This window comes from Salvelinus fontinalis, chromosome 41 (assembly GCF_029448725.1).
Source record: "Salvelinus fontinalis isolate EN_2023a chromosome 41, ASM2944872v1, whole genome shotgun sequence".
Taxonomy (NCBI): domain Eukaryota; kingdom Metazoa; phylum Chordata; class Actinopteri; order Salmoniformes; family Salmonidae; genus Salvelinus; species Salvelinus fontinalis.
Window position 1 is genome coordinate 19,189,850 of NC_074705.1, and position 72,089 is coordinate 19,261,938.

The following is a 72,089-nucleotide window of genomic DNA, read 5'->3' on the forward strand; positions in this document are numbered from 1 at the left end:
ATTAAATTTCCAATAACCTCGCCCACGTGGAAATTCTGTAAGAGAAATATATATGCCAATTATGTGATGATCCGACCGCATTCTATCCCCTATCAACACTTTTTTAACTTTTGGTGCCAGAGAGAATGGAATAAGAAAGTAGTCAAGACGACTAGCTTGATTCAGCCTCCGCCATGTATATCTCACTAAATCAGGGTATTTAAGTCTCCATATATCCACTAATTCCAATATATCCATGACATTCATGATTTCCTTAAGTGCCTGAGGGTGATAATTTGTAGTGTGATTTCCTTTCCGGTCTATAGAGCTATTTAAGACCGTATTAAAATCTCCCATTATAATAATAGAGTCTAGTGTTGCTTGTAGAGTTGATAAGTTCTTATATATATTTTCAAAGAAGCTTGGATCATCATTATTCGGACCGTATAGGTTAACAAGCCATATTTGTTTATTGTCCAATAACATATTTAAAATAATCCATCTACCTTGAGGATCTGTTTGGACAATTTGCACATTTGGATCAAAATTATTGTTAATTAAGATCATCACCCCTTTTGAATTTCTTTGCCCATGGGAGAAATATATTTTGCCCACCCAGTTCTTTTTCCACAAAACTTCATCTAAAACTGTTGAATGGGTTTCCTGTAAACAATAAATATTATAATCCTTCTCTTTTAGAATTACATTGTTATTGATTACTGCATTTAGAGCTGGCAAGAAAGGCATTTCAGTCTACTTGTGCACGTGACATTAAAAATGTAAACTCTGTGGACGAACACAGTCTTCTGCACGCACACACGCAGACAGGCACACACGCAGACAGGCACACACGCAGACAGGCACACACGCAGACAGGCACACACGCAGACAGGCACACACGCAGACAGGCACACACACAGACAGGCACACACACAGACAGGCACACACGCAGACAGGCACACACGCAGACAGGCCCACACGCAGACAGGCACACACGCAGACAGGCACACACGCAGACAGGCACACACGTAGACAGGCACACACGCAGACAGGCACACACACGTATGCACACACTTGTTTAATACAACACAAGCATGTTTGTTTTTTTTATCATGATTTCAATGAGAAAGTAAATCAAAGAAACACGTTACTGAAATATAAAGTGTCATATCCATGGCTCCCAATTTGTACACCGAGATGACAGTGTACGTTTCCAGCAGCTTTGAGAAGTAAAATAGAACACATTGGGTCATGATTAGCCACAGTTGTCACATACTGTAGAACAAGAAAATAGTTACAGGGATTTTCACATGATTGAAGACCTTACATTATGCCATTAGATTACATAAAGTAGAACCTCAAAGATACGAGCCTCAGAGTTACGGATTGACCAGTCAACCGAACGGGCAATATGAAACTGGGAACTTCTGTAAAATTTAAATGTTGTTTACATGGTCTAAAAAACAAAATCAGATATTATTACAGTATCTAGATAAATGATTAGAAAACACATGTAAAACAAATATATATACATGTATATATTTTCTATAACAAATAATTTATATAAAAATATATTAAATCAATATATTCTATAAAGGTTTGATGAGGTTTTTAAAGTGAATTGCAAAGCTACGGACATTTCAGTGTTCTGAAGGACCTCCATTCCTGACATGTTCGTATGTCGGAGTTCCTACTATACACTGAGAGTACAAAACACCTTCCTAATATTGAGTTGCACCCCCTTTTGCCCTTTAGAACAGTCTCAATTCGTCAGGGCATGAACTCTACGAGGTGTCGAAAGCGTTGCACATGGATGCTGGCCTATGTTGACGCAAATGCTTCCCATAGTTGTGTCAAGTCGGCTGGATGTCCTTTGGGTGGTGGACCATTTTTGATACACTCGAGAAACTATTGAGCGTGACAAACCCAGCAGCGTTGCAGTTCTTGAGACTCAAACCGGTGTGCCTGGCACCTACTACTACCCTACCCAGTACAAAGGCACTTCAAATATTTTGTTTTGCCCATTCACCTTCTGAATGGCACAAATACACAATCCATGTCTCAATGCTTAAAAATCCTTCTTTAACCTGCCGCCTCTCCTTCATCTACACTGATTGACGTGGACTTACTGTTATTATACCTTTATCTCAACAAGGAACACACACTGAGACCGAGGTCTCTTTTACAGCTGGGCCCTGCGTATACATGTTTACACAAACAGTTTAGGTACTATGACTTAACAAGTGACATCGATAAGTCATCATAGCGTTCACCTGGATTCACCTGGATAGTCTGTCATGGAAAGAGCAGATGTTCCTGAAGTTTTGTACACTCAGTGTATAGTATGTCTCTCTGATTATTACTTATGTTTTCAACATGGTACTATTGCATTCATTTCACTTGATTCATTATTTCATTGTTCAACGCAATAAATAGCAAAAAGGAGAAAAGATCTTTTAAGGTATGATTTTTTTCACTACTTCCAGTCCAGATTTCTCATTTTCTGTAAACAGTTTCACTTAATGCCTTAACTCAATTAGCCAATTACAGACTCTGAAATGGCACCATATTTCCTACATAGTGCACTACTTTTGACCAGAGCCCTAGCGGCCCTGGTTAAAAGTAATAGTGTACTATATAGGGAGGGAATAGGGTACCATTTCAGACCTGATCAAAATAGTCCAGTCAGAAACCATTGGCTAGTCTGACTGAAATTATGACGAGGTAATTTCCCTCTCTTTCCCCCCTCCCCTTCTCCTTCATTCACAAAAATACACACAGTTAGCGGCATGTCACTAAGCCCGGTCCACATATCCCAGGCCCAACAGCATACAGGCTGGATTCCATCACAGTTTCAACCACCATCCTGTCTCCATTTACCAGTGAGAACACAACAGAGGGGCAGAGGCCTTCCCATCTCCATAGAAACATCCCATGACCCCTGATTCTGATCCGTCCCATTGGTGCGCAGAAACCGTATTGGCTAAACCCAGGGTGGTCGTACCTAGATCACGTCTGCGATTGGCTCATTGGATTTCTGGCAGTGAGAGCCAGACAGGGTTCAAAGGTGAGAGAGGTGGTCCGGTGGTCCATGGCCAAATTGGAGTCGGGGGCAGGACGACACAGCCGGCGGAAACGCTACGTGTCAACAGGAGAGATGGACGAGATGTTAGTCACACACAACATATGCCTTAACAGTATGTCTTATACGCTTAGTACAGTCTTGTGCCCTGAATTACTGGCCAACCTATTCACTATAGCATGATGGGAAGGTACAAGTTATTTTCAAGACACACTAACGAATGTCTTGTGTAATCATGAGGGTAAGTCACAGGGGAGATGGAGGTAATTCAGTGTAGAGTCAGTCCACATAGTGCAGTGTTGGACGGTAGGGGCAAGAGTAACAGTTAATGTGGGAGTCTGGGTTATGGCAGGGCCAAGTGTAGCAGTTGGCTGTTGGTGTAAAAATGTTACTGTGTGACTGACCTGTGTTAGGCTGCCGGGGGTGGTGGCAAGGGCGTAAAGTGCACAGAGGGGCAGCAGGGAGACAGAGGAGAGGGTGAGGAGCCATCCCAGAGCTGTGGCCCACCCCGGGGCTACTATGCCCTTCCCCAGGGACAGAGGGGACCAGCACACCAAGGAGAACACAAACGTCGCCTGGTGAGAGAGAAAGAGAATTGCACACACACATTGCTTGTCTGAATATGACACACTGGTCCAAGATGAATCCATTGGGTCAGTCTGATCCATTTGTAGGGTAAGAAATGTACAGAGAAAAGTCACAACTAGATTCTGCAAAAAAGGTAACCAAAATAATTCACACAATTACTCAAATGTGTACACATATACGAAGTTCACAGGACTCTTCCCACACACAGGGGTCAAGGGTTAAAGGTCACTCACCGTGCACAAGGCTGGCGTCAGGTAGCGCCAGCACAGCTTGAAGAAGGGCAGCGGGCTGTAGCCAATCATGTGCTTAATGTTGTCATTGAACCTGTCAGGCCCTAAGGAACAGGGCGAGGGGTTATTACATGGTTCTGTGGTCAAGGCTGGGTTCTGACCACAACAGTGGTTTAACCATGGTTCTGAATTGTAAGGACCAAACAAGGTCAATCTGAAGTCCAGGCACAATCGTAAAGACCAGTAATTGAAAACTAGATGGTCCTAAAGGTCCCAAACCACTTAAATTGGAGACCCCATATAAGATGGTAGAACTATAGTACAGGATAGTGTCCAAGGTCCTGAATAGACCACCTTTAAATACCACTGTCGTAATGACTATAGAGGAACTACTTGAGACCTGACCATGGACAAATACCATTTCCATAGCTCTCCACGGGGATGCTCAGAAAGTAGTAAAGCATGGCTACCTCAACTCTCCCAAGTGTATTCGGAAAGTATTCAGACCCCTTCCCTTTTTCCACATTTTGTTACGTTACAGCCTAATTCTAAAATTGATTAAATTAACTTTGTTCCTCATCAATCTACACACATTACACCATAACGACAAAGCAAAAACAGGTTCTTAGAAATTTTTGTAAATTTACACAAGTACTCAGATCCTTTGCTATGAGACTCGAAATTGAGCTCAGTCGCATCCTGTTTCCATTGATCATCCTTGAGATGTTTCTACAACTTGATTGGAGTCCACCTGTGGTAAATTCAATTGATTGGACATGATTTGGAACGGCACACACTTGTCTATATAAGGTCCTACAGTTGACAGTGCATGTCAGAGCAAAAACCAAGCCATGAGGTCGAAGGAAATGTCCGTAGAGCGCAGAGACAGGATTGTGTCGAGGCACAGATCTGGGGAAGGGTACCAAAAAATGTCTGTAGCATTGAAGGGCCCCAAGAACACATTTGCCTCCATCATTCTTAAATGAAGAAGCTTGGAACCACCAAGACTCTTCCTAGAGCTGGCCGCCCAGCCAAACTGAGCAATTGGGGGAGAAGGGCTTTGGTCAGGGAGGTGACCAACAACCTGATGGTCACTCTGACAGAGCTCCAGAGTTCGTGTGTAGAGATGGGAGAACCTTCTAGAAGGACAGCCATCTCTGCAGCACTCCACCAATCAGGCCTTTATGGTAGAGTGGCCAGATGGAAGCCACACCTCAGTAAAAGGCACATGACAGCCCGCTTGGAGTTTGCAAAAAGGCACCTAAAGGACTCAGACCATGAGAAACAAGATTCTCTGGTCTGATGAAGCCAAGATTGAACTCTTTGGCCTGAATGCCAAGCGTCATGCCTGGAGGAAACCTGGCACCATCCCTACGGTGAAGCAAGGTGGTGGCAGCATCATGCTGTGGGGATGTTTTTCAGCGGCAAGGACTGGGAGACTAGTCAGGATCAAGGGAAAGATGAACGGAGCAAAGTAGAGAGAGGTCCTTGATGAAAACCTGCTCCAGAGCAATCAAGACCACAGTCTGGGGCGAAGGTTCACCTTCCAACAGGACAAGGACCCTAAGCACACAGCCAAGACAACTCAGGAGCGGCTTCGGGGACAAATCTCTGAATGTCCTTGAGTGGCCCAGCCAGAACCCGGAATTGAACCCCATCGAACACCTCTAGAGAGACCGGGCTCCCTGAGTGTTGCAGCGGTCTAACGTACTGCATTTCAGTGCTAGAGGCGTCACTACAGACCCTGGTTCGATCCTGGGCTGTATCACATCAGGCCGTGATTGGGAGTCCCATAGGGTGCCGCACAATTGGCCCAGCGTCGTCAGGGTTTGGCTGGGATAGGCCGTCATTGTATGTAAGAATTTGTTCTTAACTGACTTGCCTACTTAAATAAAGGTTAAATAAAAATAAAATAAAAAGACCTGAAAAATAGCTGTGCAGCGATGCTCTCCATCCAACCTGACAGAGTTTGAGAGGATCTGCATAGAAGAATAAGAGAAACTCCCCAAATATAGGTGTGCCAAGCTTGTAGCGTCATACCCAAGAAGACTCAAGGCTGTAATCGCTGCCAAACAAAAGTACTGAGTAAAGGGTCTGAATACTTAAATGTAATATTTCAGTTTAACATGTTTTATACATTAGCAAAATGTTCTAAAAAACTGTTTTTACTTCGCAACTATGTGGTACTGTGTGGAGATAGATGTGGGGAAAACAAATTTGAATCCATTTTAGAATAAGGCTTTAACGTAACAAAAATAGTGAAGGGGTCTGAATACTTTCCGAATGCACTGTAGGCACGCATGTATGAAGTTAAACGCGCGCACACACACACTTCCCACTGCTTAGGAATCCACCAGAGCAGAGAGGTTCCCACCTCACACAGACTGCTCCAGTCCCCATCATCATTCCTATCTACAGCCCGTGTCTCTACCTTCTTCTGGCTAGGGCTCTTATCGTAAAACAACAATCCTCTCTTACACTCTCAACTTACATGGAAACAAATTAAAGTAGATCACCCAAAATCCCTCTACAGTTCCACTGTAGACTCTCTGCAGATTTTCACTCTGGCTTTTCTGTGTCTGAGCTTGTCTATGTTAGAGACTTAGTGTTAGCATTTGAGGTAGATCTATGCCCAGGCTTCTCTGTGTCTGGAACTTTAGGGATGTTAGCGTTAGAATCTTAGCGTTCGAAGAAGATTTATGCTCAGGTTTTTCTATCACCAGAGTTTTTCTGTGTTAGCGACTTAGCGTTAGCATGTTATCATCCAAGGGAGATTCATGCCTGAGCTTTTCTTTGCCTATGCTTTTTGTGTGTTAGTATCTGAGGCAGCTACTGTGGGCTCCCCAGGGCCCCATGGCTGAGACTGTGTGGCGACACATTCAGCAGGAAGATTTAGGGTCTGGGGAGACAGCGACTCATGAATAGATCTGGCGCTGGCTCGGCCTCCACTACACTACAGCTCACACTGAATGTCTTCTGCCCGCAATAGACTACTCCAGATTCATATACTGTTGACCTGAATAGGAATGTGGAAGGTAAGGTGAGAGGACATACAAGATTTATGCATAGTTAAACACCACTGTTAGCTCACTTTGTATGTATTTGCACAATTGAGAGATCGCCATAGCAAGATATATAGATAACAGAAAGAAAGTGCGGTGTTTCGAGGCACACGTCAGAGGGTGTGTATAGTGTCAAGTCTACACGAGGTTGAAAGATGTTGTGTTAAGGTTGTGATAAGGTATTTATTGTGCACAACCTCTGGACTCACCGTAAACCCAGCCCACGGTCACCGACTGGAAGATGGACAGGAGCAGCAGACTGGCCCCACTACAGGAGTAGTGGTCATAGATCTGGAACACATAGAGACCACCCTATCCAAAGAGATTGAGAGAACTTTACATCACAGATTTATCACCACATCATAGATGTACACAATTGCAAAGACAGAGGGAGATCATTTAATTGGGAGAAGACATTTGGATAATGTACTAATTGTAACAGAGTGTCTAGCAGTAAGTGGATGTATCAACTAGTCGGGCATTATTTCAAAAAGACAGACAGACAAACAGACAACCAATCATGTAGACAGACAGGCAAGCAGACTGAGACAGACAGTCAGCTAGCCAGCCATGTAGCCAGTCACGTAGACAGCCACCCAAGCTAACCAACCAGTCATGTGGCCAGTAAAACCGACAACCATCCATCCATCCATCCACCTAGCCTGACAACTCACACTAAATTCTTCTGCTGCTCTGTCATTCGCTACAGACTTTAGGGGCACAAGGGGCATTTTATAAAACAAAGTAATCAGCGATTGGATCGTCTCTAACCAATCGGAGAATCAAAGCCAAAGATGAATTTTCAAACTGCCGCTTTACCCACGTGTGCTTTGGCTGTGGCCCAACCCATCAGTTTCTTGACCAATCAGACGGCCCTGAATGTGTTCGCATTTGGTGAAGGGTTGGGGAGGCACTCAAGATTCAGACTTCCAGAGAAGAAAGTCCAAGGGCGTGGGGTAGCACTTGGCCGGAGCAAGGAGTCTGGGTAGCCAAGAAATCATCTACCCATGCATCCATCCAACCAGACTCACCGGGGTGACCATGACCAGGCCAACCAGGAAGCAGACGACACACACCATCAGCAGCAGTAGCTCTCGTCGATAACCCCGCCGGATCACCGTAGGGTAGAGGTCAGTCACAGAGGTCATCAGGGCCTCCAGGCTCACAAACTGGACAGGGGGTGGAAGGGGGAGGGGAACGGGGTTAGGTTGGCGTGGGTAAGACGGCTGTTACATTGCAATGCTTGTCTGTTGCATACTGTGTGGGTGCATGTGGATACGATGCTTGTTACATTGTAATTCTTATTTGTTATACACTGGATGCATGTGTGGAAGAGACCCTGTGTGTTTGTGTGTGTGTGCCATACACACACACCTGTGTGTCCAGCCCCAGCATGATGATCATGAGGAAGAAGCACACAGCCCACAGCTGAGGGAGAGGCATCATGGCTACAGCCCGAGGGTACACTATAAAGGCCAGCCCAGGGCCTGGAGAGAAACACACACAGTCAGACAAACACAGCCATACAAACACAGCCATACAACACCGAGTCAGACACATATAGAAAGTATTCAAACCCCTCGACTTTTCCCACATTTTGTTCTGTTACAAAGTGGGATTAAAATAGATTTAATTGTATTTTTTGTCACAAAAATACTCTAATGTCAAAGTGGAAAGATTTAAAAAAAAAAGTATTAAAAAATTATAAACAATAAAACACAACTATATCGTGATTATATAAGTATTCAACCCCCTGAGTCAATACATGTTAGAAACACCTTTGGCAGCAATTACAGCTGTGAGTCTTTTTGGGTAAGTCTCTAAGAGCTTTGCACACCTGGATTGTACAATATTTGCCCATTATTCTTATTAGAATTCTTCAAGCTCTGTCAAGTTGGTTGTTGATCATTGCTAAACAGCCACTTTCAAGTCTTGCAAAATATTTTCAAGCCAATTTAAGTCAAAACTGTAGCTCGGCCACTCAGGAACATTCAATGTCATCTTGGTTAGCAACTCCAGTGAAGATTTGGTCTTGTGATTTAGTCATTCTCCTGCTGTAACGTCAATTAATCTCCCAGTGTCTGTTGGAAATCAGACAGAAACAGGGTTTCCTATAGGATTTTGCTTGTGCTTAGCTGTACTCCATTTCTTTTTTATCCTAAAAAACTTTAGTCCTCGCTCATGACATGCATACCCATAACATGATGCAGCCATCACCATGCTTGAAAATTTGAAGAGTGGTACTCAGTGATGTGTTGTGTTGAATTTTCCCCAAACATAATGCTTTGTATTCAGGACATTTCTTTCATTTCTTTGCCACATTTTTTGCAGTATTACTTAAGTGCCTTATTGAAAACACGATGCATGCTTTGGAATATTTGTTATTCTGTACAGGCTTCCTTCATCCACACTGTCTAAACTTACATTAATAACTCTAAATTAAGCATATAGGAGTACCTATTTCTTTGTTAACCGTTCAACACAGAATAGTCGCATGTGCGCACTCCCTCAAATAATTTGTAGAAAATATCCTTTCTATTTTATTCAGCTTTGTTCAATTGTATTCTTCATACTATAATCAAAATAATGTCACAGAATTCTAATAAAATATTTCTGCTAAATGAACTAGTGTAGTCCACAGCCATATGGCACAGCCAGATCAGGGCCTTACATAAGGACAACTATGAGTATGCTATTCTGTTCTTCTGAAATAGACTCAAGTTTCTTCCTATCATGTTATTTTAGACCTGTCTAAAATAAATAATGGATTTATTGTGAAGGTGTGGGCTATATTACATGGATTTATTATATGTTTTAAAATGGAAGCAAAGAGATGCTAAATGTGTTTATGTCAATTAATGGTCAATTACCGTGAGACCGACAATTATTTGCTTGACAATCACCGGCTGACGAAATTTCGTGACCGCCACAGCCCTAATCAAAACCATTAAACTCGGAAACTGTTTTCGCCATTGACCTCATGGTGAAATCCCAGAGTGGTTTCCTTCCTCTCCGGCAACTGAGTCAGGAAAGACGCCTGTATCTGTAGTGACTGGGTTTATTGATACACCATCCAAAGTGTAATTAATAACTTCACCATGCTCAAAGGGATGTTCAGCATTTGCTTTATATATATACACTGCTCAAAAAAATAAAGGGAACACAAGGTGGCCTGCTGGAAGTCATTTTGCAGGGCTCTGGCAGTGCACCTCCTTGCACTAAGGCGGAGATACCGGTCCTGCTGCTGGGTTGTTGCCCTCCTACGGCCTCCTCCACGTCTCCTGATGTACTGGCCTGTCTCCTGGTAGCACCTGCATGCTCTGGACACTACGCTGACAGACACAGCAAGCCTTTTTGCCACAGTTCGCATTGATGTGCCATCCTGGATGAACTGCACTACCTGAGCCACTTGTGTGGGTTGTAGACTCCGTCTCATGCTACCACTAGAGTGAGAGCACCGCCAGCATTCAAAAGTGACCAAAACATCAGCCAGGAAGCATAGGAAGAAAACCTCCCTGGTCTTTATGGTTGAATCTGTGCTTGAAATTCATTACTCGATTGAGGTACAGAGATGGGGCAGTCATTAAAAATCATGTTAACTATTATTGAACACAGAATGAGTACATGCAACTTATGTGATTCGTTAAGCACATTTTTACTCCTGAACTTATTTAAGCTTGCATAACAAAAGGGTTGAATAAATATTGACTCAAGATCTCTTAGCTTTTCATTTTTAATTAATTTGTTAAAAAAAAAATCTAAACTCCACTGACGTTATGGGTATTGTGTGTAAATCAGTGGCAAAATAATCTTAATTTAATCAATTATTTTAAATTCAGGTTGTAACAACAAAATGTGGAAAAAGTAAAGAGGTGTGAATACTTTCTGAAGCCGCTATGTGTACAACTGTTCACGTTACAGACAGTCAGCGACAGACACAAATACAGATGCGTTTAAATAGTCAAACACATATATCGGCACCCCCCCGTAATACCTGACTGGGCCACATCTGCGATGTCCACACCCTGCTCCTGAGCCATGAAGCCTAGCACAGAGAAGATGGCAAAGCCTGCCAGGAAGCTGGTGACACTATTCAGCAGGCACAGGGAAAAACAGTCCCTGGCAAACCACACAGACAATCACTGAGTAAATATAGGGAACAGACAATCTCAATCAATCACGACTTTAAAGTAAGTATAAAAAAAGAACAATAATCAATAAATAAATGAAAACACAATCAGTCAGTTAATCAATGAATCAAATATCTGATCTGCTAAATAATCGATAAATTGATTAACGAGAATGTTAAAAAGCACACAATGGCAAGAAGACTGTCAGTCAGTCAATACATCTGAATAAATTAGTCTTTCAAACAATACTATACAGCCCCATACAATTGATCAACCCAATCAATCAAAACAAGACATGAATCATTCCATAGTGGCATAAAAAGAAGGGATCATGTTCAAAAGAGTAATCAGTTATCTTTATGGTCCGGCGCCAGCTTAACCCCCCCCCCCCCCCCCCCAAAAAAAAAGACATACAGGGAGGGACTACCTGGACCTGTCCAATAAGAAACGCACATTTTTGTTTTTCCGTTGCAAAGTGCTTTAAAACATTTTCCATTATGTTCCTGAATGAACACAACCCCGGGTTTGTAATTGCCAGGACCTGCATGTCAGTGTGGGAAACAGACAGTGTGGTATTTTGTTCTAGGTGGAGTACGTTGTCAGTGTTTTCCCTGTCATTCCAGGCATTCTTTTTGTAAAATATCTGGGGACTGGGAGTTGGGGGATGCATCCTAAATGAATCCCTATTACCTATTCCAGGGTCAAAAGTAGTGCACTACATAGGGAATTGGGTGCCATTTGGAACAAAGGCAGGGAGTACCTTAAGAAAGCAAAAGTTCTACGGATAAATCTGCCAATTCATGACATGAAAACTGAAAGGTGAAATTATCCCTTTGCTTTATTTGTCTTGGTGAGCTAAGTTGATGAAATTAGTACCACTTTGTGTGTATTTGGTTTCTATCATCTACTGTGTGTGTGCATGTGCGTGTGTGTGTGAGGCTCACTTATAGCAGTCGTTGTTGTATTTGTTGTAGCTGCCCAGGGCGGTAAGGCTCCCCAGACAGATGCCATAAGAGAAGAATATCTGAGTCCCCGCATCCATCCATACCTAAACAGAGATGGACAGATAGAGGGACGGAAGGAAGGATGGAGAGAGAAAAAATACAAATGAGGAAAAGAGAAAGGGTAAAAGTAGAGAGAGAGAGAGAGAGAGATGGAGCACGACAAAAAGAGAGAGAAAGAAAGACAAAGACAGAGATAGAGAGCGCATGGCTGCATAGATATATGCATAGACTAGGGTGTCGAATCAAAAATGGCTATTTTTACCAATGGGTAATATGTTATTTCTTTATTTAGGGGGAAGATCAACATTAATATTGCAGATAGATTGTAGCTTCCATAAATGTAATTGTCTGCATCATTTCCAATCCCCCATATATACTTTTTGTAAACACACACATATGGTATGAATGAATGAATGTATGTATGTACACTGCTCAAAAAAATAAAGGGAACACTTAAACAACACAATGTAACTCCAAGTCAATCACACTTCTGTGAAATCAAACTGTCCACTTAGGAAGCAACACTGATTGACAATAAATTTCACATGCTGTTGTGCAAATGGAATAGACAAAAGGTGGAAATTATAGGCAATTAGTAAGACACCCCCAAAAAAGGAATGGTTCTGCAGGTGGTGACCACAGACCACTTCTCAGTTCCTATGCTTCCTGGCTGATGTTTTGGTCACTTTTGAATGCTGGCGGTGCTTTCACTCTAGTGGTAGCATGAGACGGTGTCTACAACCCACACAAGTGGCTCAGGTAGTGCAGCTAATCCAGGATGGCACATCAATGCGAGCTGTGGCAAAAAGGTTTGCTGTGTCTGTCAGCGTAGTGTCCAGAGCATGGAGGCGCTACCAGGAGACAGGCCAGTACATCAGGAGACGTGGAGGAGGCCGTAGGAGGGCAACAACCCAGCAGCAGGACCGCTACCTCCGCCTTTGTGCAAGGAGGTGCACTGCCAAAGCCCTGCAAAATGACCTCCAGCAGACGAAAAATGTGCATGTCTCTGCTCAAACGGTCAGAAACAGACTCCATGAGGGTGGTATGAGGGCCCGACGTCCACAGGTGGGGGTTGTGCTTACAGCCCAACACCGTGCAGGACGTTTGGCATTTGCCAGAGAACACCAAGATTGGCAAATTCGCCACTGGCGCCCTGTGCTCTTCACAGATGAAAGCAGGTTCACACTGAGCACATGAGACAGAGTCTGGAGACGCCGTGGAGAACGTTCTGCTGCCTGCAACATCCTCCAGCATGACCGGTTTGGCGGTGGGTCAGTCATGGTGTGGGGTGGCATTTCTTGTGCTCCATGTGCTCGCCAGAGGTAGCCTGACTGCCATTAGGTACCGAGATGAGATCCTCAGAACCCCTTGTAAGACCATATGCTGGTGCGGTTGGCCCTGGGTTCCATCTAATGCAAGACAATGCTAGACCTCATGTGGCTGGAGTGTGTCAGCAGTTCCTGCAAGAGGAAGGCATTGATGCTATGGACTGGTCCGCCCGTTCCCCAGACCTGAATCCAATTGAGCACATCTGAGACATCATGTCTCGCTCCATCCACCAACACCACGTTGCACCACAGACTGTCCAGGAGTTGGCGGATGCTTTAGTCCAGGTCTCGGAGGAGATCCCTCAGGAGACCATCCGCCACCTCATCAGGAGCATGCCCAAGCGCTGTAGGGAGGTCATACAGGCACGTGGAGGCCACACACACACACTACTGAGCCTCATTTTGACTTGTTTTAAGAACATTACATCAAAGTTGGATCAACCTGTAGTGTGGTTTTCCACTTTAATTTTGAGTGTGACTCCAAATCCAGACCTCCATGGGTTGATAAATTTGATTTCCATTGATCATTTTTGTGTGATTTTGTTGTCAGCACATTCAACTATGTAAAGAAAAAAGTATTTAATAAGAATATTTCATTCATTCAGATCTAGGATGTGTTATTTTAGTGTTCCCTTTATTTTTTTGAGCATTGTATGTATGTATATACAGTGGGGAGAACAAGTATTTGATACACTGCCGATTTTGCAGGTTTTCCTACTTACAAAGCATGTAGAGGTCTGTAATTTTTATCATAGGTACACTTCAACTGTGAGAGGCGGAATCTAAAACAAAAATCCAGAAAATCACATTGTATGACTTTTTAGTAATTAATTTCTGTCAAGCATGGTGGAGGCAATGTGATGGTCTGCGGGTGCTTTGGTGGTGGTAAAGTGGGAGATTTGTACAGGCTAAAAGGGATCTTGAAGAAGTAAGGCTGTCACTACATTTTGCAACACCATGCCATACCCTGTGGACGGCACTTCATTGGATCCAATTTCCTCCTACAACAGGACAATGACCCAAAGCACAGATCCAAACTATGCAAGAACTATTTAGGGAAGAAGCAGGTAGCTGGTATTCTGTCTATAATGGAGTGTCCAGCACAGTCACCGGATCTCAACCCTATTGAGCTGTTGTGGGAGCAGCTTGACCGTATGGTACATAAGTGCCCATCAAGCCAATCCAACTTGTGGGAGGTGCTTAAGGAAGCATGGGGGGAAATCTCTTCAGATTACCTCAACAAATTGACGACTAGAATGCCTAAAGTCTGCAAGGCTGTAATTGCTGCAAATGGAGGATTATTTGACGAAAGCAAAGTTTGAAGGACACAATTATTATTTCAATTAAAAATCATTATTTATAACCTTGTCAACGACTATATTTCCTATTCATTTTGCAACTAATTTCATGTATGTTTTCATGGAAAACAAGGACATTTCTAAGTGACCCCGAACTTTTGAACGGTAGTGTATGTCTTCACTATTCTTCTACAATGTAGAAAATAATACAAATAAAGAAAAGTCTTGAATGAGTAGGTGTGTCCAAACTCTTGACTGGTACTGTGTGTGTATATATATATATATATATTTTAAATATATTTTCCTTTATTACATTCCCCTAACCCTTCCCTAATTGGAGTAAAATAATGGACAACAACACTTATGATTCTACATACTATATGAATTTTACGGACACAATGTATTTTACAATAGTTATTTGGTTTAATCTCATCCTTCAGCTACCCTCAACCCCTCCCATCTATCTCTTACCACAATCCAGTTTTCCACTTGCCATATATTTTTCAACTGTGCTGTGATGTTTCACAAAAGTTCTGAACCTTTCTATTCTCGAGAAATAGGCTGGATATAGGTAGGCTGGATATATGATATATACTTTATTGTCCCCTATGGAAAATTTCAATTAGAAAATAGATGTTTGGATGCTGTGCGAGAATGAAGACTAAATGACAGGCTCACTTTGCTGTTAAACTCGTCATCTTTGTTCTCGAAACCGCAGGACAAAAAACAACAGAGGTAAGATAGATATTTATTTTTTAGGGTGCATTACGGCCACACAAAGGGGATGCCGCCGGGAAATTCAAGGCATTATTATGTGCTTGTCAAATTGAAAATGAGAGACAGATGAAGTGTGTACAGCCTGCGCAAAAAACAAAGCAGAGCTCATGCCTTCAAGCTACTTTTTTCAAATCATCATTAGAGACACTTCATGTAGCCTTACAATGTATTAAAAATCCAAACAGAGCCCAATGTTTGAAGAACAACTAAAGTTACATTAATAACTTAAATGAAGCATATAGGAGTACTTATTTCTTTGCTAACCGCACAACACAGAATAGCCGCATGTGCGCACTCCCTCAAATCCTTTGGAGAAAATATCCTTTCTATTTTATTCAGCTTAGTTCAATTGTATTCTTCATACCATAAAATAATGGCATTCTAACCAAATCTTGTCTGCTAAATTAACTAGTGTAGCCCACAGCCATATGGCATAACCCGATCAGGTTTGCGGAAGGTAACCTAGTGGTTAGAGTGTTGGGCCGGTAACCGAAAGGTTGCAAGATTGAACCCGCGAGCTGACAAGGTAAAAATCTGTTGTTCTGCCCCTGAACACGGCAGTTAACCCACTGTTCCTTGGCCAACATTGTAAATAAGAATTTGTTCTTAATTGACTTGCGTAGTTAAATCAAAAAATAATAATCAGGACCTAACATAAATGAGTGTACTAAGTGTGCTATTCTTTTCTTCTGAAATAGACAACATTTTCTTCATATCATGTTTCTTTAGACCTGTCTAAAAATAAATAATGGATTTATTGTGAAGGTGTAGGCTATTTTACATGGATCTATTAGAGTTATTCAAATGTAGATGTTCCAAAGGTCTGCATCAGTGGCTTGTAGTGGAAGCCAGGAGATGCTAAATGTGTTGATGTTAATTAAACGGTCAATCACCGTGAGACCCGACAATTAGTTTCTTGACATTCACCGGCTGACGAAATTTCGTGACCGCCACAGCCCTAATTATGACGACTTCCAGAGGACGTCCTTCAACTTATCAGAGCTCTTGCAGCATGAACTGACATGTTGTCCATTCACTCAAAGGATCAGAGAATGAATCTAGTACCGAAAGCATAAGCTACAGCTAGCTAGCACTGCTGTACATAGTGTGTGGTGAGTAGTTGACTCAAAGACAATAGTTTTACAGTTTTGAACAAACAACATTTTTTCAAAATTTAAAGAAGAAGCAGCAGAGGGAGTGCTAGCTATATTTTGTTGTATCGTTTTCTCTTTAGTTTACCTTTCACTTACTTAGCTAGCTAATGCAGCTAATTTAGCATACTCAACAACCTGAAACAAACAGTGAGACGAATGCAATTTATGTTAGCTAGCTGGCTATCTAACACTGCAACTCTTCCAAGTGAAAGTAAGCTTTTAGTCATATTCATTTATTGCCAACGGGGCTGGCCGGTGTAACTGCTAAACAGCTTGCTGTACACTGTACTGTGTGATTGTATATATGGATTGGATTGTGGGTTTACTAATGAGTCAGTTCTAGTAGCTATGTTGACTATGACGTTAGATAATATGGTGCCAACGATGTAGGCAGTGTAGTGGTTAATGGTTATGGTATGAAGGTTTGGCTTGGAGAGGTTTTTTCACTTGGTCACAGACAGCTGTTGTGTTGTGCACTGAAGTCCACTAGCAAAGGAAAAAGTGAGAGGAGGAGAGCGCATAGATGCGAGAAGGATTTATACACTGTGAAAAGTGATGATGCTGTATATGACTGCTAAGAAAGTGAACTGTTTGCGCGGGTTATCAGGGGTATACTTATTCTGCAGATTCTGTTGCAAAATGTTTCCTAAATGGAAGCAAACGCAATGAAACAGGGATGAACCTAGCTGAATTTGTTTTAGTTGCAAAACGGAAGGTTTTGCAACTGTTTGGACGAATGATTACACACCAGATCAGCTAGATGCAGGCAAGAGGGTATTGAATGTGTCACTGTCTGTCACCTTGATTACTCCAATTACTCTCAACCTGTGCACCTACGTTATAAACTTTCACTTGTAGGCTAGGTTGTAGCAACCTCATGATGGGTATAGCGCAAATTTAAGTATCATGTAGTAGCCTAAACCTATGTTACATTGAGCTGGGTAAATGGAATATCAGTCATCCAATATGCTGTAATAGAAATAAGGCCATGCTCAAAGAAAACTAAATCGTCCTCCCTAATCTTAAACGGCACCGACCGCCACTGGTATTATATGCTATGTCACCCAAGCCGAATAATCATATTTGTCTTCGTAAAATGCGTTTATAACATAAGGAAGAGAAATGTCAACACCAAAGTGGTTTTCAACCACTCTGGGTGGAGTGGGTTGACACCCTACATAGACTGATTCAGACTAGACCTACTCCAATAGAGGGGCGCTTGGGACTCGCTAAAAAGCAGCCAGTCCAATCATTATCCTCTCAGAAATGACCAGGGTCGTGTTTATTAGTGCACACATTGAAAAATGTTCTAAAAGGTTTCACAATGTAAGCTTTTCTTATGGGACAAGTTCTGGTAGTCTCTCCCTGTTTCAGACCGTTTTCTTCAGTTTTGTGCCTAATCAAAAAAGACCCAGTATGTTGGCGGGTATGGGCGTGGGTAGTGGGCGGGTATGAGGGTGGGCCGCAGGTACCTGTGGGTCTGCCAGGCGGGTGATGTTGGGATTGAGATAGTAGACGATGCCCTGGGCAGCTCCAGGCAGGGTGATGCCACGTACCAGCAGGATGGCCAGCATCAAGTAGGGGAACGTGGTGGTAAGGTAGACCACCTGGAACAACAGTAGGATAGCTTCTAGATCAATAATATCTGAAATCCAACCGAAAATGGCATGATAAATTCTAGAATCTAGATTCTATATCAATCACATATATGTAACTGTAAATCTATGATACCTTATGTCAACCACATCTATACTGTACATTTCAATTCCATTCGAAAATGCTATAATCCCTTCTAAACTCAGCAAAAAAATAAATGTCCCCTTTTCAGGACCCTGTCTTTCAAAGATAATTCGTAAAAATCCAAATAACTTCAAAGATTTTCATTGTAAAGGGTTTAAAAACTGTTTCCCATGCTTGTTCAATGAACCATAAACAATTAATGAACATGCACCTGTGGAACGGTCGTTAATACACTAACAGCTTACAGACGGTAGGCAATTAAGGTCACAGTTGTGAAAACTTAGGAAACTAAAGAGGCCTTTCTACTGACTCTGAAAAACAGGGTCCCTACTCATCTGTGTGAACGTGCCTTAGGCATGCTGCAAGGAGGCATGAGGACTGCAGATGTGGCCAGGGAAATAAATTGTCATGTCCGTACTGTAAGACACCTAAGATAGCGCTACAGGGACACAGGACGGACAGCTGATCGTCCTCGCAGTGGCAGACCACGTGTATCAACACCTGCACAGGATCGGTACATCCGAACATCACACCTGCGGGACAGATACAGGATGGCAACAACAACTGCCCGAGTTACACCAGGAACCTACAATCCCTCCATCAGTGCTCAGACTGTCCGCAATAGGCTGAGAGAGGCTGGACTGAGGGCTTGTAGGCTGTTGTAAGGCAGGTCCTCACCAGACATCACCGGCAACAACATTTCCTATGGGCACAAACCCACCGTCACTGGACCAGATAGGACTGGTAAAAAGTGCTCTTCACTGATGAGTGGCGGTTTTTTCTCAGGGGTGATGGCGGGATTTGCGTTCATCGTCGAAGGAATGAAGGTTACACCAAGGCCTGTACTCTGGACCGGGATTGATTTGGAGGTGGAGGGTCCGTCATGGTCTGGGGTGGTGTATCACAGCATTATCAGGCTGAGCTTGTTGTCATTGCAGGCAATCTCAACGCTGTGCGTTACAGGGAAGACATCCTCCTCCCTCATGTGGTACCCTTCCTGTAGGCTCATCCTGACATGACCCTCCAGCATGACAATGTCACCAGCCATACTGCTCGTTCTGTGCGCGATTTCCTGCACGACAGGAATGTCAGTGTTCTGCCATGGCCAGCGAAGAGCCCGGATCTCAATCCCATTGAGCACATCTGGGACCTGTTGGATCGGAGGGTGAGGGATAGGGCCATTCCCCCCAGAAATGTCCGGGAACTTGCAGGTGCCTTGGTGGAAGAGTGGGGTAACATCTCACAGCAAGAACTGGTAAATCTGGTGCAGTCCATGAGGAGATGCACTGCATTACTTAATGCAGCTGGTGGCCAAACCAGATACTGACGGTTACTTTTGACCCCCCCTTTGTTCAGAGACACATTATTCAATTTCTGTTAGTCACATGTCTGTGGAACTTGTTCAGTTTATGTCTCAGTTGTTGAATCTTGTTATGTTCTTACAAATATTAACACGTTAAGTTTGCTGAAAATAAATGCAGTTGACAGTGAGAGGACGTTTCTTTTTTGCTGAGTTCATATTCTATATCAGGTATTCCCAAACTGGGGTATACCCAGGTATTCCCAAACTGGGGTACCCCCAGGGGCACGCGCAATGCCGTCGGGGGTACGCCAAATAAAAATGTGATTCACATTTTCAAACAGTACATTTCTTCCAACAGGGCTATACATTTGGGTGAGGATTATTTCCTCGCCTGAGTAGCCTTGTTGCACTGCCAAATATAAAATTAAACCATCTAGTGTTCAGTGAAATAACAACACAACGTCAAATACAGGTAGCCTAGTCAAATAATTAACATCTAATCACATTAACCGTTACTCTCTCAAGGGAAACCTTCACTCTTGCGAAGACATTTAGAAATGAAACATGACAATTTTTTTACATAAGACACGGGAGTTTTTTGAGCGAGAATAAAGACGACTTTCGAGCAGTAAGACATGTATAAAAGCAACAGATACCATTAATAAGAAGGGGCTAGAAGAGTCTTATATGTTGAGCTAACGAGTGGCTAGGACAGGCAAGCCCTGTTGTGGAGAACTTAATTCTGCCTGCTGCTGCAGATATGGCTGGGACAATGCCGGGGGAAAAGGCCCCACAAATTTAAAGACAATGACTTCATCAAACAACACTTTTTCACAACGCATCAGTAACATGGCAGGAGATGTTTTGAAACAATTATTGCTTCGCATACAAGCCAGTGAATTATATGCATTACAGCAGGATGAGTCAACAGACGTGGCGGGCCTGGCCCAGCTCCTGGTATATGTCCGTTACGTTTATGGGGGGTCAATTAAGGAAGACATCCTCTTCTGCAAACCACTGGAAACCAGGACAACATTAGAGGATATTTCTAAGTACTGGACAGCTTTGTGACATCAAATGGACTTTGGTGGTCAAGATATGTTGGTATCTGTACTGATGGCGCAAAAGCCATGACAGGGAGACACAGTGGAGTGGTAATGAGCATGCAAGCAGTTGCTCCCAATGCCACTTGGGTACACTGCAGCATCCACCGAGAGGCTCTTGCTGCCAAGGGAATGCCTGATAGCTTGAAAGACGTTTTGGACACTACAGTGAAAATGGCTAACTTTGTTAAAGCCAGGCCCCTGAACTCTCGTGTATTTTCTGCATTATGCAATGATATGGGCAGCGACCATGTAACGCTTTTACAACATAAAGAAGTGCGCTGGTTATCAAGGGGCAAAGTATTGACACGTTTTTTTGAATTGAGAGACGAGCTTAAAGTTCTCTTTACTGACCCTAATTTTCACTTGTCTGACCTCTTGCATGATGACGAGTTTCTCACATGACTGGCCTATCTGGGTGATATTTTTTCTCGCCTGAATGATCTGAATCTAGGATTACAGCAGGGGTGTCAAAGTCAAATGGACGGAGGGCCAAATAAAAAATTTAGCTACAAGCCGAGGGCCGGACTGTTCGAATGTTCATTGAAAATTTTTTAAATGACGCATATAGTCTAGTGAACCTAATTGAACCTACTGAAAACCTAACAAATATATTCCAATATGATCAGATAAATAAAGCAATATTTTCTTATGGCTCTGTCAGTAATCTTTAATTTTCAACAGACACAAAAGACAAATTTCCTTTATATAAAAATCCCCATAACATGAACATTAAATGAAAGAAACCGGTATTCAAGGCACCATCAGTAGCCTATATTTTCTATTTTAGCAAAAGTGGGCTAAATTTACTTCAAAGAAAAAAACAATAATAGCAATTTTCTATCATCCACTCAACTGAAATATTTTTAAAATATAATTGGATTGAAATACAATAAAATAAAGTGCAAAAATCTATTAATCAAAAACAACACTTTGTTTAAGGAGAAGTAACATGCAGTGAAAACAAATATTAAACTTTAACTTTTAAACTTGAACTGAGTAAAAACTCTAAATATGTGATTGCACAGTAATGTTCACTTGTTTGAGGTTGAGGGTGATACTTGGTGGTGTCCCATCTTTTCCACAAGTTCATCAATGTTCGGGGTAAGGCTCTGAGCTGAGGAAATCCTCAGAATTGAGTGGAGGTGTTCAGCAGTAAGTCGACTTCTGTGTGATGTTTTGTTCAGGTTCATCAAAGAAAACAGTTGTTCACACAGGTATGTGCTGCCAAACATAGACAACGTTTGAGCAGCCTGGATGCGCAGCTGGGGCATTGTGTCGGGGAGGAAACGGGCGAACTCCGCAGCACCCACTGCCGCATATTTTGCCCTCAGTGCATCATTGCATTGGAGGTCAATCAACTCCATTTGGAGGTTTGGTGGTGAGCTTTCCACGTCAACAGCAAATGGGTTACCGAGCAGTTCCAACCTGCTTTTTTGTGCTTCAAAGTCAGCAAATCGGCGTCGAAAGTCAGCGGCAAGCATACCTATTTTATCAGCCAACTGTGCGCTCGGGAACGCACTGGTAGAGAGCTTCTCTTTCATGGTCTGGCAGCTGGGAAAGTGGCTCAAATTTTCTTTCCGCATCTGCGTCTCCCACAGAGTCAGTTTGGTTTTAAATGCCTTCACTGTACTGTACATATCAGAGATGACATGATCCCGACCCTGCAGCTGCAAGTTCATTGCATTCAGATGACTCGTAATGTCACACAGAAAAGCCATTTCACACAGAAACATTTCGTCTCGGAGTTGTGTTGTGTCTTTCCCTTTGCTGTCCAAGAACAGACAAATCTCCTCACGAAGCTCGAAACATCTTTGAAGCACCTTTCCCTGGCTTAGCCATCGCACCTCTGTGTGATAAGGCAAATCACCATGCTCCGTTTCTAACTCCGTCAGAAATGCCTTGAACTGGCGGTGATTCAAACCTTTGGCTCTGATAAAGTTAACTGTGCGCGTGATGATGCTCATTACATGCTCCATTTTCAAGGCTTTACCGCACAACGCTTCCTGGTGTATGATACAATGATAAGCTGTCAGCTCACCTGTCGCGTTTTCCTCTTGCATCTTTTCCCGTATCTTCGCCACCAGTCCGCTCCTGTGTCCACACATCGCAGGTGCTCCGTCGGTTGTCAAACCCACGAGTTTTTCCCAAGGCAGCTCCATCTCATTTACACATCTTGACACCTCTTCATACAAATCATGCCCCGTAGTTGTGCCATGCATAGGACGTAAAGCTAAAAACTCCTCTGTCACGCTTAGGCTGGAGTCCACTCCGCGGATGAAAATTGACAACTGGGCAATGTCAGAAATGTCGGTGCTCTCATCCACAGCCAAGGAATATGCAATGAAATCTTTTCCCTTTTTCACAAGCTGCTCTTTTAGATTGATGGACAACTGGTCTACTCTCTCGGCAATGGTGTTTCTGCTCAGACTCACATTTAAAAAGAGTTGCCTTTTTTCTGGGCAAACTTCGTCACAAACTTTAATCATGCAGTTTTTGATGAAATCCCCCTCCGTAAATGGCCGGGCTGATTTAGCGATCTCTTCTGCCAAAATAAAACTGGCCTTGACAGCAGCCTGGCCTTGTGATTTGGCTTTTTTGAACAGAGCCTGTCGAGATTTGAGGCCTCGTTTTAATTCCTCTGCCTTTTGTAGCCTTTGTTCCATGTCCATATTCTTGTTTTTGTCCGCGTGTTTCGTTTCATAATGTCGTCTCAGATTATACTCTTTCAGTACCGCCACACTTTCTCCACACAGAAGACACACAGGTTTTCCAGCTACCTCCGTGAACATATACTCCGACTCCCACCTTGTTTGAAACCCCCGGTTCTCAGTGTCCACCTTCCGTTTTGCCATTTTTGATGGGTATCTGAAAGTTAATTTTACTGTGATGCTGACGACTGCTGTGCCAATAAATATTGAAATGAAGCAGCCTACTGCTCGGTGCGTCACCGTTGCATTGTGGGAAATGTAGTATTGGTGCGTGTAAAAGATCTGCGGGCTGCCGGCTTGCTGCGGTCTGCGGGCCGGTTCTAATAATAAATCAAGATCATCCCAGGGGCCGTAAAAAACCTTCTCGCGGGCCGGATGTGGCCCGCGGGCCTTGACTCTGACATATGTGGATTACAGGGTCTCTCCGCAACTATATTCAAAATTAAGAAGTTGGAGCTCTTTTCTGTCTGCATTAACAACAACAACACACAGGTCTTTCCATCATTGTATGATTTTTTGCATGCAAATTAACTCAAGCTTACAGACAATGTCAAATGTGATATAGCGAAGCACCTGAGTGAGATGGGTGTGCAATTACGCAGGTACTTTCCCGAAACGGACGACACAAACAACTGGATTCCTTATCCCGTTCATGCCCTGCCTCCAGTCCACTTACCGATTTCTGAACAAGAGAGCCTCATACAAATTGCAACAAGCGGTTCTGTGAAAATGTAATTTCATCAAAAGCCACTGCCAGATTTCTGGATAGGGCGGCACTCAGAGTTTCTCGCCTTGGCAAATCACGTGGTTAAGACACAGTCTGATGCCCTATGTGAGAGTGGATTCTCGGCCCTCACTAGCATGTAAACTAAATACAGGCACAGACTGTGTGTGGAAAATGATTTAAGACTGAGACTCTCTCCAATACAACCCAACATTGTAGAGTTATGTGCATCCTTTCAAGCACACACTTCTCATTAACCTGTGGTGAGTTATTCACAGTTTTTTATGAACAAATACGGTTTTATATGTAAGATGGCTAAATCAAGACGAAAATGCATTATTACTATATTATTATTTGTGCTCTGGTCCTATAAGAGCGCTTCGTCGCTTCCCACGAGCCGAGTTGTGACAAAAACTCACACTCATTCTTATGTTTAATGAATGTATTGTGTAATGTGTGTGTGGCAGGCTTCAAATGATGACAAAACACAACATTTGAGAGTGCGCTGACCCTGGTGCTAGAGAGGGTACTTAAACTGGAGGTTGAATGTTTGAAGGGGTACGGGACTATAAAAAGTTTGGGAACCACTGTTCTATATCAATCACATCTGTTCAACTGTACATCTATGATACCTTCTATATCAACCGGATCTATACTGTCCATCTCCAATCCATTGGCCATGAAGGTTTAAGTGGAATTCTTCATGTACAGTACTCCCATAGCAAAGGAGGTATGATTACTGTTGGTCGATAGCAGGGTTGTTCAATTTCGGTCCTGGAGGGCTGAAACACTTCTAATTTTGGTTTCTACCTGGTAGTTAATTGCACTCACCTGGTGTTCCAGGTCTGAATCAGTCCCTGATTAGAAGGAGTGGATGAAAACCATAGGATTTAGCCAGAATGGGTGTTGTGTGTGATGGCTTTTGGTCAAGCTCATTGGTGAGTGTTTTCTTGATTTGGTTGCTGTACCTTGATTACAGCTTTGCACATGCTTGGCATTCTCTCAACCAGCTTTATGAAGTAGTCACCTGGAATGCATTTCAATTAACAGGTGTGCCTTCTTAAAAGTTAATTTGTAGAATTTCTTTCCTTCTTAATGCGTTTGAGCCAATAAGTTGTGTTGTGACAAGGTAGGGGTGGTATACAGACGATAGGCCCATTTGGTAAAAGACCAAATCCATATTATGGCAAGAACAGCTTCAAATAAGAAAAGAGAAACGACAGTCTACCTGGAAAATTTCAAGAACTTTGAAAGTTTCTTCAAGTGCAGTCACAAAAACCATCAAGCACTATGATGAAGCTGGCTCTCATGAGGACCGCCACAGGAAATTAAGACCCAGAGTTACCTCTGCTGCAGAGGATAAGTTCATTAGAGTTAACTGAAGATTGCAGCCCAAATAAATGCTTCACAGAGTTCAAGTAACAGACACATCTTAACATCAAATGTTCAGAGGAGACTGCGTGAATCAGGCCTTCATTGTTGAATTGCTGCAAAGAAACGACTACTAAAGGACAGCAAAAAGAAGAGACTTGCTTGGCCCAAGAAACACGAGCAATGGACATTAGACCGGTGGAAATATGTCCTTTCGTCTGATGAGTCCAAAATTTTGATTTTTGGTCCCGACCGCTGTGTCTTTGAGAGTCGCAGAGTAGGTGAACGGATGATCTCCGCATGTGTGGTTCCCACCGTGAAGCATGGAGGAGGAGGTTCGATGGTGCTTTGTTGGTGACACTGTCATTTATTTATTTTGAATTCAAGGCACACTTAACCAGCATAGCTACCACAGCATTCTGCAATGATACGCCACCCCACCTGGTTTGAGCTTAGTAGGACTATCATTATTTTTCAACAGGACAATGACCCAACACACCTCCATGCTGTGTAAGAGCTATTTGACAAAGGGAGAGTGATGGAGTGCTGCATCAGATGACCTGGCCTTTACAATCACCCAACCTCAACCCAATTGAGATGTTTAGGAATGAGTTGGACTGCAGAGTGAAGGAAAAGCAGCCAACAAGTGCTCAGCATATGTGGGATCTCCTTCAAGACTGTTGGAAAAGCATTCCTACTTGAGAGAATGCTAAAAGTGTGCAAAGCTGTCATCAAGGCAAAGGGTGGCTACTTTGAAGAATCTCAAATATATAATAAAACACTTTTTGGGTTACTACATGATTCCATATGTTATTTCATAGTTTTGATGTCTTCACTATTATTCTACAATGTAGAAAATAGTACAAATAAAGAAAAACCCTTGAATGAGTAGGTGTGTCCAAACTTTTGACTGGTACTGTATATATAAGCACACATCAAGCACACATCAAAATCCACAAAGAAATGGTTAATTGAACACAAAATTAACATTTTGCAATGGTCTCCGGACTTGAACGCCATTGAATACCTGTGGTTTCAATGGAAGACGGCAGTCAATAAGAGCACACAAAGGACATCAAGGATCTGGAAAGATTCTGCATGAAGGAATGGTCTCAGATCCCTCCCAATGTGTTCTCCAATCTCACAAAACTTTTTAGAAAAAGGCCCTGTGGCGTTATCCTCACCAGGTGAGGTATTGAAAGGTTTTAAAAGCAGGGGTGTAAATTTTGACATCTACCTTTTTGTGGGATTTTTTAAAAACTTGTTAAAAAATATAGTTCTCTGAGCAATTGTATTAGTATAAAATATTATAATTTCCCCCCCAAAAATGTAATACAATATAGCTCAGTATTTGAATTATTTATTCTATACATAATGTTTTTGCTAATCTCTGTCAAGGGCGTCAATAATTTCAGACCCCACTGTATGCGTGTATTTGTGCTCACCTTGCCAGTGGATTTGACCCCCTTCCACACACAGAAGTAGCAGACGACCCAGACTAGCAGCAGACACAGAGCCAGCCTCCAGCTGACTTGCCCCAGCTCATCTGGTCCACTGGACAGCTGCAGGACCTCCCGCCTGGACGGACGGACACACAATTAATAATACCCCCAATAGATACAAGACTAAGCATGAACCTGTTTAAAGCCACTGTAATGCCAAAAGATAGATTATGATCACTCTACTCTTGGTAAAACTGAACACCCTAAAACCAAAACCCCTGTTGGAAATGTGACCCTACCTCGTCTACAATGTCCTTCTCTATGTCCCCTAATACGTACTTTGGCAATTCACGGACACACCATCGTTAATACCTCACATTTTAAAATGCCAGCCCAAAGCTGCATAGAATGCCCCTTTACCTTAATTTCTAAGAAAACTAAATGCAGTAGTGTTGTAAGGAATGTGGGTGAGACTCACTCCCAGAACTCGATGACAGGTGAGGTAGCGTTCTCTGGTAGGCTGGTCCCAGAAGTGAGGTTCTGACAGTCAAACAACACACAGGTATCTATAAGACATAGACAGAACTTCAACACATGATCACCTTAGCGCAACTAAACTCATAATCCATAACATCCCATACCTCTTTCTCTTCCAAAAAAAAAAAAAAAAAAGTGCTTTACAGTTTTTCCCACTTGTTTACACACTAAAACTGGCCCATGAGGCACAATGACCCAAACATGTAACTAATTTAGCAGAACCATACACCAAATCTGCAATGCTACTGGCACATGTTTTGCTTTACACCCAGATTGCAATTCTATAACAAACATTTGGCAAAACAAACACACAATTCACTACCTTTGGCACAACCTTCACAACTAAAATCTATTGTGTGCAAATGAAAAGGAACACTGTTCAACAAGCTGAGCTCAATTACCTATTGATCACTTTCACTCTTCCTATGTGCAAACACTAATTGAGTAAATGTTCACTTTGCAATCAGACTTTTGGTATGGATAAAAAGGCTACATGCGAGTACTTTGTTTGGAGAACAATGGAAGCAAACGTGGCAGGAAGAGGTAGAGGAAGAGATGGAGGAGGACCAAGAACAAGGAGAGTTCTCTCTGAAATTCTGGCGACTGTGATGGACCATGTGGTCAACCATGCCTTGACCTTGAGAGAGGCTGTGCAGAGAGTGCTGCCCAATCCGAGCCGCTTCACCGTAACATCCATCATCCGGACGTTCCAAAATGAGAATAGGTATGTACTTGGACCTATCTAGTACTTTTACTACTTGACAGTAGTACAACATAAAGCACAGTAAAGACTGTAGATTCCAAAACATACTGTACGGGGAAACAAAGTCAATGTTTCATGTATTACTGTATGTATGAAATTGGGAGCTATACTACTTGTAACATGTTTATCTTGTATACTAGTAGCTGTATACTGTATTACTAGTAGCTATTACGGTAGCGTTTACTGTTTGGTATTTTGTTTTTGTAGAACTGAAAGACGACCGCCACGTGGTGGTAGAACATGTCTATTCACAGACGAACAGGAGGCTGCCATTGTAAAATCCAACAACAGATTATTGAAAACACTGCCATTTTAACATAACATCAGAGTGAGCTTATCAACCACCCTTGAGAAACACGGTTGATGAAGCAGATCTACAGAGACCCATTTGAAAGGAATTCCCAAAGACTGAAGGATAAACGGCATGATATGTGCAAGTAGGTCATGTACTAGTATTACACTCTTGAAACATTAGAGACTCATTGATGTTGCCAGTGAACTTTTCTATACAGCAATTACACTATTTACTGTCATATCCGAAAAGCATTGAGTTTAATGCAAGTCTCATCCCCTAGGAACTCATATATGAGGCTGGATTCAATTTAGCGAAGACGAAGAGGAAGGACCAACATCATTGGTCAACGTGCCATGAATGATGTACCTGGCCAGGGCAGGGGAAATGCCACCATATGTGCAGCTATGAGCCACAATGGGGTCCTCCACCGCCATGCCACCCATGGACCATAGAAATTTGCCCATCTCCTACATTTCCTGAACACCTTTACATGACAATCATTTTCAGCCAGAGCAGAGAGGGTCAGGTGATCCTGAGTAGAAAATGCATGTTTTAATTTGGGACAACGTGACATTCCATCGGGCTGCTCAGTTCCACAATTGGCTCCATGACCATCCCAGGTTTACAGTTCTCTATCTCCCACCATATTCCCCATTTCTCAACCCCATTGAGGAGTTGTTTTTAGCATAGTGGTGGAAGGTGTATGATCACAAACCCCATGAATGTATGGCCCTTCTCCGGGAAACGGCCTGTGGTGACATTCCAGCAGAGTCCTGTCAGGGGTGGAAGTGTCATGCCAGAAGATATTTACCCCGCTGTCTGACCAAGGAGAATATTGCCTGTGATGTTAATGAAAAACTGTGGCTGGACCAAAACAGACATTACAGATTTTGTTTTCACAATTGAGTATTTGTTTCTTGATTTTACTGTATTGCGACAGATTCTTTATCTATTCCGTACAATTGATCTAACATACAGTATAGGCCTATTTTTCTACCTTTGCATATGCAAAATACAGTTGAAGTCGGAAGTTTACATACACTTAGGTTGGACTCATTAAAACTCGTTTTGAACCACTCCACAAATTTCTTGTTAACAAACTATAGTTTTGACAAGTCGGTTAGGACATCTACTTTGTGCATGACAAGTCATTTTTCCAACAATTGTTTACAGAGAGATTATTTCAATCATAATTCACTGTATCACAATTCCAGTGGGTCAGAAGTTTATACACTAAGTTGACTGCCTTAAACAGCTTGGAACATTTCTGAAATTACTTCATGGCTTTAGAAGCTTCTAATAGACTAATTGACATGATTTGAGTCAAATGGAGGTGTACCTGTGGATGTATTTCAAGGCCTACCCTCAAACTCAGTGCCTCTTTGCTTGACGTCATGGGAAAATTAAAAGAAATCAGCCAAGATTGCAGAAAAAAGAATATCTGACCTCCACAAGTCTGTAAATTGCGCTCAAGGATGAATCAAACGCCTGAAGGTACCACGTTCATCTGTACAAACAATAGTACGCAAGTATAAACACCATGGAACCATGAACGTACTTTGCTGTTGTTCTGGGATTGATTTGCACTTTTCTCACCAAAGGACCTTGTGAAGATGCTGGAGGAAGCAGGTACAAAAATATCTATATACACAGTAAAACAAGTCCTATGTCGACATAACCTGAAAGGCCACTCAGCAAGGAAGAAGCCACTGCTCCGCCATAAAAAAGCCAGACTACGGTAGGCACATGGGGACAAAGACCGAACCTTTTGGAGAAATGTCCTCTGGTCTGATGAAACAAAAATATAACTGTTTGGCAATAATGACCATCGTTATGATTGGAAGAAAAAGGGGGAGGCTTGCAGCATCATGTTGTGGGGGTGCTTTGCTGCAGGAGGGCCTGGTGCACTTCAAAAAATAGATGTCATCATGAGGGAGGAAACTTATGTGGATATATTGAAGCCTCATCTCAAGACATCAGTCAAGAAGTTAAAGCTTGGTCGCAAATGGGTCTTCCAAATGGACAATGACCCCAAGCATACTTCCAAAGTTGTGGCAAAATGGCTTAAGGACACAAAGTCAAGGCATTGTAGTGGCCATCACAAAGCCCTGACCTCAATCCCATAGAAAATTTGTGGGCAGAACTGAAAAAGCGTGTGCAAGCAAGGATGCCTAGAAACCTGACTCAGTTACACCAGCTCTGTCAGGAGGAATGGGCCAAAATTCACCCAACTTATTGTGGGAAGCTTGTGGAATGCTACCCGAAACGTTTGACCCAAGTTAACCAATTTAAAGGCAATGCTACCAAATACTAATTGAGTGTATGCAAACTTCTGACCCACTGGGAATGTGATGAAAGAAATAAAAGCTGAAATAAATCATTCTCTCTACTATTATTCTGATATTTCACATTCTTAAAATAAAGTGGTGACCCTATCTGACCTAAGACAGGGAATATTTACTGGGAATAGATGTCAGGAATTGTAAAAAACTGAGTTTAAATGTATTTGGCTAAGGAGTATGTAAACTTCCGACTTCAACTGTATACTTACTGTATTTTTGCATTTTTACTGTGTGCTTACAGTATGCTGGTTGACATGTACTGAGTCATGTTAAAATATAAAACTTACATTTTTGCATTTGTGTTCCTTTCTTGTTTGAGTACACACAAACAATACACAGTATATCAACAAAATCTTAGTCTTTACACTGAAATAGTTTCTGATAGTAGTGTTTTGAATATGTCATATTAGTGTGATCTTGGTTGTTAGGTTCATTTGATGTGTATCTCATTTGTATACAGAGTTTCATTTTGAGCACGGAGTACATGATTTTGATTGCTGCGTTTCATTTTGCAAGATGTCTGTGGTTTTTGGGGAAATTGGCAAACTTTGTGTTTAGAGTTGAGTACCTTAGATGTAGTTTCAGCAAACGTGGGTTAACAATTGGGGAAAACTGCAATAGCAACTGCCGAAAAACGCAAGTAAACTGCCTTTGGAAGATAAAGAGAAATATGTGAAATATTTCACAGCCTGGGACAAATAGGTACATTGGCACCTGTAGGTGAAATACTTTCAAATACTTGAACCGGATAATTGAGCTGCACTTGATTTTGTTTTTCTGGTACAATGGAACCATTGGAATAGTCCCAAAAATGCAAAATCCAACCTAATCAAGCACACCTCCAATTCTTTCAAATATTTGACACCAGTTGACATATGTAGGCCTATTTGATATTTCCTCTTTGAAAATAAGATAACCCATCAACATCCCCAACTTCCAGTATGGTTCCAGCAAATATTTGGATGCATAAACAGGCCAGCCAAGTACAGCTTGACTCAGTTTGACTCAGTAGTGTGAAAATGGTATCAGTACATGGTTTACCTGTGTTCCAGGTGTTGTTGCAGTGGGCCCAGGGCAGCTCTGACTGGAAGCTGTGGACCAGGTAGAAGAGAGCCCAAGCCAGGACCACAATGTAATACACACACCCATGGAGGATCATCACCTGACTGGCAAAACCCAGACCTGTGGAAACACATTCCAAATACTTTATTTATATCTACAAATCACATTCCAGGTCCAGGTCTCTCTTGAAACTAACCTGGTTAAATAAATTAATAAAACATGACAATCAAGGACTCAAACATTTTTTTTAAAAGTCACATGGACTCTCATGGACACAAAAGTACCAAAAGTGTCTAAAACTTTGTCAGACCTTTACTGCATGAATAACTTTAGTTACCCACCCACACACACAGGCACTAAGACACAACACATACACGCGCACGCATGCATACAAACCCAGCCACACAGACACAGACAAAACCCACACACTCAAACCCAGGCAGAGGCACACAGACAACACACACGCAGGCACAGGGGGGAAAAAAAATACAGATACATTCTCATGGATACACAGCTATAATTCAAATTAAACCGTTAGTGTGCATTTCCTGTGAGATTTCGTGAACAACGCACAACTTGGCTTTTAACCAATCATCGTGAGTGGTCGTTACTAACCGTTCGATAAAAACGCTAAAACAGACACACCCACACACAAACTTTAACCCCCCCCCCCCATGTAAATTATGGATTAACAACGGTACAGTAAATGTGCACACACATTTGCATAGCTTTTAAGATAAGAGTTCACCCTTAAAACTTAGGACACACTAAAAGAGCATGCACACGTGCACAGGCAGACACATCTAAATATCTACTCGTACTAGATGTACCAAAACACAGATGTAGCAGCAGTGTTTGTCCCTCTGCTAACACATGGCTCTGTTGGCCGTCACACAACTCGCTGTAAACACTCCACGCCTGCTGTCTTATCTGGGCTCTGTGTGTCTGTGCATTCGGAAAGTATTCAGACCCTTTGACTTTTCCCACATTTTGTTACATTACAGCCTTCTTCGAAAATTTGATGAACTGTTTTTTCCCCTCATTAATCTACACACAATACCCAAAAGCAGGTTTTAGCAAATGTATAATACAAAATATATATATATTACATTTACATAAGTATTTCAACCCTTTACTCAGTACTTTGTTGAAGCACCTTTGGCAGCGATTACAGCCTTGAGTGTTCTTTGGTATGACGCTACAAGCTTGGCACACCTGTATTTGGGGAGTTCAGGTTGGATGGAGAGCATCACTGCACAGCATCTGGTTCTTGGTCACCTCCCTGACCAAGGCCCTTCTCCCCCGATTGCTCAGTTTGGCCAAGCGGCCAGCTCTAGGAAGAGTCTTGGTGGTTCCAAACTTCTTCCATATAAGAATGATGAAGGCCACAGTGTTCTTGGGGACCTTCAATGCTGCAGAAATGTTTTGGTACCCTTCCCCAGATCTGTGCCTCGACACAATCCTGTCTCGGAGCTCTACGGACAGTTGCTTCGACCTCATGGCATGGTTTTTGCTCTGACATTCACTGTCAACTGTGGGACCTTATATAGACAGGTGTGTGCCTTTCCAAATCATGTCCATTCAACTAAATGTACCACAGGTGGACTCCAATCAAGTTGTAGAAACATCTCAAGGATGATCAATGGAAACAGAATGCACCTGTGCTTAATTTCGAGTCTCATAGCAAAGGGTCTGAATACTTTTGTAAATAAAGTATTATTATTTATTTTTTTTATACATTAGTAAAAATGTCTAAAAACCTGTTTTCGCTTCGTCATTATGAGGTATTGTGTGTAGATTGATGAGGATTTTTATTTATTTAATACATTTTAGAATAAGGCTGTAAAGTAACAAAATGTGGGAAAAGGGAAGGGGTCTGAAAACTTTCCGAATGCACTGTATGTGTGTGTGTGTGTGTGTGTGTACGAGCATGTAAGTGTGTCTGTGCAGCTGTTGGCCATACGGACAGAGAACAGCAGCTGTCTGTATGAGGGGGAGAGGAGGAGGAGGAATAGGCATGTTTACGTGAAACGGAAAGCTATCCAGAGGCAGAGAGTTCTAACACCAGCTTGTTTACAAGATAGACACCGTTTACAATGTGTCGACCGGGTGGCTTTGCTAAGAAGCTAGTCATCTGGCTGCACCTGTAGAAAGTACCACACCAAGGTTGTGTCCAGCAGGCAGAGCCGGGGTACCAGTCTATTTGAGCCATCATGCCACTCCTTATCATGCCAAACATGTTTGGCATGACAAGGTGTGGCATGAGGGCACAGACAGACAGGTACCCAGGCTACGAAACGTTACAAAACAGAGAAAACGAGGCAATATCTGAACTTAATAAGATATGCGTGTTTTTGTTTTCTGTTGTAAAATGTTCCACTACGGTGTTCCCTCATGAACATGTCCCATGTAGAACCGTCTAGGCCAGTGTTAGTCACTAATATTTCAGAGGGAACCACTTCTGTAAAACAAAATCCCTTGGTGAGCCGCCATACCCATTGGAGAACGGGGGTTGGAGGCGGTCACAAACTAAAATGGATTCACCGATCATATTAAATTAATTGATACATAATACTTACATTTATTAACATGGACCTTCAAGCTATTTGATGACCGGATTCTCTACTTTCGGACATTTGAGGATATCAGAAACAAATGTGATGAATCGTTAAGAGTTTGACCTTATTGCCATCATCCCAATGATATTGTCTAGCACAATATATGTTATATCAGGTAATGGCACATTTCAGTCTGAAGGAAGCAGGCCTTGGAATGATTGAAAGGCATTGTAATGTTCAGGAAAACATCAGGGATGGTCATCAAACAATCTTATGTATGCTCGTTTATGGAGAATCAATTCATCTCCCTCAGTTATCCTGTGCAAATTCATCACTCTCCCTTCTAAAAAGTCCTGCACAGCTTGTGTCTCGGATGGAAACAGAAGACACATACTTGTTCCTGAAAGTCGTAGCTTTCAGGGATGGCAATAGCTCCAACTGTTGAAAATCTAGAGCCAAATTCGTAGGAAGAACACTACTTCAAGATGCGCCAGAGGCACTAGAAACTGCCACTGATACCACGATTCTATGAACTAAGCGGCGTACTCGGCTGACTGAGGAAAACACATTCTTTCAGATTATTGCCGCGAGTCACCAATTACGTCGCATGTGTCTCGCGAGACACGCGATGGTTTAGACAATGCAGTTGGGAGTAGTAGGATACAGCGAGACTGAAAAGTAGTTCCTAGACTCATCTACTTCTAAAAACGTCCAAGGGAGACGAGGAGACTATTTGAGAATAAGTAGCTTAGCTAACCTATACCTGTTCTCCACCTGAACAGTTCAATCTGAACAGTTCAATCTAGAGATGTACCCATCATCATCAAGTCTGAGGTTTTAACTCATTCATTTCAGTCTGTCCAATCCAACTAAACATAACTTAAACCCTTTCACTGTTTTGTCAAAACAAACAATAACACATGGCACCACAGAAGAGTGAGAGTGTGTCATTGAACGTGTGTGTAAGGTCATTAAGGCAGTGGCGACCCCTCATTCAGGGCAGTTGGGGTAGAACCTGTTTTGCATGACTGAATTGTTTCGCTGCCAGACAAGGCTCCACTGATAGCCAGGTGTAGCAGTGGTATAGAGAAATTAATGTATTGTTTAGTGTTGTGTTGTGGCTTTGCTGGCATGCATCTCACATAATGACATTTTTGCCCCACCAAGATTTACATGTTAAAATCGGCACTGGATTAAGGGAAAGATAAGAGTGTTCACTCCAGGGAATGGTCAATGTGTGTAACGCATCGATCTAATCAGGGCGTGTGGAAGGATTACAGGTTGTCAGCATGACACTGCATTCTAATCAATTCAAATTTTATTAATCAAGTACGGCATGTATAAAAGGTGCGTGTGTGTGTATACGTGCGTATGACTTGAGTTACATAATCCATTGGATTACTTGAAATGAGTAACGCAATCGGATCATTTTTGGATTACTTCAATTGGTTAGCCAGATGTAGACAATTCTACGTTTGCAAAAACACGTGCATATTTCTGCAAAGATTTTAGTGTGCTTTTTCCCGCAAACTCAGCGGAGTAAATTGATGACTTGTTATGCGTGTCATCCCAGTGTTTAGGAAGTGAACAGGAAGGAGCTGTGTTGACAAATCAAAAAATGCCTTTTGAAACAATGATCCTGATGAAATTTGGGATGATTCAAGTCTCATTAAGTAGGGGTCTGACTTCAGTTTTTCTGGTTAAAAAGGTTTCCGTGGAAAGCCACCAAGGAGCAAATTTAGCAACAACAACAAAAATATTCCACATAGATTAGAACAGAAGAGCAAAGCTTCCAATGACTGAAATGCAGTGAATAGAATGTTATCAAACACATGGAAACCATGCGTTTGATGTATTCGATACCATTCCATCTACTTTGTTCTATGAACCAGTCCTCCCCAATTACAGTACCACCGGCCGCCTGTGATTGCCACTGAAAGGTAACTACGATTAGCCAATAATCTTTCTCACAGGCTACAAGTGAAGACGGACACATCGGGCTTATTTACTTTTTGTCAGCCAACAAGATGAGTAGGCCTAACGAACAGCAAAAGCACTAGCCTATGTCAATCTACTATCCCCCATAGTACAAAATTTGACCTTTTCTATTCTGTGCCAGAAACAAATATTCCAAACATAGTCTGGGACAGTTGTAAGCAATGAGGTTGACACAACAGCAAAACATTTTGTAAGCAATGAGGTCGACGGAATAGATCAGAACGTTGGTAGACTATTAGGCTATATCTTCACATTATAAGCACAGCAATGCGCACACAGCAGTAGGATATCAGTATGAATGTTCCAACATGCAATCAATTAGCTGGAAAACACCATTCTCAAAAGGGACCACAAATGTGATTATACATGTAATGCTTTTATTATAAAAAGGTGCATTTCTATGGAGAAAATAATCTTCCCCAAACTTGAAACTCATGTATGCCAGTTAGGCTCTACATCCCTTGTAAATCGCATTAATGTGCTTAAATTTTAAGAAGCTATTTGGCCACTTTAGTTGTGATACAAACCTTATTAAAACACATATAGGCTTATGGGATAGGCTACATGAAGTGTTTGACTATGATTTGAACAAAACGTCACAAAAAAAAAAGCATGCGCTGTTTCTTGCCTTACTGCACACAAGCTGGGCATCATTCACAAGTGATAATACAGTATATCATTCACAAGTGATAATACAGTATATCATTCACAAGTGATCATTCACAAGGCTAATATTGTCACCCATTAGACTATTCCTGATTTAATTTTGTCTTTACATACACTAAATAATATGTTTTTTTTATTTAGAATGGACCATTATCATGCAGCTGTCTTGAAACAGGGGCAGGGGGAAAAAAATACATGTCATCTATGCAATTAAATAGCGAATGGAGGATGCGCTTCCCATGGTTCATTGTCATGCCAGCCAGGTAGGATGTACTCCTGTTGTGAAGAGAAGCAATGTGCTTAATATTAGGAAGGTTGAGAAATAAATATAGTAGGCCTAGCCATTAGACAGCTGATGGGAACCTCCTCTTTTTAATAGAGGCCATCACGCTGTTTTCTAAAGCAATTGCAAAGCCTATAAAAATTTCACCGTAACAGCCCTATTTGTGCGTGGCTGTATACCTTGGGGTGGTGTGCGTGTGTGCGTGTGTACCTCCGAACAGCGGGCAGATGCTCCTCCAGGCGCTGACCCCTCCCAGGCTGGTATACTGACCCAGAGAGGTCTCCATCAGGAAGAGAGGAACACCACACAGAACCAGAAACAACAAGTAGGGCACAAAGAACACACCTGGGAGAGAGAGAGAGAGGGATGGATGAACACAGATAAAGATTGAAAGAGACATAATACAATATAGCACTTCAGCACTTTGACTGTCTCTTATTTATAGCCCAGAAACTATGCATGTACAGTATGCACTTTTTTTCGCCATGGAGATAATACTACTATAGTTGTCTTTAAGCTATAGGAATCTGTTGTCCACAATCAGGTGTGTTAGAGCTGAGGGTGGACAGAGGGAGAAAGAGAGGAAGAGAGAAAAGAGAGAAAGAGAAGTAGACATACTGACAGACAGAGAAAGAGACACACACAAAGATTGCATTTGAATATCTACTACCCCCTACATCAACTCAGCTCAGCGTCCTTTCTCAATGTACAGTGGGTATTCACCCCCCTTGGATTCCCTCACATGTTATTGTTCCAAACTGGGATTTAAAATGGATTTAATAATAATATTTGCCCCCAATCCTTCAAGCTCTGTCAAGGTATTGGGGGATCATGGCTAGACATCAATTTTCAAGTCTTGCCATAGATTTTCAATCAGATTTAAGTCAAACCTAACTTCCACTGTCTTCTTGGTAAGCAAATCCCAGTGTAGATTTGGCCTTGTGTTGTAGGTTAAAGTCCTGCTGAAAGGTGAATTCCTCTTCCACACTGGTGGATCAAAATGGGGCTTAGGTGGTAGGCGTGGCGGGAGTGTGGCCATGGACGTGGCCATGGCCAATGGAACAGTCACTGACTGAACATTTTAGAGGCCCTCTAAAGCAAATTTTCTGCAATTCTACACATCTTTCCATGGGGCTAAAAGAAAATGTGCAGTTTTAAAGCTAATTTCATGGAATTCTACACATTTTGCCATTGCTTATGCTATCGGAGAAACATTATAACAATGACAAAACTACAACTGAATGAATAATTTTTGGGATTTTAGATTCTCTCTGCCTGTCTAGCTTTTATTTTGGTGATTGATAGTTCTCAAAGATTATCTTATTTAAAAATACACTGCTCAAAAAAATAAAGGGAACACTAAAATAACACATCCTAGATCGGAATGAATGAAATATTCTTATTAAATACTTTTTTCTTTACATAGTTGAATGTGCTGACAACAAAATCACACAAAAATGATCAATGGAAATCAAATTTATCAACCCATGGAGGTCTGGATTTGGAGTCACACTCAAAATTAAAGTGGAAAACCACACTACAGGCTGATCCAACTTTGATGTAATGTCCTTAAAACAAGTCAAAATGAGGCTCAGTAGTGTGTGTGGCCTCCACGTGCCTGTATGACCTCCCTACAATGCCTGGGCATGCTCCTGATGAGGTGGCGGATGGTCTCCTAACGGATCTCCTCCCAGACCTGGACTAAAGCATCCGCCAACTCCTGGACAGTCTGTGGTGCAACGTGGTGTTGGTGGATGGAGCGACACATGATGTCCCAGATGTGCTCAATTGGATTCAGGTCTGGGGAACGGGCGGGCCACTCCATAGCATCAATGCCTTCCTCTTGCAGGAACTGCTGACACACTCCAGCCACATGAGGTCTAGCATTGTCTTGCATTAGGAGGAACTCAGGGCCAACCGCACTGGCATATGGTCTCACAAGGGGTCTGAGGATCTCATCTCGGTACCTAATGGCAGTCAGGCTACCTCTGGCGAGCACATGGAGGGCTGTGCGGCCCCCCCCCCAAAAAAATGCCACCCCACACCATGACTGACCCACCGCCAAACCGGTCATGCTGGAGGATGTTGCAGGCAGCAGAACGTTCTCCACGGTGTCTCCAGACTCTGTCACGTCTGTCACGTGCTCAGTGTGAACCTGCTTTCATCTGTGAAGAGCACAGGGCGCCAGTGGCGAATTTGCCAATCTTGGTGTTCTCTGGCAAATGCCAAACGCCCTGCACGGTGTTGGGCTGTAAGCACAACCCCCACTTGTGGACGTCGGGCCCTCATACCACCCTCATGGAGTCTGCTCAAACGGTCAGAAACAGACACATGCACATTTGTGGCCTGCTGGAGGTCATTTTGCAGGGCTCTGGCAGTGCTCCGCCTGCTCCTCCTTGCACAAAGGCTGAGGTAGCGGTCCTGCTGCTGGGTTGTTGCCCTCCTACGGCCTCCTCTACGTCTCCTGATGTACTGGCCTGTCTCCTGGTAGCGCCTCCATGCTCTGGACACTACGCTGACAGACACAGCAAACCTTCTTGCCACAGCTCGCATTGATGTGCCATCCTGGATGAGCTGCACTACCTGAGCCACTTGTGTGGGTTGTAGACTCCGTCTCATGCTACCACTAGAGTGAAAGCACCGCCAGCATTCAAAAGTGACCAAAACATCAGCCAGGAACTGAGAAGTGATAGGAACTGAGAAGTGGTCTGTGGTCACCACCTGCAGAACCACTCCTTTATTGGGGGTGTCTTGCTAATTGCCTATAATTTTCACCTGTTGTCTATTCCATTTGCATAACAGCATGTGAAATTTATTGTCAATCAGTGTTGCTTCCTAAGTGGACAGTTTGATTTCACAGAAGTGTGATTGACTTGGAGTTACATTGTGTTGTTTAAGTGTTCCCTTTATTTTTTTGAGCAGTGTATATGGGTCCATTATCTTTTCTACAAACTTTATATCTAGTTTAAGTCGTTTAACTTTACACTAAAAACGTTTTTACATGCCGAAAAGTATTTCCCAAAATAATTTATTTTTGATTGTTTGGATATAGGAGGCCCGAAAAAAAACACTTAAAAAAAACACCCACCCAAAACTTTTCTATGCAGAAAACCTGCCATACCATGATACAGCCTCCACCATGCTTGAAAATAAGGAGGCAGTTACTCAGTGATGTGTTGTGTTGGATTTGCCCCAAGCACAAGGCTTTGCATTTAGGCCAAAAAGTGTATCCCTTTGCCCAGTTTTTTTTTTGTATTACCTTAGTGCGTTGTATTCTATATATTGTTATTGTTCTTTTCACGCCGTCATTTACACTCTTAGAAAAAAAGGGTTATTTGGCTGTCGCCATAGGAGAACCCTTTTTGGTTCCATGTAGAACCCTCTATGGAAAAGGTTCTAACATTGAACCCAAAAGAGTTCTACCTGGAACCAAAAAGGGTTCTTCAAAGGGTTCTTCTATGGGGACAGCTGAATAATCCTTTTAGGGTTGTAGATATAACCTTTTTTTCTAAGTGTAGGTCATTATTGTGAAGTTACTACAATATTGTTGATCCACCCTCATTTTTCTCCCATCACAGCCATTGAACTCCGTAGCTATTTTAAAATGACCAATGGCCTCATGGTGACATCTCCGAGCAGTTCCTTTCTTTCTTTCCCGTCCTGCAGCTCAGAAGGACACCTGCAACTTTGATGCGTCTGTGTGGTTTCATACATTATCCACAGCATTATTATTAACTTGACCGTGCTTGAAGAGATATTCAATGTCTGATTTGTTATTGATACCCATCTACCAATCACTACCATTCTTTATAAACCATTCAAAAAGCTCCCAGCTCTTTGTAGTTCAATCTGTGCTCGAAATGCAATACTTGACTGAGGGACCTTACATATGTTGTATACATGGGGGAAAGAGGAAGGGGTAGTCATAAATACATCATGTCAACACCTATTATTTCACACAGAGTGAGTCCATGTAACTTATGTGATTTCTTAAGCCAAATTCTACTCCTGAACTAATGTAGGCTTGCCTATAACAAAAGAGGGTGAATACTTTGTTAATAAATTAGTATTCATTTGTAAAAATCAATGGAATTTTATTTTCACTAACATTGTGGATTATTTTGTGTAGCTCAATTGCAAAAAATAAATCACAATTAAATCCATTTCCATCCCCCTTTGTAACGCAACATAATGAGAAAAAAATCCAAGGTGGGTGAATACTGTACTTATCATACCCACTGTACATGTAGGCCTACTTTAGTCTCGTGACAGACTCGTACCATAACCATTAGTTCTGGGTTCCAGGATAAGGCCTACATAGTGTTATGTCTGTACAGTAGTAAGTCACGTGAGATGTTATCCTTACAGTGGTTGACCGTAGGGTTATTTTATGGCGCCCACTTTCTGTATTGTTCCATTGACGTTATGATTAAAAGAGTACAGTTAGCTCTGACATCTGTGGTAGCGTCTTTCCTTCAAACTTAAGTTTCTCACCTCCTCCATTCTTGTAGCACAGGTAGGGGAATCTCCACACGTTGCCCAGGCCTATGATCTGTCCCGCCACAGCCAGCAGGAACTCTGCCTTGTTGGCCCAGTGGCCCCGGGCCTGCAGGCCTTCCACTTTCCCGGCCTCCAGCCCCTTCTTGCTCTTCATGTGCAGGCCACTGTTCAGCAACACAACTCCCTGCTCCGGAGCAGGCTGGGTCGACATGGCGGGATCCGGTAGAGATACACACACACTCCTACAGAAAGAGAGGGGATGGATGAGAATAAGACAGCCATATGGTAAAAATATGAATTAGGCTAGAGTTAGTGAGATAGTGAGAGAGAGAGAGATGGCAGGGAGCTTGCATCTCTGTAACAGCGAAGATGAATGACCATTGAGGAGCCATAGGTGGGAAAAACAAAGAAAAAATACAAATGTGGCTACAGAATGGGAGAGAGAGAGCGAGGGTTTACATGTGTGCTTACATCTCTGCCGCCTGCGATGGAGTGACCAACCTTAGTAGGGTGCTTCTCTGACGGTTGGCCTGCCTGCGTAACTTATCTGTACCTCCCTTCTCATGGCCAGCCCTGTGTCGGGTGTGTGTGTGTGTCTGCTATCTGACTTCCTCAGGCTACACAAGGTCTACGTTCCAAATGGCACCCTATTCAAAAGTAGCTCACTATGTAGGAAATAAGGTACCAGCTGGGACGCAGCCAAGGTCTAGGAGGTGTTTGTTTGTATATGTGCGTTTGGTGTTTCGGGGGCTGTCAACAACTAACTAAATTGTGATTTAAATACAAGTACAAGTCGTAGACTGGCACCACATATGCTCCTGTGCCACGGATCAATTCTGCAGTCTGTTTGTATGTAAATGTGAGCAACTGTAAGAAATTGTAATAGAGACTGGAAACTAGTAATAACTACATTTCAACATAAGCCATATTTTATACAAAAATACACATACTCCTCATTTCTCTTGGACATATGCTGGACTTATTAAGACACCAACTACAGACACACATAATTCCCCTCCCCCATAATAACCACAGAACACACGGTTGGAGCACAAGACAAAGAACTATCTCAGGAACCAATGGAACGTGGACACCAGGCCTGTTCAGGACTACCCAAGACCCAGATCGACCAATCGGAAGGCCAGACTCGCAGATCTACCTACTTTGCTTGTTGTCTATATAATACTGTACGATTCTTGAAACTACCTCTTTCCGGACGATTTCATACAAATCAGACAGAAAGAGCCGTGCCGCACGCTTTGCCTAATATCTTTACACTTGAATAAATCTGCCTTATTATACAATTATCCACCTCGTCCTATTGTCTCCTCTTGTTCTCCTGTCAACAGTAAACGTTTTACTAACACAACTCCATTCCTAACCCCCCCACTCCTCCTATCCCATCCCACCCCACACCATAGAGCTCACCAGCTTGTAGTCAAAAAATGCAGAAATGATTCAGCCATTTCTATGGGCAAAAATAATGGGGAAAGAAAGAGACACACAGAGATTGAATTTGAATATCTACTACCCCCTATAGCAACTCAGCTCAGCTTCCTTTCTCAAAGTACAGTGGGTATCATAAGTACACCCTTGGACCTCAAACCCCAAAATAAGGTTTGAGGTCCTTTGTAGCTCAGTTGGTAGAGCTTGTAATGCTAGGGCAGCGGGTTTGATTCCTGTGACCACCCATGCATAAAATGTATGCACCTACGTAATGTATATGTATGTAAGTCCCTTTTTTGATAAAAGCATCTGCTAAATGGCAAATAGTATAATATTAACACAGGCCTATAAGTTCTTATACGTTTTGTTCTATGAGAACATATCAGTCAGAACATGATCTTTAATAATTATAAAGCCTTTACGTGCGTTGTTATTTTTTTTAACATAAATGCTTCAAAATCCACAAAAAGTGATGTTAGCTGATGAAGATAATCTCATAGAACAAAACAAATATAATTTCCTAAACCTGTGTTTTCCACAGACCTTATTTTCTGCATTTATCCAAAAACCTTACAAAAACGCCATTCATTTTCCAATAGGCTTTGTCTAACGAACCATGGTATGCTTTTAAAAAATGTATTTACTTAACCTTTATTTAACTAGGCAAGCCAGTTAAGAAGCAGTGTTGCCAACTTTGCGACTTTGCCGCTATATTTAGCGAGTATTCAGACCCCTCTAGCGACAAATCTAGCGACTTTTTCTGGTGTTATTGGAGACTGACGTGAAAAGCTCGCTAGTTAGCGGGTACGCGCTAATAGCGTTTCAATCGGTTATGTCACTTGCTCTGAGACTTGAAGTAGGGTTTCCCCTTGCTCTGCAAGGGCCGCGGCTTTTGTGGAGCAATGGGTAACGACGCTTCGTGGGTGACTGTTGTTGATGTGTTCAGAGGGCCCCTGGTTCGCGCCCGTGTCGGGGTGAGGGGACGGTCTAAAGTTATACTGTTACATTGATGCTGTTGACCCGGATCACTGGTTGCTGCGGAAAAGGAGGAGGTCGAAAGGGGGGTGAGTGTAACAGATGTGAAAGGGCTAGCTAGTTAGCGGGTACGCGCTAATAGCGTTTCAATCGGTTACGTCACTTGCTCTGAGACTTGAAGTAGGGTTTCCCCTTGCTCTGCAAGGGCCGCGGCTTTTGTGGAGCGATGGGTAACGACGCTTCGTGGGTGACTGTTGTTGATGTGTGCAGAGGGTCCCTGGTTCGCGCGAGGGGACGCCGTAAAGTTAAACTGTTACAAAAGCATGTATAGTTCTTACTCTTCTCAACGAGCAGCGGGTGCTACCGTGGGCCCCACCCCAGTCCCAAAGCACTCACAGGCGGCCCAGTCCTTGCGCACCAGACCCTCCCAGCTGCAGTCAGAGCAGGAGATGTTCACCCCTCCACGTCCAGACTGCAAATGAATCGCGCATGCGGGAAGCCGCCGCTGGCTGATCCCGGGATGTAAATATAAAAAACAAAATACAAAAAAATAAAATACTAAGTAACTCTGCCAGAGTCTCTCTTTTGGGTCACTTTTACCATTCCCAAGCCCGGATAAAGGAGGAGGGTTGGAATTGTGACATTATAAAAAACAAGAATCAACAGAAGAAAGTTAATTTGTAGTTCTAAACATATTTAGGGTGTTTTTTACTCACTTTTTGTTTCTCCCACAACACAGCGTCTATCACAATTACATGCACATGGTCAGTTATGCAAATTAGGCGATGACGTAATTTAGCGATTTCTAGAGACTTTTAGGGCAGCCAATAGTTACTTTCCTTACTGAGGAGTTGGTAACACTGCTTGTCAGCTCGGGGATTCGATCCACTGCCTAGACTTAGCGCCTAGGAAAGACACCCTTACTATTGCTTTCTATTGTCAGCTGGGTTACTCAAACTGTCATGTGACTACTATGTTGTTACCACAGTCTTTGGTTTCACATGTGTCTAGTGAAATAGTGATGTAAGTCAAGTGCTCCTACATAACCCTGCTTTTTACGGTCTCTGATATAACCTTTCCAGGATTCATATAGATTGAGGGACAGAGAGAGCAAAGACACATTTTCAACACTAGGAGGAATTTCACCGTTTACAACGGATATGCAATAGCCTAGTCAGAAGACATTTTTGCATCCTTTATAGAGGCGTAGCTTGTAATTATTTGTGGGCTACAGTGTAGCCGCTGTAGCTACACTATTAGGCTAGAGGCGTAGTTTGCAATGATTTTGGACTAGTGTGGCCGCTGTTGCGACACTATTAGGCTAGAGGCGTAGTTTGCAATGATTTTGGACTAGTGTGGCCGCTGTTGCTACACTATTATTATCTGTAACAGTTCGCATTTGGCCATTAACGATACACAAGGATGACATTTGCTTAGCTTTCCTATCAAGTGCAAAAGTAGTTAGTGAAAAAAAAACGTGCCTGTACCTGGTATGATAGCCTACAATGAATGTAGAGACGGATCTCCACAACATGCCTTCCTTGTGCCATTCATAACACACCTCACGGGCAACACAAATAGTTATGTGAACATATGTAAACGGTGAACTTTAGAATTACTGCGTTAATCATTTATAATAATCAGGTTTCATTTGGTACGGTAAGCGAAAACTTTCATACACCATACAACAGTGCACAGCGCAAATGAAACCACACAAATAAATAGCCTAAAAACAATGCGTTTTTCGTGGACAACATTTAGCATTTCACAAGGATTACGAGAGATGTAAAGTCCCCTTCGGCAAGTGTTCATGTAAAACAACCGCGGTTATTTTAGCCTACCTAATTCCGAAGAGTAGCCTGTACATTTGCCGCGTTCACGTGCTATTCGGAACTAGGAAACACTTAAATGTCCGACTTGCTAACTGGTTGTAGTTATACGCGTATCGCGTTCAACCAGTAACAATTCGGGGTTTGTCTGAGTTTTCAGGTTTCTGACTAGCACTTGAACGCAGCATTAGAAGCCGAAAGGCGTTCACTAGTAGCGGGTCCTACAGCACTTTACAACTCTGTCACAAAGAACAGTCGCCAATGCTAGAAATCCTTCAAGGCGAAAGGCATGAGTATTACACAGGGAAAAATGCGTCTTGCTGGGGGTCCTTTTGCCTGCTGTATTCCCGATGACGGTGCACAGCAGACATTTTAAATTCTCCCCTAAAAGAAAAAATCTTGTAGTTATGAAGTTACAGTAACAGAATATGACTAGAGTATTATTGCAGTCTAACTGCAACATAACCACATTTGAAGTACAGTTGACTTGCAAACGTACGGCAGTAGACAGCACAGGTGATCTTCTATGGACCATAAGTGAATACACAGCTAGTCCGATACTATTATTGTAGACATTAACACACACAATTAATAATACCCCCAATATATACAAGACTAAGCATGAAACTGTTTAAAGCCACTGTAATGCCAAGAGTAGATTATGATCACTCTACTCTTGGTAAAACGGAACACCCTAAAACCAAACCCCTGTTGGAACTGGGACTCTACCTCGTCTTTAATGTCCTTCTCGTCTCCAGCCTTCTCTAAGTCCCCTAATATGTACTTGCAATTCACGATCCTCTTCGCAATCCAAATGAGGCATTGTTCCGTGAAAGAAGGGACTTGTATAGGGTATTGTTTTCCTAACTTATTAAGAAAAAAAATACAGGGGAGAGGCAGGTAGCCTAGTGGTTAAAAGTATTCGGCCAGTAATCAAATGAAAAAAAATTCTTACCAAATATTATTTTCTAATTTTTCCCCTTTTTTCTAGTTGTCATGCAATTGTCAATAGTGGTCACACTGCACTTAGCCCAGGGTTTAGCCCTCCTTAGCCCTGGACTAAGAGAGTTTTTAGCCCAGGACTATGCGACTGATTACACTTGCACATATTAAATGTAGGATAGCGCCAACCTTAGCCCAGGGTGAGCCAATCACAGTCCCCTAATTTGAATATTCTACTCCGGAAAAGTGACAGTCGGTTTCAGTTAGCCCTGCTTATGTGAACACATGCTAAGCTAGCCCAGGGTCAGTCTTAGCCAAGGGCTAAGGCAAGCCAGGGGCTAAGAACAATTCAATGTGAAAAGGCCTGAAGAACTGTGCACTGAGTGGATTCAACTCTAAGCCTTTCAAACATTTCTGTATTTGCGCTCCCTCCTCATTGCCCAAGCATGCAAAGCTTATAGCCTTACAGGCTCTAAAATGTATTGACCAGTGCATAGCCTACCCATTTTATTCATCCAAGATGAAGACCTCAAATGGAATACTTATTTTCTTGACTCAAAGTCTGCATGTAATCTTGTGTGTTTATTCAATATTAAAGTAACCGTATATGACAACCTTTCTAATAATTCAGAATAAATCATCGCTCACCCAAAAGCCATCAAAAAAGTACAAGATTGTTGGTGGATGGATGTAGGTTGAGCAACAGCTGAACGAAGTGTTAAGGCTAAAAGGAAGTGAGGTCGCTGCCACCTGTAGCTTTATCCCGTTTTTGCCACTTTGGGCACCTGCACAGGAAATGAACATAAGGTTCTGACTAGACTATACTGTTGTAGGTTAGCTAGTGCGTCGACATTTTTAGTGTCAACGGCATTCCTCCAGGTGTCCCCAGTCGTGTGTAAGACTTCCCGAGACACCCATTACCCATTTGAGTAGAACAAACAACTTTTTTTTTAACAACATAAATATCTACCTTTCCAAGTTTACATTCATACATTCTCTACTGAATTTGTCAAGGGCTTTTGGCTGATGATGATTCTAAGCTGAGTCATGTCTGGTGTTCAGTATACTAGCTTCAGTGTGATCTTACATTCCATCCCTAGTGCACCTAGCATAACATGCCACAGCTACATACAGGTGACCTTAGCGGCCTAGCTGCCACGGCCTCCTGCTACCGCCATCCCCAATGTCAACACTGGCCTCCTTCCTCCTGGGACTGAAAGAACGAGAACCAAATGTACCAAAATGCAATTCCACTTTCGACTGCAGTTGTTATTTCCATGTCAGTTGGTTTTGTTTTGGAAAAGCACACATAGCTTCATAAATTCCATCTGCCTGCTCTTACAAGGCGCAGGCCTGTGGACTTGCTTGTACTGTGAGGGGAGACTTGGTTGTAAACCACGCATGCACACACAGACAAGACACTGGGGTCTTGATGATGTGTTACGCCATCATTCTGTCATTAACGCATCACTACTCTGATCCGTCATCGGCTTCTTGGTCCAAGTCTGTCATCTACTCTTTAATACTCGGTTAGATCATTGGGTGTTTACAACAGGGATCTGTCATATGGGACCCTCAACATTCTGAGCTGTTGTCGTCTCACCATCCCAATCTTTCAGTTTGCTTCGGATGCTAATTGCTTGCCTCAGTGCTAAAACTGTCTCCATTCCTATTTATTGATTTATTTTTATTTAACTGGGCAAGTCAGTTAAGAACAAATTATTATTTACAATGACGGCCTACCCCAACCCAACCCTAACCTGGACGACGCCACTCGGGAGCCCCAAATTTCAATTAAATGATTAAAAAGCAAAATAATAGGACAGGAGAGAAGCCAAATTGATGAGCGAGGAACACCATCTCCAATCGGATGGGTTGAGAATAAAGAGTCATCCATCTGTGAAGACAAAGCTAGCTATAAACTAACTATAAATTGAGAAAATCTTAATAAGCTGCGCTTAGTTTTGGCTATTGTGGAGCCTGTCGTTCTATAAATGGCGTCTTTGACATTTCTCAACAAGGTAACAAGCTGTGTCATTGTCTGTGCTCATTCAGCCTGCTTTTTATAGGCACCCTAAAACCAAGACTCCCGCCCGTAATCTGCTCCAAGTCTCCATTCAGAAAATTACATTCTTGAGGTTGAGCTGGGCCAGGTTAGTTTACACTACATTCTTAGAAAAAAATCCTTGTAGAACCAGACAGGGTTCTATCGCTTGCAACTAGAGCATTAAAACGTGTTTTGTCATACCCGTGATACGATCTGATATGCCACGGCTTTCAGCCAATCAGCATTCAGGGCTCAACCTACCCAGTTTATAAAATGTCATAAACCGGGTGGTTCGAGCCCTGAATGTTGAGTGGCTGAAAGCCGTGGTATATCAGACCGTATACCATGGGAATGACAATAAAAATATTTTTACTGTTCTAATTGCATTGGTAAACAGTTTATAATAGCAAAAATGCACCTCGGGGTTTGTGGTATATGGCCAATATACCACGGCTACGGGCTGTATCCAGGCACTCCACGTTGCGTCGTGGTTAAGAACAACCCTTAGCCATGGTATATTGGCCATATACCACACCCCCTCGTACCTTATTGCTTAATTATAACCGGGGCATTCAAGCTCTGGATGCTGATTGGCTGAAAGTCGTGGTATACGAGACAATAGACCATGGTTATGACGCAAAATGTATTGTTTACTGTTCTAATTACGTAGGTAATAATAGCAATTATAACAGCCACCTTTCGGCCCAAATTATGCGGCGGTGCTGAAGTGCTACATCATTCCTCTAATACAGTACCAGTAAAGGTCCAGTGCACTAATTTTGTGAGAAAAAATGATACATACTGTCACGTTCCTGACCTATTTCTGTTAGTTTGTTGTATGTGTTAGTTGGTCAGGACGTGAGTTTGGGTGGGCATTCTATGTTTTCTGTTTCTATGTTGGTTTAAGGGTTGCCTGGTATGGCTTTAATTAGAGGCAGGTGTTTGGCGTTTTCCTCTAATTGAGAGTCATATTTAGGTAGGTTGTTTCACAGTGTTCGTTGTGGGTGGTTGTCTCCTGTGTCAGTGTTTGTCGCACCATACGGGACTGTTCGGTTTGTTTTTGTACATTGTCATTTTGTGTAGTCTATTTTTTTCCCTGTTCGTGCGTTCTTCGTGTTTAATGTAAGTTCGTCGTCCAGGTCTGTCTACTCCGTTTGTTGTATTGTTAGTTATAGTGAAGTTCGTGTTTTCGTCTTGTCTTTAAATAAATTATGTATTCACAACCCGCTGCGCCTTGGTTCCATCACTACTCCTCCTCTTCGGTTGAAGAGGAGGAGAACCACCGTTACAGAACCACCCACCTTTCCAGAACCAAGCAGCAGGAGTTCGAGCAGCAGCCAAGAAATCAGGACTCATGGACTTGGGAGGAAGTATTGGAGGGAAAAGGTCCTTGGGCGCACATTGGGGAATATCGCCGTGCTCGTGAGGAGATGGAAGCAGCGGGAGCCCAGGAGCGATGGTATGAGGAGGCAGAAAAGAGACATGGCTGGAAACCGGTGAATCAAGCCCAAAACTGCAGATATGAGGGGACGCGTCTAGCACGGAAGCCCGTGAGTACTACCCAAACATTTCTTGTGGGGGGGGGGGGGGGGGGGGGGGGGCTAAGAGGTAGTGGGCCAAGGGCAGGTAGGAGACCTGCGCCCACTTCCCAGGCTAACCGTGGAGAGCGGGAGTACGGGCAGACGCTGTGTTACGCAGTAGAGCGCACGGTGTCTCCTGTACGTGTGCATAGCCCAGTGCGGGTTATTCCACCTCCCCGCACTGGTAGGGCTAGATTGAGCATTGAGCCAAGTGCCATGAAGCCGGCTCTACATATCTGGCCACCAGTACGTCTCTTTGGGCCAGCTTACATGGCACCAGCCTTACGCATGGTGTCCCCGGTTCGCCTACATAGCCCGGTGCGGGTTATTCCACCTCCCCGCACTGGTCGGGCGACGGGGAGCATTCAGCCAGGTAAGGTTGGGCAGGCTCAGTGTTCAAGGGAGCCAATACGCCTGCACGGTCCGGTATTTCCGGCGCTACCTCCCCGCTCCAGCCCAGTACCACCTGTTCCTCCTCCACGCACTCTCTCTATGGTGTCTCCAGTCCGGTGCCTCCAGTTCCGGCACCACGCACTAAGCCACCTGTGCGTCTCCAGAGCCCTGTACACACTGTTCCTTCTCCCCGTACTCATCCTGAGGTGCGTGCCCTTAGCCTGGTACCACGCACTAAGCCTATAGTGCGCTTTGAGAATTCAGTGTGCCCTGTCCCTGCTCCCCGCACTAGGCTTGAAGTGCGTGTCTCCAGTCCGGTGCCTCCAGTTCCGGCACCACGCCTACAGTGCGTCTCAGCCGGCCAGAGTCTGCCGTCTGCCCAATGGCGCCTGAACTGTCCGTCTGCCAAGAGCCGCATGAACTGCTCGTCTGTATTGAGCCTGCAAAGCCGCCCGTCTGCCATGAGCCTACAGAGCCTTCCGCCAGACAGGAGCAACCAAAGCCTTCCGCTAGACAGGATCAGTCTGAGCCATCCGTCTCCTCAGCGCCGTCTGAGCCATCCGTCTCCCCAGCGGCGTCTGAGCCATCCGTCTCCCCAGCGGCGTCTGAGCCATCCGTCTCCCCAGCGGCGTCTGAGCCATCCGTCTCCCCAGCGCCGTCTGAGCCATCCGTCTCCCCAGCGCCGTCTGAGCCATCCGTCTCCCCAGCGCCGTCTGAGCCATCCGTCTGTCCCGAGCCATTAGAGCCGCCCGTCTGTCCCGAGCCGTCAGAGCCGATAGTCAGTCAGGAGCCGCTAGAGCCAGTCGTCAGTCAGGATCTGCCAGAGCCGCCAACCAGACAGGATCTGCCAGAGCCGCCAACCAGACAGGATCTGCCAGAGCCGCCAACCAGACAGGATCTGCCAGGGCCGCCAACCGGACAGGATCTGCCAGAGCCGTCAGCCAGCCATGAGCGTCCAGAGCCGTCAGCCAGCCATGAGCGTCCAGAGCCGTCAGCCAGCCATGAGCGTCCAGAGCCGTCAGCCAGCCATGAGCGTCCAGAGCCGTCAGCCAGCCATGAGCGTCCAGAGCCGTCAGCCAGCCATGAGCGTCCAGAGCCGTCAGCCAGCCATGAGCGTCCAGAGCCGTCAGCCAGCCATGAGCGTCCAGAGCCGTCAGCCAGCCATGAGCGTCCAGAGCCGTCAGCCAGCCATGAGCGTCCAGAGCCGTCAGCCAGTCATGAGCTGTCCCTCAGCCCAGAGCGGCTATTTACCCAGAACTGCCCCTCAGTCCAGAGCTGTCTCTCTGTCCGGAGCTGCCTTTCAGTCCGGAGTTGCCCCTCTATCCTGAGCTACCTCTCTATCCTGAGCTACCTCTCTATCCTGAGCTATCCCTCTGTCTTGAGCTATCCCTCTGTCTTGAGCTATCCCTCTGTCTTGAGCTATCCCTCTGTCTTGAGCTATCCCTCTGTCTTGAGCTATCCCTCTGTCTTGAGCTATCCCTCTGTCCTGAGCTATCCCTCTGTCCTGAGCTATCCCTCTATCCCGGTGCTGCCCCTTGTCTCAATGTTACCCAAAAGATTAAGTGGGTGTAATATGAGGGTGGTCATTTGTAGGGGGAGATGTAAGCTGGGATTGACTATGGTGGGGTGGGGACCTCGCCCTGAGCCTGAGCCACCACCGTGGTCAGATGCCCACCCAGACCCTCCCCTAGACTTTGTGCTGGTGCGCCCGGAGTTTGCACCTTAAGGGGGGGTTATGTCACGTTCCTGACCTATTTCTGTTAGTTTGTTGTATGTGTTAGTTGGTCAGGACGTGAGTTTGGGTGGGCATTCTATGTTTTCTGTTTCTATGTTGGTTTAAGGGTTGCCTGGTATGGCTCTTAATTAGAGGCAGGTGTTTGGCGTTCCTCTAATTGAGAGTCATATTTAGGTAGGTTGTTTCACAGTGTTCGTTGTGGGTGGTTGTCTCCTGTGTCAGTGTTTGTCGCACCATACGGGACTGTTCGGTTTGTTTTTGTACATCGTCATTTTGTGTAGTCTATTTTTTTCCCTGTTCGTGCGTTCTTCGTGTTTAATGTAAGTTCGTCGTCCAGGTCTGTCTACTCCGTTTGTTGTTTTTGTTAGTTTATAGTGAAGTTCGTGTTTTCGTCTTGTCTTTAAATAAATTATGTATTCACAACCCGCTGCGCCTTGGTTCCATCACTACTCCTCCTCTTCGGTTGAAGAGGAGGAGAACCACCGTTACACATACTTTTAAAAATTTATATATTTTACCTTTTCAGCGGGTGCTGCAGCACCCTCAACACCTCTAGTTCCCATGGTTATGCATCAAGATTCTTTGCCTTGGCTGGGTATATGTACAGTGCCTTCAGAAATTCTTCATACCCCTTGACTTATTCCACATTTTGTTGTGTTACAGCCTGAATTCAAAAGTGATTACATGTTTTTAGAAATGTTTGCAAATGTATAGAAAATTAAATACAGAAATATCTCATTTACATAGGTCTTCACACCCCTGAGTCAATACTTTTTAGAAGCACCTTTGGCAGCGATTACAGCTGTGAGTCTTTCTGGGTAAGCCTGTAAGAGCTTTCCACACCTGGATTGTGTAACAATTGGCCATTATTATATATATTTTTTTATTCAAGCTCTTTCAAATTTGTGTTTGATCATTGCTAGACTACAAATTTCAGGTCTTGCCATAACTTGGCCACTGAGGAACATTCACTGTCTTCTTGGTAAGCAACTCTAGTGTATATTTGGCCTTGTGTTTAAATTTATTGTCCTGCGGAAAGGTGAATTTATCTCCCAACGTCTGTTGGAAAGCAAACTGAAATAGGTTTTCCTCTAGAATATTGCCCATGCTTAGCTTCATTCCGTTTCTTTTTGTCCCGAGAAACTCCCCAGTTCTTAACGATTACAAGCATGTCCATAACATGATGTTTGAAAAATATGTAGAGTGGTAGTCAGTAATGTGTTGTATTGGATTTGCCCCAAACGTAACACCTTGTATTCAGGACAAAAAGTAAATTGCTTTGACAATTTTTTGCAATGTTACTTTAGTATCTAGTTGCAACCAGGATGCATGTTTTGGAATATTTTTAAGGGGTTGAATATTCATTGACTCAAGACATTTCCACTTTTCATTTTTTATTAAAATTAGAAACAAATTAGAAAACCATAATTCCACTTTGACGTTATTGGGTATTGTGTGTAGGCCAGTGACCAACCAATCTCAATTGAATCAATTTAAATTCAAGCTGTGACACAACAAAATGTGGAACAAGTCAAGGGGTGTGAATACTATCTGGAGGCACTTTCTGATAAAAAAAACAACTATTTTCTAAGAAAGACGGTACAGTGCCTTCAGAAAGTATTCACACCCCTTGACTTTTCAAAATGTTGTTGCGTTACAGCCTGAATTTAAAATGGATTAAATTGAAATATTGTGTCACTGGCCTACACACAATACCCCATATTGTCAAAGTGGAATTATGTAAAAAAAAAAAAAAAAAATTCATTCAAAATGAAAAGCTGAAATGTCTTGAGTCAATAAATATTCAACCCCTTTTATGGCAAGCCTAAATAAGCTCAGGAGTAAAAATGTGCTTAACCGTCACATAAGAAAATTGCATGGCTTCACTCTGTGTGCAATAATAGTGTTTAACATGATTCTTGAACAACTACCTCATCTCTGTATCCCACACACACACAAATATCTGTAAGTTCCTTAAGTCGAGCAGTGAATTACAAACACCGATTCAACCACAAAGACCAGGGAGGTTTTCCAATGCCTTGCAAAGTAGGGCACCTATTTGTAGATAGAAAAGCAGACATTGACTATCCCTTTGAGTAATTACACTTTGGATGGTGTATCAATACACCCAGTCACTACAACTCAGTTGCCAAAGAGGAAGGAAACCACTCAAGGATTTCATTATGAGACCAATAGGGACTTTTAAACAGTTACAGTTTGATGGCTGTGATAGGTGAAAACAGAGGCTGGATCAACAACATTGTAGTTACTCCACAATACTAACCTAAATGGCAGAGTGAAAAGAAGGAAGCTTGTACAGAATAAAAATATTCCAAAACATGCATCCTGTTTGCAAGGCACTAAAGTAAAACTGCAAAAAATGTGGCAAAGAAAGCGTTATGTTTGTGGCAAATCTAACACAACACATCACTGAGTAGCAATCTTCATATTTTCAAGCATGGTGGGGGCTGCGTCATGTTATGGGTATACTTGTAATCGTCAAGGACTAAAATATAAACCATTTTCCTCGTAAATCTATACATAGTACCCCATAATGACAAAGCAAAAACAGGATTTTAGCAAATTTATAAAAAATATAAAACAAATACCTTATTTACAAAAGGATTCAGACCCTTTGCTATGAGACTCGAAATTGAGCTCAGGTGCATGCTGTTTCCATTGATCATCCTTGAGATGTTTCTACAACTTGATTGGAGTCCGCTTGTGGTAAATTGTGGACATGATTTGGAATGGCACACGCCTGCCTATATAAGGTCCCACAGCTGACAGTGCATGTTAGAGCAAAAGCCAAGCCATGAGGTCGAAGGAATTGTCCGTAGAGCTCAGAGACAGGATTTTGTCGAGTCACAGATCTGGGGAAGGGTACCAAAAAATGTCTGCAGCATTGAAGGTCCCCAAGAACACAGTGGCCTCCATCATTCTTAAATGGAAGAAGTTTGGAACCACCAAGACTCTAAACTGAGCAATCAGGGGAGAAGGGCCTTGGTCAGGGAGGTGACCAACAACCCGATGATCACTCTGACAGAGCTCCAGAGTTCATCTGTGGAGATGGGAGAACCTTCTAAAATGACTACCTTCTAGGCATTTGTCACGTTCGTAGTAAAGATGAGACCAAGGCGCAGCGTGTGTAGATATCCACATAATTTTAATCAACTGAAACTCACCTAACAAAACAACAAACAACTCAATGTAAACAAGATCCCACAACACAAACAAGGAAAATAGCTACCTAAATATGATCCCCAATCAGAGACAACGATAAACAGCTCAACCATATCAGGCCAACATAGACATACAAAACCCCTAGACATACAACACCCCTAGACATAGGTCACACCCTGACCTAAACAAAATATATAGAAAAACAGAGATATCTAAGGTCAGGGCTTGACAGTACCCCTCCCCAAAGGTGCGGACTCCCGGCCGCAAACCTGAACCTATATGGGAGGGTTCGGTGGGCATCTACCCTCTGGTTCTGGATGCAGTTCTGGAAACTACGGACCGCGGGTCGACCCCGGAGACCCCGAACCGCGGGTCGTCTCTGGGGGACCCGGACCGCCGACCGTCTCTGGGGGCCCCGGACCGCCGACCGTCTCTGGGGGCCCCGGACCGCCGACCGTCTCTGGGGGCCCCGGACCGCCGACCGTCGCTGGGGGCCCCGGACCGCCGACCGTCGCTGGGGGCCCCGGACCGCAGACCGTCGCTGCGGGCTCCGGACTGCCGACCGTCGCTGGGGGCTCCGGACCGCCGACCGTCGCTGGAGGCTCCGCACAGTGGCCCGTCGCCGGAGGTTCCGGACTGTGAAACGTCGCCGAACTGTTGGCTCAGGTCTAAACCCTACCTCCTCCAATCTCCCCGTGTGCTCCCCCCCAAAAAATCTTTGGAGCTGCCTCTCGCGTTTCCGTGCTAGCCGTGTCCCCTCGTATCGTCGCCGTTCCTCTTTCGCTGCCTTTATTTCCTCCTTCGGACGACGATACTCCCCAGCACTTGTCCAGGGTCCTGAAAAAGTTGTTGTGAAGATGGGGAGAGGTATGTCTGTTATAAAAAGATCTTCTGCATTTTTGACACAATAATCAACTGTACTAAATGTTCAGGCTTTGATATGGTCTCATCTTGATTACTGTCCGGTAATATGGTCAGGTGCAGCAAATAAAGACCTAGCAAAGCTGCAGCTGGCTCAAAACAGAGCAGCACACCTTACCGTTAACTACACACACAGACCTAACATCAACAACATGCACGATAGTCTTTCATGGTTGAGGAAAAATTCACTACTTCTCTTCTAGTCTTTTTAAGAAACATTTGTGTGTTAAAAATGCCTAACCACATGTATAATCTATTCGCATACACTTCAAACATACATTACATACCCCACCAGACACACTACTATGGGTTTCTTCAGGGTACCCAAACCAAAAACAGATTTAATGCGTCTCTCAGTTATTTATACAGTCATGGCATGGTGGAATGCTCTGCCACCAGAGGTTACTCAGGCAAAAAGCAAGTTCAGCTTTAAAAAACATCTTGTATCGCAGAACCTCTCCTCTTTCTAAAGATCAAATTTAACTGTGCTGGATATAAGAATATGAATATGTATATATGAATAGTGTGTCAATAGTATTTTTGTTGTGTCTTGGTGTGTTTTCCCCATATACGTACAACTTTTGAATGTAATGTTATATCTTATGTTGTTCTTATCTATTACTGTTCTGTACTTTGTCATGTATTTGTACGTTTTATGTGGAACCCAGAAAGAGTAGCTGCTGCATGTGCAGTAGCTAATGGGGATCCTAATAAACTAAATTAACATATTAGGCACTGTTATCATCCTCTATTACCTCTTCACCAAATCTTTCCCAAATATTACTTTTCAGGCCCTCCCATCTCTTTATATTCTAGTCCATTTCTCAGCGTTTCTCATATTGAATTCAACTCTGACAGTGTCCTTTTTGCCTCCATGGATACATTTTTCTGCCTGTTCCCCAAAGCATTTGGCGATTGCCGTGTAGGGTATTTGGTGCAAGTACAGTTAGGCCCTGAAGCTTAGACTTACGCACTAATGCCAGATAGCTTAAAATAATGAAATAAAAACCTCAATGTAGCCTATAGATATAAATTGTACAAGAATTATACATTTATTTATTTTTATTTAACCTTTATTTAACTTTGCAAGTCAGTTAAGAACAAATCCTTATTTTCAAGATTTAAGGTATTGTTTTCTATTTATTCAACCCACCCGCCCTTCATCCCCACAATATTTAATGACCCTAAACCTGCCCGCTCTGCAGGTTGTGAGTCAACCCGCAAATCACAACAACACGTACCACCATAACACGACTCAGTGGTAATGCCATTCATCCACAGCAAAGCTAACTACTGACCTACACAGGCTGGTCTGCACTGGGCTGGTCATTAAGGGTCAAGAGTAAGGAAGTCTAAAAAACAACACACACATACACACAGGTTGGCAATTCAAGATCCTCTTCAGACTCCGTTGGTGAGTGAAAGAAGGGAGCATGTATCGTTAGTATGTATCGTTAGTATGTATCGTTAGTATGTATCGTTAGTATGTTAATAGTTGTGTACCTGTTAAACATTTTTGTTTGACAGAAATCCCACAGAAATCCCAACAAACACACACGGACCTCACCCCACACACTATTTCATATCCACATTCCAAACCCAACTCCAGACTCCATTCAGCTACTTGGGACAAACCAAATACCAGCGTAAGAGTCTTTTCACACAGTGGCCATTGTTCTGTGCAGAACAGACCTAGAGTTCCTGTAAATTAGTGGCAGAATTCAGCCCAGGCCCAATCGTAGGCCTCTACTAGCATCCCACTGGGCATAAACTGGTTGAATCAACGTTGTTTACAAGTCATTTCAACCAATATATTCAATGTGATGACGTTGAATCAACGTGGAAAACTAATCGGATTTGCAAAAAGTCATCAACAAGGGAATGTTCTCTTTTTTTTCACACTTTTAATCTAAATCCAATGACATGATGAATTTATTTGTTCATGTTATGTTGAATTCACAGTAGTTGACAACTCAACCAAATGTAAATCAAAACTAGACGTTGAACTGACGTCGGTGTCCAGTGGCATGTTTCATGGTGCCTTTAACTGATTGTCTGGCAGGCAGGGCACTGGTTCACACATTCCCCAGGTTGACACTACTAGACCCCAGCATCACTCACTTATACACCACTCGCCTGGATTCAGCCCTATCACCACAGAGGTCTAGCCATTGGGGTGTTGCGGTATTTTGGGGTTGTTAGGGGTAGCTGTATGAGGGATTTTCGTGTTAATACTAGACCTGAACAAAATGTATCTGAAATCTTTGCGAGAACTGTAGCTGTGCTTGATTGAGTTTGCTGGGATGAATTGAACCAATGGAATAGTCCCAAAAGTGCAAACGCCTGCCCATCTGGTACTCCAGGCAGTCTCAAGCAGACAAACAAAGTATAATAACAACAACAAAAAGCGACATCATTCGACACATAAGCGACATCATTCGAATTTTTGGTGGGGGAACTCAGTCGCGGTCTCAACTTACTATTGACAGTAAAAATACTAGAATACTCAATTTTGATATTTGGTTGTCCATTATTCAACAATTTTCCTCTTGTTATGTCAGTCACTGACAGCACTAACTTAGCCATGTCAGCTAACAATTTTTAAATTGGTAGTTATTTTAGCCAACCATTTAAACTTGAAGTTATCATGGCCGATGCTGATTTTCTTTTGGACCGTGCTACAGATGACTATATCGGTCTGCTGATACAGGACTAGAAAAGGCCCAGTACACTACTTTTGTTTTGATTTAGATTTTTCAGGGGGTGCTGCAGCACCCTCAGCAACCCTACTTCACGTGGCTATGCTCAGGAGCTGTCCTAACTAGTTAAGAGTTACCAGCAGGTGTCCTGATAATGCAGAAAGTCAGGGGTTCCTGCGCCACATTCAATTGCTTTGGAGTTGTTCAAATAATGTTTTGATATTTCTATAGGCCTATGATCAATCCATAAATAATCTACACCTACATGCAAAAGTATCTCTTGCGCTTTTGACAATGATTTCACATTAGGCCCATTTCACATGATATGCATGAATACTTATGACCACTAGGCTAATAAATAAAACACATTTTTATTTTGATGATTTAATTATCATGTTATTTAAAGTTATCTATTTGGAGCGCGACATCACGTCGTTAAAAACGATGTCTAAATTGGGGATGCCTATAAATTGGATAATTAAAAGGCATCTAGGGCTTATGTTAACTTTGATTGTGTTCAAATTATAGACCTTTCAACATAGCTGCAGGAAGATGTTTGGGGGGTGGGGCTGATGCGATTTCTTTACCGACAGGGTGGGGGCAGGAAAAACTTTTTTTGCACAATATCGGTCCGCTGATACAGGACTAGTAAAGGCCCAGTGCACTACTTTTGTGAAACAATAAAATATTTCAATATATTTTCTTTTTTCCAGATTGGTCAAGTGATGCTACAGCACCCATACCCGCGGCTATGCCTTTCAAACATTGTATGCAAGGTTGTATGCAACATTATCGGCAAGTGACTTGATGCCTACTGTGTCAAAGCGATTTAGAGTTGTTAAAACGGGCGAGACGAGTGTGTCTAAATAATGATGATTATTGTAAAAAAAAAAAAAAAAATCACATTCACAGCGGTTGTTTGAAGCGTGCTACAGGGTTCACAGCTGACGATGCTAGCTGGTTCATCCTCAATTTGCAACAATGTCAATGAGCGTCATCACTATCTTTCCTTTGCGGTATCTCAAACTGTTGTGATTACCAGCTGAGATAAACTTTTATGAGTTTGTCTGGGTAGTGTCTTAACATCACCCTAAAACGTACTCTTGAGCTGGGAGTGTTTATAGTCTTAAAACAGGATTCCGAAGACCTTTTCTGAGATGCTTTGTGGATGCAGGGCCTGTGCTCTTCCCCTCACCACTGCTCCCCTGTCTCCGACCCCTTCACACATTTCCTCCTTCTCGGATGTGGCCAGTACAGCTTACCCTCAACCCCCCTGCCCTACATGTCAAACACACCAGGGGGAAAGCACTAATCTAATATTCCCTTGCAGCATTTTGCCCTAAAAGTTTGCCGTTGGGCAGGGCTCCCCTGAGGCGATCGAGGGAGGCCATTTAATGGTGTATTTATTGTGAATGGCGCTTTAATGCTAATAATCCTTCCTGGGGATTTTATGTGCTCTGGGCTGAGAAGGAGGGGGACTGACTACTACTCCCAGTCTGGAGTTCCTCTGAAACAATGGTCTCTCTCTCTCTCTCTCCTTGAATTAGAGTGGACAAACCCACTCCCACACCCCATCCTCCATCCAAGAGGGCTAATTGGGGTTAGGAGCTATTTTAATGAGGCCAGACTAAGCAGGCTGGCCTATAGGCTGGAGACATGTGAGTAGGAAATAATGATGCACTCTCTCTCTATGGAAGTACATAGGGTAGGGACAGAGAGAGGACCAACTTCAAAAATAATCTGTGTGCATTATTCAAATGTCCATGCAAATCTTCCATTGACTTAAAAGCAGGATTTACAGTCTGAGTTATGAGTGTCGGACTCAATTTAGGAGTTACAGGTGTTGATCTCAAGTTAGGAGTTACGGGTGTTGATCTCTTAGGTTCCAGTCTCTTCTAAGAGTCAAAGTAAGACCGTGGTTCTTCTCAAGGAGTACAGTCCTGGCAACATCTCTTCCACACTCTTCTGTAGCACACTATGCCACAGCTTTCAGCAAGACCATACATTACACAGTGCAAATACTGACAGTCAATGGGGCCAATGGTGCCATACACAGAAACATCAACATGGATGATGGAGGTATGTGTCTGTGTGTTTGTTTTAGTGTGTACATGTGTGTGTATGTCTGTGTACACGCGTGTAGTGTGTATTTGTGTTAGTGTACATGTGTCTGTGTGTACATACGTGTGTTTGTGTTGAATCAACACTTTGTGTTGACATACTGCACAAGCAAGATGGATGAGGACAAGAGTCAGCATTCCCAGTTCCCATTATATGGAATGCTATAGGATTCTCAGGAACGCTAGTGATCAGGAAGACCATGGATGGGGCAACATGTGCAGACCGCAGACCCACCTGGTGGTCAAATTCCCATCCCATGCTCCAGTGATCCGAGCTGGGAAGAGACAGATCCAGACAAGCCAAACAAACACAGATTCCTACTGCTCACTGATCCTGGAGCCTAGGTCTAAACGGTCTAACCACGAGACCAGGCTACGAACCTACACACACATATGCGCGCACACACATACACATGTATGCATTTACATACAGGTATGCACGCAAGCACACACACACATGCACCCACACAAGCACACACACAAAGTTCCTCGGTGTCCACATCACTGAGGGCTTAACATGGTCCTCTCCCACCTGCACAGTCGTGAAGAAGGCATGGCAGTGCCTTTTCTCCTTCAGGAGGCTGAAACTATTTTACTTTTACTTCACTACATTCCTAAAGAAAATAATGTACTTTTTACTCCATACAATTTCCCTGACACCCAAAAGTACTGGTTACATGTTGAGTGCTTAGCAGGACAGGAAAATGGTCCAATTCACACACTTATCAAGAGGACCTGTTTTTCATCCCTACTGCCTCTGGTCTGGCAGACTTACTGAACACAAATGCATTGTTTGCAAATTATGTCTGTTAATGATGTCTGTTGGAGTGTGCCCCTGGCTATCCGTACATTTTAAAAACAAGACAATGGTGCCGTCTAGTTTGCTTTATATAAGGAATTTGAAAGGATTTATATTTTTACTTTTGATACTTAAGGCTTCAGGAATAGAAGTTATTGAATGCAACAACCATGTCTCTATCACTAATAAACACAGTCATGGGTGTGTATCGGTTACATTCACTCAAAAGGCATGCTGGGAAATATGCAAATATGGCTTTACACCCTACAGTGTTAAAATGACACCCCCAGTGTTGTGTTTAAAACTTAAATGCCTTGTGCAGAATAAACGTGTTCATATGTTTAAAAAGTGTTAGAGCAAATAAACATGTTCTGTTGTTTACAGTCTATACATTATGACGCGTTTCCATTGAAATTCGAAATGCCTTGACACATTTAAGTGTTACAGAAAAGTGTTTAGTTATGTGTTCAGATCCTAAACACTTGGTTTTACAGTGTAGGTGTGAGGGGGAGCAGTAGTTGTTAGCCATTTAAAAGTCTTATGGCCAGGAGATGGAAGCTGTTTAGGAGTCTGTTGGTCTGAGCCTTGATGCACCGGTACCGCCTGCCAGACAGGAGCATGGCGAACAGTCCATGTCTTGGGTGGCTGGAGTCTTTGACAATTTTTGGGCCTTCCTCAGACACCGCCTGGCAGTGGTGGAAAAAGAACCCAATTGTCATACTTGAGTAAAAGTATCGATACCACTAATAGAAAGTTACTCAAGTAAAAGTGAAAGTCACCCAGTAAAATACTACTTGAGAAAAAGTCTAAAAGTATTTGGTTCTAAATATACTTAAGTAAATGTAATTGCTAGAATTTACTTAATCTTAAGGATCTGCTCCTTTTTTTCAATTTTCGCCTAAAATGACATACCCAAATCTAACTGCCTGTAGCTCAGGACGTGAAGCAAGGATATGCATATGCTTGACACCATTTGAAAGGAAACACTTTGAAGTTTGTGGAAATTTGAAATGAATGTAGAAGAATATCCATAAACAAAATTTCAATTTTTAATCTCAGCCCCCGTCCCTACAGGAGGCCTTTTGCCTTTTGGTAGGCCGTCATTGTAAATATGAATTTGTTCTTAACTGACTTGCCTAGTTAAATAAAGGTTAAATAAATTAAATAAACAACTTTGAGAGACATAAGCTCTTTGTAATTATAGAACATTTCTGAGATCTTTTATTTCAGCTCATGAAAAATTTGGACTAACACTTTACATGTTGAATTTATATTTTTGTTCAGTGTATATCCGCCTATCATACCTACAGTGACACTGACACTTACACCGACACACACTTACACCCACACACTCACTTCCACACACTTAGACTAACACCCACACACTTACATACACACACACACTCACCACCATATACCCACCCACCACTTATGCTCCTGCCATGCTGTTTACTATACTATTATCCCCTGCGTACATGTACATATCTACCTCAAATACTCCAGTATCCCTGCACACTGTAATTCTGGTACTGCCACTGAACCTGAATATAGCTTCCTCTCTAATTTCTTATGTTTTATTTCTATATTTTATTAGTTATACTATTTTGATATTGAATACTGCTTGCAAGTTAAGGATTTCACTGTACTTGACAAGTACAACTTTGAAAGAGGGCTGCTCTTTGTAAACCAAACACACACGGTCAAGTATCTTGGTTTAGCAATGCACAACTCCCCGTTGTTGACCACAGGACTGAGCAACAGGTGCATAAAACCACATAATCCCTTCACACAAATACAAATCATCCATGAACTAATACTACTACACATGACCAGCCAATATCCTTTCACTGCACCAGTACACACTGACTGTACAACGCAACCGACCACCAAATACATTGTGTCCTCAATAAAAACACATCACACGGGTCCCAAGCCCATTTGCTAATGCTAATATGAATGTTCCATCCAAATACATTTTGTATCCTTCTAGCAGTATTCACCCGCACAGCCTCAACAAAGCCCTCACTACAACCCCCCCCCCTCCTATACACCTGTTCAGAAACGGGTCAGAAGATGTGGTGCAGGCCTGCTGGAGGTCTCTGGGGGTCTGGACGATGGTTTGTAAGAGATCTCAAAGTTAGGTCTGGAGGTATGGTAAGGAATACAGAGCTAGTAATTCGAGCGCAATTTAATTATCTCGAGAAATTAAACCACAATCCCTTTCTCGGCCAGCTTCCACCGCCGCCAGTGAATAGAAAGAGTTTGTTTGTCACTCATACTGGGTGAACAGGGAGAGTAGATAAAGCCTTCTGATTGTGCCAACACCGACGCCGTGAGAACCAGTGTTTGGGCAACCAAGGAGGACCATGGGAATTTGAGTCTACAATGTTCAACCAGACCAGCGCCCCATTCCCAAAGAAATGTTTGGTAACCTACATACTATTAACGTCCTTATTCTAATTCGGTGAGAACTATTATTGGCCTGTGCGTTTCCATACTGTAAACATGATGTGTGGGGGGGGGGGGGGTTCCTATATAATAAATAAATAGTTTCATTATCGTCACTTGGCTTTCATTAGAGCAGGTTATTTATTCTTTTTTCTTCTTCTTCAAGACCCAAATGACAAATTGACAGCTCCTCCCATGATCCAAATTGTCCTCCAACTACCCAAATTAAGAATAAATAGTGTGTAATTACAGATGTATTCTTATAAATCGTGACCTTTTCCGACCCCTTAGTTTAATAAACCCTGCGTCAGTGTGTTATTGGACTATTGCATGACTATGGTCTCCGGCTCGCTTTGCAGGTTCGCCTTGGTTTTAACATTCCACAGACAGAGCCTATTGATATGCCTGGATACCAGGACCTTAACTGAGGTTAAGCACCTTGGTCAAGGGTTTTTTTGGCAAGTCGCCCCATTGAGTTATGGGGTTTTTCGTTTTTTTTTGGAGAGCCCCTGTGGCCTTGTTGACTAGGGGCTGAAACAATAACATTCTCTCATTAGAGGTTGAGAGGTTCACTGAGGTTGGAGCACTCAGACTGTTAAAAAAGCTAAAGGCTGAGTCATGGCCTCTGATCAAATGAGTGTGTGTGTGCAACACGGTCCAGTGTGCGTGTCGGGGGGTGTCCTTCATGTGATTTAGAGAGCAAACAAAACATCAAAACATTGTGTGGCCATAAGCCTGCCTGCAGTATATGATCGTATCTCCTGAGCTTTCCACTATTATTTCCCATGTGATCACCCTATAGTACCCTCAAACTCAACTCTGGACCTCAAAGCCAGTTTTACTTTTTTCTTTCATTGTTCCCCTCTAATCAGGAGCTGATTTAGACTTGGACACCAGGTAGGTGCAATTAATTATCATGTAGAACAGAAAACCAGCAGGCTTCGGACCTCGTAGGGTAAGAGTTGAATACCCCTGCATATAGTATATGACTTTTCTTGGAAAGAGAATGGAGGGTTAGGGTTAGGATTTCAAGAGAGTCACACCTGGGTCTGACATAAAATGTCTTCACTCTCAGTTCCCCCTCCAGACAGAAAAACACAAACAAGACCTTGTTGTTGGGGCCAGGAAGTGGAGGTGAATGGAGCAGCGTGCCAGGCCCGAGGCTTATGGCCTAGGATAAAGGAACCAGGTAGGGGGGTCATGGAAAGGCGCTGGGAGACTACAAGGAATTGGGCTTTGTCTGTTATTCCAAGCTGGGTTGGAAAACCTGGGTCTTGTTAGAAGATACCTTGGTGAGTGTTTCTTACTTGCCATACAATGACACGTCCTCCGGCCCGATGTACAAACAAAAACAAGGCAGTAGTGAAAGCAGAGCCGGCTTCAGAGCTGGAGCTGGGCCAGCAGCCTGGTCTCATAGACTAGACGTAACATAGTACATGTACATCCGGGAAAATCTAATTATTATGATATGTTACGTTTGGTATGATTACATAAGACAGATGGTTACTTAAGTCAAAAGCTAAAGTAGGGTGGTTGGTCGAGGTGAATGGGTTAGCCTTTAATGCAAAGGTCTATCAACCCAAAAGGTAGAGAGTTTGAATATCATCAAGGACATTTTTAGCATTTTAGCTAATTAGAAACTTTTCAACTACTTGCTACTTTGCAACTACTTAGCAATAAAACACAACCCCATAAACGTCCTCTCACTGTGAACCGTGTTAATTTTCAGCAAACTTAACATGTGTAAATAATTGTATGAACATAACAAGATTCAACAACTGAAACATAAACTGAACAAATTCCACAGACACGTGACTAACAAAAATTGAATAATGTGTCCCTGAACAAAGGGGGGGGGGGGGTCAAAATCAAAAGTAACAGTCAGTATCTGGTGTGGCAACCAGCTGCATTAAGTACTGCAGTGCATCCCCTCCTCATGGACTGCACCAGATTTGCCAGTTCCTGCTGTGAGATGTTACCCCACTCTTCCACCAAGGCATGTGCAAGTTCCCGGACATTTCTGGGGGGAATGGCTCTATCCCTCACCCTCCGATCCAACAGGTCCCAGACGTGCTCAATGGGATTGAGATCCGGGCTCTTCGCTGGCCATGGCAGAACACTGACATTCCTGTATTGCAGGAAATCACACACAGAATGAGAAGTATGGCTGGTGGCATTGGCATGCTGGAGGGTCATGTCAGGATGAGCCTGCAAGAGGGGTACCATATGAGGGAGGAGGATGTCTTCCCTGTAACGCACAGCGTTGAGATTGCCTGCAATGACAATAAGCTCAGTCCGATGATGTTGTGAAACACCGCCCCAGACCATGACGGACCCTCCACCTCCAAATCGATCCCGCTCCAGAGTACAGGCCTCGGTGTAACCCTCATTCCTTCGACGATAAACGCAAATCTGACCATCACCCCTGGTGACACAAAACCGCGACTTCATGCTAGTCCTGTCTGGTCCAGCGACGGTGGGTTTGTGCCCATAGGCGACGTTGTTGCTGGTGATGTCTGGTGAGGACCTGCCTTACAACAGGCCTACAAGCCCTCAGTCCAGCCTCTCTCAGCCTATTGCGGACAGTCTGAGCACTGATGGAGGGATTGTGCGTTCCTGGTGTAACCCGGGCAGTTGTTGTTGCCAACCTGTAACTGTCCCGCAGGTGTGATGTTCGGATGTACCGATCCTGTGCAGGTGTTGTTACACTTGGTCTGCCACTGCAAGGACGATCAGCTGTCCGTCCGGTCTCCCTGTAGCGCTGTCTTAGGCATCTCACAGTACGGACATTACAATTTATTGCTCTGGCCACATCTGCAGTCCTCATGCCTCCTTGCAGCATGCCTAAGGCATGTTCCCACAGATAAGCAGGGACCCTGGGCATCTTTCTTTTGGTGTTTTCAGAGTCAGTAGAAAGGCCTCTTTAGTGTCCAAAGCTTTCATAACTGTGACCTTAATTGCCTACCGTCTGTAAGCTGTTAGTGTATTAACGACCGTTCCACAGGTGCATATTCATGAATTGTTTATGGTTCATTGAACAAGCATGGGAAACAGTGTGTTTGACCCTTTACAATGAAGATCTGTGAAGTTATTTGGATTTTTACGAATTATCTTTGAAAGACAGGGTCCTGAAAAAGGGACATTTCTTTTTTTGCTGAGTTTATGACCCTCAAGGCAGTCAAACCATAATAGTACCGTTACCGTTGAATTCAGTAGGAAGGATAGAAGTTGAAAATAGCTCCAGCATTTGACTCAACATTGTCCCCAAGGGGAACCCTATGCCTCCAGAAGATCTACGCATTCATTGTCCTCCCTTGTACTCTGGTTGCTCTTCCAAACAGGAGACACGTAGCTGAAGGGCTCAAATTCCATCGCTTTCAGTTATTACTTTACAATTCAGCCATAATGAGAGCGTTTCAAGAGGCATCTTGCCCACTGCTGGCGAGGATCCCACTACACTAGGCCACTAAATAGCAAAGTTAGCAAACACGGAGCATGTGACTGCAAAAGCCAAAGAGCTGCATCAGCAGTATGGGTTTAAGAGAAGAAAGAAAACCCAATGGAAAGTCACTCTAACCAAACATCCGTGGTTGGTTCTCTATCCTGGCTCAGAAAACTTAAATAGGACCACAAATAAAACACACATGCTCTAAGACAAAATTATGTCACCGTGTAATAGCACTGTGAGGAAGGGCGGGGGGTGCATGCAGTCATTCGATTTCATGTGTAATGTACATGTATTGTGCATGGTAATTGGCCATTTGGAATAGGCAAGCAGTCATAGGTCACTGTTGGGAACGCCAGCTTGTGATCATAGTTGCGAGAAGTAGGGGTGCTGAGGGTGCTGCAACAACTTTTTCTTCCACAAAATGTGTGAACTAGGCCTTTAATGTGTGAACTAGGCATTTTCTTACCCTTACTAACGTTTTGAACACCATACACTCTACAAGGGCAGGAAAAACATTGATTTGTTTTACATACATTAAGTATACATTACTTACCAACTTTTGTCCCCCAAGCTGTCTCCCTACGGACAATGCATTGGTAAAATGTCAAACGTATAGTCGGAATGGAGAATGGTATTTAATCTAGATATCAGGTTTCGCTCTCTAAGATACACAACCTCAAATTTGTATTACCTTTACTTAACTAGGCAAGTCAGTTAAGAAATTCTTACTTTCAATGATGGCCTTGGAACAGTGGGTTAACTGCCTTGTTCAGGGGCAGAACAACAGATTTTTTACCTTTACCAGGGATTCTACACCTTGTCAGCTCGGGGATTCGATCTTGCAACCTTTCGGTTAAAACGCTCAAACCACTAGGCTACCTGCCACCCCAATGGGGTGGAACTAGACTTGAGCCACACGCTAGGCCAGAGACAGCAGAGAGTTTGGGATCTCCTTATCGTTCATCTCACACTGGGCTGAACTGGAGACAAAACGGTCGCTGAGGGGCCAGGTAATGACTCAGCCATTTGACATCCCTCTGGTATTTCAGTTTCACAAGGCCCAAGATAAGACATCTTAGAGACAGGGCTGTCAGACTCCGATACTACATGCTATACAATACACCTCACTCCTCAAGTTCAAGGGCCTCCTTTGGCCAGACAGTGATGAATGGAGCGTGCGTGTGTGTGTGTGTGTGTGTGTGTGTGTGTGTGTGTGTGTGTGTGTGTGTGTGTGTGTATCTTTGTGTGACAAAAAATCCTATGCTGCTGATGTGTTGTATTTAGAGATTGTCAAGCCCCAAGATAAGGCTAGATAAGATTGGTGGTCATATGCTGGGGGATCAAATAAGGTCCATGGTGGTCCAACCCAACTCTCCTTCGACTGACATTTGTTTTTCCAGTAAAAAAGCCACAGCCTTACGGGGCCCCTGCCTCACTGAGGTCTCTCAGTATGCGTGTGTATGGGTCAGGGGTTGGAACCACATTCCCCCAATCGATCAGCTCTGAACCGGGTCGAACCCAAAACAAGTACCGGTTTATATCATTTATATCATTCCTTTTTTAACCTGTGACATTAAATGTTTTTTTTTTACATTTAGCTCATTCAATTATTTCACCAATCAGTGTGGGTAGAGCAGGCAAGCTAGTTGTTTATATGGACAGACAAGTATAGCCTATGAAGCAAGAGGCAACTTCAATTTTGCGAGTGGGGAGAGAGCGAGGAGAGGGTTGAGGAAGAGGTTTGAAGTGCTGTGTATCTTGTTATGACATACATTATATGAATTAAGTCCTCAGAATTATACCTAAGAGCAGCGGCTTCTATGGAGGAACATTACATTTCCTTTGAGCTAGCTAGCTAACAAGCTTAGGCTAGCTAGCTAACAATCTTGCGTGTGCAAAGCAGCACCAGAATTAAAAACACATCTTAGCTTTTTGTAGTTAATAAATCCAACGTGAAACGTAATAACTTGGCTTATTGTAAGTATCCTTACCTAGCATTGAAACAGTTAATCCATTCTTCTACAGCTAATAAAAAATCTCTCCCCATCTTCTGATTAAAGCTTGTAATTTCAGTACAGTAGCCTATGCTTTGGAAAGGCGAGGGGCACGTAGCCTAAACATGCAAGGGCAAAGATTTTCAGCTTGCGGTAGGCAGACACTGGAATAAGTTTCTGAGTGACAGAGTGAGGGCTTATTAACCACATTTAAAATAACGGGTTCTGTTCCCAAACGGTATGGATCACTTTCCTTCCAGGTTCTGTTTCTGTTCCTTAAAAAATTCATTATTTTCCGTTTTTCAGTATTGTTCCCTGAACAGGTTCCAACCCCTGGTATGTGTGTGTGTGGTATGACATGGACATTATTTACAATTACAGTTCATGCCTAACATAAATTACACGGTACCGCAGTAAAATCATTATAATTTCCGCGACAACAGCACTGTCTTCTTATCCAAATATCAAAACATGCTTATGCTCCATAAAGATGTAGGATCTTAATTTGATCACCCTGTTGCAGGAGAATGTGACTGCAAAGCAGGAAACGTAAAACTTGTAGTGAATTTGAGGTTTAAAAATGCTTCGGAAGTCTGTAATTTCCATTTTGAAATGTCAGACTTAATGTTCCATGCATCAACCCCTCCAAAAATCTCTGTGAATTATAATCCACATAATAATTCACGGTTCCTGTGGCTTTTCCTTCTGTAGCAAACTGGCTCAAATAAAGATCCTACATGTGTAGGTGAAGTCGTTAATATGAAAACCTTGCATCTTGCAATTATGGTATTTCAGTTGAAGTCGGAAGTTTACATACACTTAGGTTGGAGTCATTAAAACTCAATTTCCAAACACTCCACAAATTTCTTGTTAACAAACTATAGTTTTGGCAAGTCGGTTAGGACATCTACTTTGTGCATGACACAAGTAATTTCTCCAACAATTGTTTACAGACAGATTATTTCACTTATAACTCATTGTATCACAATTCCAGTGGGTCAGATGTTTACATACACTAAGTTGACTGTGCCTTTAAACCGCTTGGAAAATTCCAGAAAATGATGTCATGGCTTTAGAAGCTTCGATAGGCTAATTGACATGATTTGAGTCAATTGGGCGTATACCTGTGGATGTATTTCAAGGCCTAGCTTCAAACTCAGTGCCTCTTTGCTTGACATCATGGGAAAATCAAAAGAAATCAGCCAAGACCTCAGAAAACATTGTAGACCTCCACAAGTCTGGAAAATCCTTGGGAGCAACTTCCAAACGGCGGAAGGTACCATGTTCATCTGTACAAACAATAGTACGCAAGTATCAACACCATGGGACCACACAGCCATCATACCGCTCAGGGAGGAGACACGTTCTGTCTCCTAGAGATGAACGGACTTTGGTGCGAAAAGTGCAAATCAATCCCAGAACAGCAAACGACCTTGTGAAGATGCAGGAGGAAACCGGTACAAAAGTATCTATATCCACATTAAAATGAGTCCTATATCG

At 43.1% G+C, this 72,089-nt stretch overlaps 1 protein-coding gene across 2 annotated transcripts; it reads right to left on the bottom strand.

The window, feature by feature from the left end:
- Positions 1-1,042: 1,042 nt before the first annotated feature.
- On the bottom strand, positions 1,043-47,315 carry LOC129840485 (sodium- and chloride-dependent GABA transporter 2-like). 2 transcript variants are annotated; one of them, XM_055908402.1, is made up of 15 exons: positions 47,010-47,315; positions 42,025-42,272; positions 37,741-37,875; positions 32,005-32,145; positions 27,505-27,592; positions 27,030-27,162; positions 18,105-18,239; positions 12,016-12,119; positions 10,936-11,060; positions 8,316-8,428; positions 7,973-8,110; positions 7,151-7,253; positions 3,883-3,983; positions 3,466-3,636; positions 1,043-3,117 (listed from the first exon to the last, which is right to left on the bottom strand). In XM_055908402.1, exons 2-15 carry the CDS (start codon positions 42,239-42,241, stop codon positions 2,989-2,991), a joined length of 1,833 nt encoding a protein of 610 aa, XP_055764377.1. In that variant the 5' UTR covers positions 42,242-42,272; positions 47,010-47,315; the 3' UTR covers positions 1,043-2,988. The 2 variants fall into 2 exon arrangements, with proteins under 2 accessions (XP_055764377.1, XP_055764376.1); XM_055908401.1 differs by lacking the exon at positions 47,010-47,315 and adding an exon at positions 45,939-46,352.
- Positions 47,316-72,089: the final 24,774 nt, after the last annotated feature.

What these genes read in the sequence shown, in the direction of transcription:
- LOC129840485 (XM_055908401.1), bottom strand. Translation starts at nt 45,985, where the DNA reads ATGTTGTGGAGATCCGTCTCTACATTCATTGTAGGCTATCATACCAG. An exon ending in TGCTGGGGCTGGACACACAG is followed by an intron (nt 8,111 to 8,315) that starts GTGTGTGTGTAT and finishes CCCCCTGTCCAG; the next exon opens with TTTGTGAGCCTGGAGGCCCT. An exon ending in CCCCCGGCAGCCTAACACAG is followed by an intron (nt 3,118 to 3,465) that starts GTCAGTCACACA and finishes GTTGACACGTAG; the next exon opens with CGTTTCCGCCGGCTGTGTCG.